Raw genomic sequence first — 72,089 nt, 5'->3', positions numbered from 1 at the left:
ACCATAAATCTATCTAAATAAGGTTGAAAAATCCGATTCATTAAATCCATGAAAGTAGCTGGTGCATTAGTTAAGCTGAATGGCATCACTAAAAATTCGTAATGACCATACCAAGTTCTGAAAGCAGTCTTCGGCACATCACACTATTTAACATTCAACTGATAATTCCCAGATCTAAGGTCTATATTTGAAAATACTGCAGTGCCCTTTAGTTGGTCAAATAAGTCGTCAATACAAGGTAAAAGATATTAATTTTTAATTGTGACCTTGTTCAACTGTTTGTAATCTATACACAATCTCAAAGAACTATATTTCTTTTTCACAAATAAGACAGGTGTACCCCAAGGAGACATACTTGGTCTAATGAATCCTTTGTCTAACAACTCTTGCAACTGTGTCTTTAATTTTTTTAACTCAGTTGGTGCCATAGGGTACGATGTTATAAATATTGGAGCTGTTCCCGAAACCACATCAATTACAAACTCAACTTCATGATCAGGTGGTAAACCAGGTAATTCCTCAGGAAATATATCAATAAACTCATTAACAACTGATAATTGTTCTAACTTTAATTTAGAACCCTGAGTATCAAGAGTATAGGCTAAAATACCTCATTACCTTTCCACTTTAATCTTTAGGCTGAAAAAGCTGAAATAATTCTGATAATTTCTTTTAGATTAGTAGACTCAACAGTAATCACTTCCCCTGTCTGACCTTTCAGATCAATCCGTTTCTCTTTATAGTTTACTACAACATTATGCTTTGTTAACTAATCCATTCCCAGAATAACATCAAATTTCTAAAAGGATAGCAACATCAAATCAACAGGGAATTCACAGCCTTTTACTTTTAGTGGGCAATTTCGACACATTAAATTAACTATCACACTTTGGCCTAATGAATTAGTGACTTGAACATCATAATCAGTGGGTTCAAACAGAAAATTTATTTTCTAATGCTAATAAAGTGCAAATATAAGAATGTGTAAACCCAGGGTCAATCAATGCATATACAATAACATCAAAAAGATAGAATGTACCAGCAATTACGTCTGGAGTTGTAGCTTCTTCTCTTGCTCGAATAGCATAAGTACGTGCCGACGCTTTAGTCTCTAACCAAGTAGCTTTATATCTTATATTCGAACGGGTAGCCCCAGTAGCACTACTTTGGCCTGAACGTTTACTTCTTTGGGAAGTGGCTATTTGTTTTTCTTTTTGTTCATCTTCTTCTTTTTGCAATTGAGGACAGTCTCGAATGAAATGATCAGTGGCTCCGTATTTATAACAAGCTCCCACTTTGCCTCTGCATTCACCCGGATGATACTTTTCACAATATTTACATTTAGGCCTCGAAACATTCTGTACACTACCCACGCTAGCTGTAGGTCTAATAGTTACCCCAAAGTCTTGTTGAGTCGCCCTATTCTTATTTGATCTCTCAGACATTGAAGTGGCTCAATTGGACTCCTCTCTAAGCTTTTTAGCCGAAAATATTGAAAATGATTTAGAGGAGCTTCTCTTGTAAGATTTTTTATTTGTCTATCTCGATGCATTTTTCTGTTATATACCTTTTCCATTTTCTGAGCACAGCCCCTAATCATAATTCTAATTTCATCATTTAACCCTTCCTCAAAATGAATACACATTTCCTCTTCGGTTGGTACAATTTCATGGGCATTTTGCTAAGGTATACAAATTCCCTATCATATTCAGCTACTGACCAATTTCCTTGTCGCAAATCGAGAAATTCCCTCTTCTTTTTATCCAGATACCTCTTGCCAACATATTTCTTTTTAAATTCATTCTGAAAAAAATTCTCTAGTGATTTTCTCTTCCGGCACCATAGTCTCTATGGTCATCCACCAATTATAGGCTTCTTCTTTTAATAAGGAAACAATATATCTCAAATAATCATTTGGGGTGTAAACTATTTCTCTAAAACTTTTACTATATTCTGGAGCCAATATTCAACTTTGACTGGATCATCATCTTATCTGCCCTGAAATTCTTCGCCCCCCTCCCCCCCTCCACACACACATAATTGCCATTCATAATTATACTCCAAGTTTAGTCTTTTTCAATCCATCCCTACACATGTCATATAAACCATAAAATATACAATAAAATCTACCAGAGTAACCTAAATAGTGTGACCCCATGTGTTGATCCGATCCTCCGAACTTCTTGAAGTCTACAAAGAACATTGAACAACACAAGTAAGCTTAATGAAGCTTAGTAAGTTTGTTGACTTTAAACATAAATCCTACCAAACATAATATAACAATTCATTTAGGTAAATCATATCATAAACATTTCCTGTCAGTCACAACTCAATTGATGAATTCACTTATATAAGCTCAAAAACAATAAAAACTTAAATTCTTCCACATTAATTCCATGTGGCACTTACTAATCCTTATCAAACCAAAGAATGTCTTACGGATTTGAGTACATCGTAAACAGAAGCCCAAAGGCTACATAGAAGCATATAAGTGCTAATCGAAAACCCGTAAGGGTTAATCGGAAGCTCATAGGAGTTGAACGAAAACCCATAAGGGTTAAATTGAAGCTCATAAGAGCTAAACTGAAACCTAGAGGGTTGAAATGAAACTCATATGAGTTAACTGAAGCTCATAAGAGCTTAACGGAAAGCAAACACGAAAGTTCGCAACAAATGCTAAACCTCGGTTTACTTGGGTAATTTGCCATCAATTCTTCTTTTGCACTGAACGGTTGTACTCAATCCCGTGTTCTGTTTGTTTCGAATATTTGATTCAATTTCATAATTCTTACAATAGTTTTATTTTCAGCAAAACATAAATAAATACATATTACCAATCACCAATTTAACAAATAATATTAAAAATTTAACCATATGAACTTACTTGGGCTAATTTTTAAAATTTGTTATAGCTCAGGAACTATTCAGATAATTTCTCTTTTCCACGATTTTGTAACATCCTTTACCCGTATTCCATGCCGGAATAGGGTACAAGGCATTACCGAACTTAAACACAATCAAACATTCATTTTCGTGCCATAAATTTTCATCCAATTAAAACCATTTGCAAATACTCATAAAGTCCTTAATACGAGCCTACGAGCCCCAAAACATGCATTGGAAGTGGTTCGGGACTAAACAGAGAACTTAGAAAATTTTTTGACACTTAGAAAATTTTTCACTAAACAGGGGTCACACACCCGTGTGGGTATAGGGCACGCCCGTATGGGCAATTCGCGTGGTCACACATGCCCGTGTCCCTAATCTATGTAAACTCTCTGTTTGTCACCCAAGAACAAATTGAAAATACATGGCCAAGTCACACGCCCATGTGCTAGGCCGTGTGGTCAATTTAAAATTTATGATTTTTCATTAAATGGGTGCAGACTTCACATGGCCAGCGTAGATGCCCATGGGGCAGACCATGTGTCACACACGGCCTAGACACATGCCCATGTGTCTACCTGTGTGGACAAAAATAAGGCTATTTACCAAGCCTTTTTGTCACCCTTTTATGCATACACCCACACAACATAACATAGCACCAATCCAAGCATATACATACAACCAAATCAGCCACAACCAAGACATCAACACATCATTCACATGCTACCATCTATTATACACAAACATCACATACTCATCAACTTAAATCATGTAAATTCTTACATCCATGAAAGGCACCATCATATAAATTACTTATACCAATAGTAGCCAATTTCAAATGGCCTTATACAAAATGAACTTTCAACCAATATAAGCCAACACATTTGGCCAAATCAATTATGACACATAACAAAATGACTAAGTCCTCTATAAATGCCATAACTCAAAACGTTGAAATTATTGGTACCAAAATAATTGTTGATAGTGTGAGTGGATCTCCGACGATCTCCGATCCTCGAGCTAGCTTGGTGACACTATAAGACAAAGGAAAAGGAATGGGACTAAGCTATAAAGCTTAGTAAGTTCCTACGCAAATAATAAGCATCATAACCACATATTTAACATACAATTAACATGATGAAAATTTGACATGAATGTTATTAAAATCTTATAGTTATAACTTACTCAATCACAACCTTACCAAGGGTTATCACATGTCGAGCTCATTACGTATGAGTTTTACTTACATACTTGTACCAACTCGTAACATAACTATAATCTTTTTCAACTTTGACATTTCCGTTGAACACTCGGAATATTAACGAATACTCAGAAATCTTGCACATAAGTTCCATATATGTAGCCAAAGCTACATCATATTTCATAATACATATGGGCTCGTTTTCGAGCTATTCACGGGCCTACTCACACAAGCTATCAGTCAGGACGTAGCTACATAGTGCTGCTCACACAAGCTGTCGGGTATCCGTAACTCATGCCGAACTACCTAGCCACTTGTAGGATGTACGAGACCAGCACCCGGATCACATAAACACATATACACATGGGTTCCTAGTGACATGTCACTCGTATCCTATTCTATTCCTAAGGCTCAACTGGGAATTCTGGGTTGTCAAAACTTTGTCCAATATGTCCAAAGAGTCAATCACAATTCATACAATATTAAAGCATTTAAATCATAAATATAGCAATGTATTATTTACATAAGAACTTACCTCGGTACAAAAAATTAGTAGAATTTGACATAATCGTCAAACACTTTGTTTTTTCCCCGATCTAGGTCCGAACCTCGTTTTTTTATCTATAATAAAAAATTAACTCAATTAATACTCACATTGTTCAATTCAGTCCAAAAATCATATTATGTCAAAATTACATTTTTCCCCTAATATTTTAAATTTTTACAATTTAGTCCCTAGGTTTGTAAAAAGAAATGTATTCCATTTCTTCAATACCCAAGCCTAGCCGAACCATTTTCATACTCATACTAGCCCATATTTTTCATTTAATCACACTTTTACTACTCATTTTTGTAACTTTTACAAATAAGTTCTTTTTAACATGTTTACCGAAAATCACTTAGCAAAAGTTATTTTTCTAACAACAAACATGCATTTTCTACCATTAGCCATCAAAATACACATGTATAACATAGGTCATAAACTAGACCTCAATCATTCCTCAAAATAGTGCTAGAAATAGGTAGATCGAGTTACAATGACTTCAAAAATGTAAAGAGCATTAAAAATTGGACAAGAACGGACTTACAATCAAGCTTGGAAGTGGCCAAACCCTAGCTATGGCTTCCCCTTCTAAAATTCAGCTATGTTGAGGAAGATGAACAAAGATTTTGGCTTGATTTTTACTTTTTAATTCCTTTAATTACCAAATGACCAAAATGTCATTTTCTTAAAACACTAAAATTTCTCTTATTCCATGTCTGTTTTTGTCCACTAACTTAAGTAATGGTCTAATTACCATCTAAGGACCTCTAATTTAAAATCTCACAGCAAATAAACCTTTAGCATATAGAGCTCAAGTTTTGCACTTTTTGCAATTTAGTCCTTTTTGCTAAATTGAGTGCTCAAACGTCAAAATTTTTTAACGAAATTTTCACAAAATCATTCCATAAAACTGTAGACCATAAAAATATAAGAAAAATAAAATTTTTCACGTTAGATTTGTGGTCTCAAAACCACTATTCCGACTAGACCTAAAATCGGGCTGTTACAGATTTTCTTTGGGCTCTTGATCTAAAATATAAAATTATTCATCCATTAGCACATATTTCAGCCTCATTTCACTTTACAATTTATATCTTTAATTTTCAAAATTACACATTTACCCCAACTTTTACAGTTTTTACAATTTAGTCCCTCATCAATAAACCCATCAAATGAGCTAATTTTTCTCAATTAATACTTTATCTAATTATTTTAGGCTACCATACAACCTTTGTAATTCAGAATTTCAACACTAAACCCTAATTATCAATTTTTTCACAATTTAGTCTTAAAATCAATATCTATCAAAATTACTTAATAAAATAATCATATAACAAAATTAAAGCTTAAAATCCATGATAATTCATCATAAACATCCAGTACTCATCAATGGTAACTTTAAAAATAATCCATTGAATCAAAAACTAATGAAATAAATAGTTAGACCTAATTGTAAAAGTCTTAAAAATATAGAAATTTCAAGAAAAGAGCAAGAATTGAACTCACATGATGCAAAAATATGAAAAACCAGCCTAGATGAACCCTTCAATGGCATTTGTGGCTGAAAATTTATGAAGAATTGTTTAGATTTCTCTTAAACTTTATTTTTATCTACTTTAATTTTATTTTTTTTCAATTTTGCCCCTTAATCATCTAATTTCTTTGTTTTTATCTGTTTATGCCATTTCAGCCTATACAATTAAGGCTCAATTTCCCTTTAAGTCCTCCCATATTTATCACTTGAGTAATTTAATCATTTTAGCTAGTTTTGCACCTTTTTCAATTTAGTCATTTTTATTTAATTAACTATCAAAACGTTAAAATTTTCTAATGAAACTTTAATACTAACTCAATGACCCTCCATAAATATTTCTAAAAATATTTACGGCTCGATTTATAAAATTGATACTTCCTTTACGAGACTAATTAACCTAATAATTATTTTAAATCACAAAATTCACTAATTATTAGCTTTCCTAAATTCTCAATTAGCTCATAAACGCTAATTAATAAAATTTACGAGCTCACTTGTCAGATTTTAGTGATCTCGAACCACTGTTTCCGACACTACTGAAAATTAAGCTGTTACACCACGACACTATCAAGCGGCACCGCCCAGTATATATACCCCATCCCTGCTGCAAAATCTGTATCTATTGAAGTTTTTGGTTTTTTTGTTGATTTTTTATTCTCTGTTAAAGAGAAGAAAAAAAAAAGGAGAAAGAGGAGAAAGCCAAAAAAAGAAAAAGAAAAAATAAGTGTTCAGTAAAAAGGGATAAAAGAAAAAAATATTATTTTCTGTGTTTGGTGTTGGAGATTTGGGGAGAAAGATTTATTTGTGTTGGTGTTTTAGGGAGAAACTATGATAGTTTAAAGGTATGTTTGATTTTATGGTGATACGATGACGCTTAGAGTCCCACACATTATATTTGTCGTGTGGGGAGTGCACCATCACTTTAGAAGATGTCGTATTGCAATTCGAGTTCCTAGTTGACTGTTGCTATGCGGTTTAGTTTCATGCCACCAAAAGAAGATACTGTAACACCCCTCACCCGTATTCAACGCCGGAATAGGTTACGGAGCATTATTGAACTTATTATACAATTAAACATACATTTCATATACATTTTCCAATTCCATACAAATATCATTCACAAACAATCATATTGTCCCTTATACGAGCCTACGAGGCCCAAAACATGCATTTGGGTTGATTCGGGACTAAACTGATAACTTACGAAATTTCTGGAAAACTTATAAAATTTTACAAAACACATGGGACAAAGACACGCCCATGTCACAGGCCGTGTGGACATTCGAAATGGAACCACATGGCCGTGTCCCAGCTCGTTTCTGACCCCGTGTAACTCTCTGACGTGGGTTACACCGCCAACCACACGCCCGTGTGACCAATCCGTGTGCCTTTCGAAATGGCCACACATGCCCGTGTGCTAGACCCTGTGCTAGGTCGTGCCAAATCTGTAGGTTATACTAACTTATGTCACACGGCCGTGTGGAACATACTGACTTGATTTCTATTTTAATACCAGGGGGCAGACGGTTGTGTAACCTGACCGTGTGTTAAACACAGCTGAGACACATGCCTGTGTCTCTGTCCGTGTGGACAAAAATGTGCTATTTACAAGCCATCTTGCCACCCAAAATTGTATACACTTACACCAAACCAAATGGCACCAAAACATAACATAAATAGGCATTTAAAACAACACCAACAAAGCTTAATTCATGATAATCTCAAACCATTATTACATTATAGATAAGTATCAAATTTGACCATTTCATTCATGCTAACTTACAAATCACAAATCACCTAAATGGCATCTTACAATTATGCATCATTTTGCCTAAAATAATAAGCATACTAATTCTCAAATATCAACCATTTAACACCCACAAAACCTATTATCAACAAGCATCACATATTCATCATCAAACTCACAACATAAACCATATGCTCAAATATATAAATGATCAAAACAACCAAAATAAACCAACTCTCATGACTATATACAAAACCAAACATTAAACATTTACAAGCCAAATAAAATGGCTAAATTCATTTCTATCACATAAGTACCAAAATGACCAAACTCCTATACATGCTATATATCCCAAAAACATAGATTCAAAAGAACCAAAGTGATAGTTGGATAGTGTGATGAAGTCTCCAAAAATTCTCGAATCCGAGCTAGCTTTGATTTCACTATAAAACACGAGAAAATAAACAAAGTAAGCTATAAAACTTAGTAAGCTCGTATGAAATAAACTCAATTAATCATAAATATACAATTCAAACAATTGAATAACTCAACACATAACTTATATTAGCTAACAAACCTTCCACATTTTCAAACATAAGATTATATGTGAAATTCACAAGTTTCTTCGATTCAAAGCTTATACGGTTCATGCACATACTTGTACCACCTCTTATTAGTCTCTTACTCATATATGTCTTTGATATACCCATTGAACCATTTGGAATACTATCAAATACCCGGGAATCTTGCACCCTAAGTGTCACATACATAGCCGAAGCTATCTCAATCTCGTATCACATATAATGCTCACTCTCGAGCTATCAATGGGTCTGCTCACACAAGTTGACGATCATGACAAATCTACACGATGCTGCTCACACAAGCTGACAAGTATCCATAACACATGCCAGATAACTCAGCCACCGGTAAGACGTACGGACCAGCACCCAAATCACATAATCCCTAATGACATGTCATTTGTATCCTAATCTATTCCTAAGGTTCAACTAGGATTTCTCATTTGCCGAATCATCGTCGAATATGTTCGCAAGGTCGTATTCACAATTTATGCAATATCAATGCATTTAAAATACAAATATAATAATGCTTATTACATACGAACTTATCTCGAATGCAAAAACGACAAAATAAGTCGATTAGTCTGAAACCTTGTTCTTTCCCCGATCTAAATCCGTATTTTGCTTTTCTTGATCTAAATGTAATCAAAATTAACTTATTTAATTTTTACTCTATTCAATTTAGTCCAAAATACACATTAAGGTAACTATACACTTTTTCCCCTAATATTTCAATAATTTTACAATTTAGTCCTTATCTCATAAAAATATAAATTCATGCAATTCAACCTAAGCCCATGCTAGCTGAATTTCAATTAGGTCCCTAGAAGCCTACATTTTTTATTTATTTCACAAGTTAACCATGAATTTTATACATTTCACAATTTAACCCTATTTGGACATTTTACTAAAAATCACTTAACAAATGTTGTTTATCTATCAACAAGCATGCATTTTCTATCTTCAAACATCAAAATACACCAAAATTCATCAATGAAAAAACCCTAAACCTTTAACAGGTTTGCAAATTAGTCCCTGAGCTAGCTAGATTAAGCTGCAACGATCTCAAAAATATAGAAATCATTAAAAACGAGACAAAATTGAACTTACATGCAGAACAAATTGCTTGGCCGAATATCAAGCTTCTCCCATGGCTAATTTAGGTTGAATTTTCGGTGGAGGAATATACTAAGGAAGATGATAGCTTGGTTTTTGTTATTTTACTTAGTTATTTATTAATTTACAACTTTAACCTTACTTAAATGACATTAAAATTCATTTAAACCATGTACATAAAAGTCCACTCAAATAAAAAATGGTCTAATTACCACATAAGGACCTCCACTATTTAATTTTATAGCCATTTAATTCCTTTAACTAATAGAACACAAATTTTACTCTTTACACGATTTATTCTTTTTTATCAAATTAAACACTCAAACAATAAAATTTCTTAACAAAATTTTCACACAATCATTTTATCGTACTGTAAACCTCAAAATAATAATAAAATAAATATTTTGACCTCAGATTTGTGGTCCTAAAACAACTTTTCCGATTTGACTAAAAATGGACTGTTACAACTCTTCCCCCCTTAGGAATTTTTGTCCCCAAAAATCTTACTAGAAAAGAGGTTAGGGTACTGTTTTCTCATAACTTCCTCGAGTTCCCACGTGGCTTCTTCGACCCCGTGATGGTTCCATAACACTTTCACCAAAGCTATGCTCTTATTTCTCAATTCTTTAACCTCTCGAGCTAAGATTCTGATCGGTTCTTCGTTATACGTTATATCAGATTGAATTCCAATCTCTACTAGAGAAATGATATGCGATGGATTTGATCGATACTGTCGTAGCATTGAAATGTGAAACACATTATGGATCTTTTCTAATCCTAACGGTAAAGATAGCCGATATGCCACTGGCCCTATTCTTTCGATGACCTCATACGGCCAGATGAAACGCGGACTCAATTTTCCTTTGCAACCAAATCTAAGAATCTTTTTCCACGGAGATACTTTCAAAAATACTTTGTTGCCGATTTGAAATTCAATATCTTTATGTTTCAAATCCGTGTAAGATTTCTGTCAATTTGAAGCTGCTTTCAAACTGTCGTGGATTACTTTCACTTTATCTTCAGTCTCTCTGATCAAATCAACCTCGTATATATTTTTCTCATTAAGCTCGGTCCAGTATAATGGAGTTCGGCATTTACGACCATACAAAGATTCATACGGTGCAATCTTTATGCTCGATTGAAAACTGTTGTTATACGCGAATTCAACCAATGGTAAATATTTGTCCCAGTTGCCTTCAAATTCTAAAACATAGCAACAAAACATATCTTCGAGAATCTGAATTATTTTCTCAGACTGACAATTAGTTTGTGGATGAAAAACAGTACTAAAATGTAACCGCGTACCTAAAGCTTCTTGCAATCTCTTTCAAAATCGCGATGTAAACCTCGGGTCTCTATCTGAAATAATAGAAACTGACACCCCGTGCAATCTAATGATCTCAGAGACATACAACTCAGCCAATCTATCAAGCAAATAATATGTACATACCGGAATGAAATGTGTAGACTTCATCAGTCAATCAACGACAACCCAAATAGCATCTTTCTTTTTCAGGGACAGGGGTAATTTCGATACGAAATCTATCGTAACTCTATCTCACTTCCACTCTGGTATCATCACGGGCTGTAGTAATCCCGAAGGCACTTGATGTTCAGCTTTGACTTGTTGACAAACCAAGCATCTTGATACAAACTCTGAAATGTCTCGTTTCATGCCCGACCACCAATATAATTGTTTCAGATCATTATACATTTTTGTACTCTCTGGATGTACGGATAAACAACCACTATATGCTTTGTGTAAAATTTTCTGAATGAGCTCGAAATTCTTTGGCATGCAAATTCTACCTCAGAACATTAAGCAATCATCAGATCCGATCTTATAGTTTGAATCACTATTTGACTCACATTGCACTCTTTTAACTTGTAATTCATTATTACATTTTTGAGTTTCACAAATTTGATGAAAAAATACCGGTTTAGGTTTTAATTGAGCCAAAATCGAACAATCAGCAGACAAGGTTAGTTGTGTGTTCATTGCTCGCAAAGAAAATAATGATTTTCTACTCAAAGCTTCCGCGACTATGTTCACTTTCCCCAGATGATAATCAATCACTAACTCATAGTTTTTCAACAGCTCAAGCCATCTTCGTCGTCACAAAAATTCAAATCTTTCTAAGTTATTATATACTTCAAGCTCTTGTGATCGGTAAAGATGTGGCACTTTTCACTGTATAAATGATGTCGCCAAATTTTCAATGCAAACACAATAGTGGCCAACTCTAAATCATGAGTTGAATAATTCTTTTCATGTGGTTTCAACTGTCTGGAAGCATAAGCCATCACTTTTCCATCTTGTCTCAAAACATGACTTAAACAATTCAATAACGCATCGCTAAAAATCACAAACTCTTTACCCGACTCAGGTTGAACTAGAACTGGTGCCTCATTTAACAATGTTTTCAACTGTTCAAAACTCTGTTGACATTTCTCTGACCACTCAAATTTCACATCTTTCTGTACCAATCTAGTCATCGGTGTAGCAATCATCAAGAATCCTTTAACAAAACGCCGATAATAGCCAGCTAATCCCAGAAAGCTTCAGACTTCAGACACATTTCTTGGTGGTTTCCAGTTAACAACTACTGAAATCTTTCTTGGATTGACTCATATGCCTTCCATTAAAACAATATGTCCCAAAAATCTAACCTCTCGAAGCCAAAACTCGCATTTGCTGAATTTAGCGAACAATTGCTTGTCTCTTATGGTTTGTAGCACAATTCTCAAATGCTCGGCACGATCAGACTCATATCAGGAATAAATCAAAATGTCATCAATAAATACAATAACAAATTTGTCTAAATACGGTCTAAAAATTTGATTCATCAAATCCATAAAAACTGCAGGAGCATTAGTTAATCCGAAAGGCATAACAAGAAATTCATAATGCCCGTACCTTGTTCTATGCATAGTTTTTGGCACATCTAAATCTTTTACTCTCAATTGATAATAACCAGACTACAGATCAATCTTCAAAAACACAGTTGCTCCTTTCAACTAATCGAACAAGTCACCAATTCTCAGCAAAGGATACTTGTTCTTATCGTAACCTTGTTGAGTTGACGATAATCAATACAAAGTCCCATTGATCCATCTTTCTTCTTTATAAACAATATCGGTGCACCCCAAGGCGAAAAATTAGGTCGTGGAAAACCTCTATCTGTCAACTCTTGCAACTGAGCTTTCAATTTTTTCAATTCTGTCAGAGCCACTTTGTATGGAGCTATAGATATCAGAGATATTCCCGGTACTAATTCAATGGCAAACTCAACTTCTCTAATCAGTGGTAACCCAGGCAATTCTTCTGGAAATACATCCGGATATTCACAGACTACTTACACTGATTCAATCTTTGATTCAGACACTTTTGTATCTAGTACATAGCAAGATAAGCTTCGCAACCTTTTCTCACATATCTCTGAGCTGATATCGACGAAATCACAATAGGCAATCTACTCAACTCATCTGATTCAATTCGAAGGATTTCAGTATTTTGACATTTCAATTCTATAGTCTTTCATCTATAATTCACAATCGCATCATGCAGCGTCAACCAATCCATACCCAGAATTACATCAAATTCATCAAACAGTAATAGCTTCAAATTTTCCAGAAAATAATAACCTCGAGTCATTAAAGGACAGTACTTGCAAACTTTATCAACTAAGACATATTTGCCTAAGGGGTTAAATACTTTAATTACAAACTTAGTAGACTCAACAGACAAACTCTTACTAGACACTAAGTTCATACAGATATATGAATGAGTCGATCCAGGATCAATCAATGCAACTACATTAGTGTCATAGAGAGAAAATGTACCAATGATAACATCTGGTGATGACGCCTCTTCGTGAGCGCTAATAGCGTAAGCTTTGGCAGGTGCTCTAGCTTCAGATCTCACAGCAGAGTCCTTTGTTGTTTCTTTACTACCAGTCATATTTCCCGTATTTCTAAGTGGTCTCCCTCTAGAAGCTATGTTGCTCTGTCCTGCACTCTGAAATTTATCTTTCTCGGCTAATTCAGGGCAATATTGAATGAAATGATCTTGCGAGCCACACTTAAAAAAGCCTCTATTATCCATCTAGCATTCCCCAAAATATCTTTGTCCACACAGTTGACACTTGGGTTTATTATTTCTCACATTACCCACAATTAACACAGAAGTAGCTTGAGTTTTAGGACTTGAGTATTGCTTTCCACGATCTCTATTTGGATATCTGGTTGAAGCATTCGAATGAGTGTACAAATCCCGTGATTTCTTTGCGAAGACAAATATGGTTTACTCATCGATCTCTTTCTCAAATCTCTAGCCTCGAAATCTACCTTTCTCTTTTCTTTGCCAAGTTCTTCTGCTTTACAAGCTCTGTCAACTAGCACCACAAATTCTTTCAACTCTAGAATCCCGACTAGCAATCTGATACCTTCGTTCAACCCATTTTCAAATCTTTTACACATAATTGCCTCAGTTGAAATGCATTCTTGAGCATACTTACTGAGTCTAACAAACTCCCCCTCATACTCGGTCACAGACATACAGGCCTTGTTTCAGCTCTAAAAATTTTTTTCGCTTTTGGTCGATAAACCGTTGACTGATGTATTTCTTTCTGAACTCAGCTTGAAAGAATTCCTAGGTGACCCTTTCTCTCGTCACCACTGATACTAAACTACTCCACCACTGATACGCTGTGTCTCTCAGAAGTGAAACGACACATTTTACACATTCAACTGGTGTGCAGGAAAGCTCATCAAATACCTGAATCGTATTTTCAAGCCAAAACTTGGCTCTCTTAGGATTGTCGTCAACAGTAGCTCTAAACTCTTCGGCCCCGTATTTCTAAATTTTATCAACTGGCGATTTATTTAATCTTAAAAGTTCCACACCTTGAGGAGCTACAAGAACCAGTTGGGGATTAGGTGGGGGTGGAGGTTGCTAAGCAGCCGGATTAATTCAGACATACTCTGTAAACTACTCGTTCATCATCTGGAAGAAGGCTTCTTTGGTCTCCCCTCCCTGACTACTTGATATGGGTCTCGACTCTAATTGTGCTACTCCATGAATGGAGGCTGGTACATTACTTTAAACATCATCAGCTATAGCTCGATTGGGATCCATTTACTATATAAAAACACGATTTAAAACTGACAAGAGATATCACACTATCACAAGTTATATATGGCATATATAGCTAGACTCTCACATACGCTACATTAGTCCTAAAATCGACTAAACCGTAGCTCTAATACCAATAAATGTAACACCCTTCACCCGGATTCAACTTCGAAATAGGACTACTGAGCATTACTGAACTTATTATACAATTAAACATAAATTTTATATACATTTTTCATTCCCATACAAATATCATTCACAAACAATCATATTGTCCCTTATACGAGCCTACGAGGCCCAAAACATGTATTCGGGGTGATTTGGGATTAAATTGATAACTTATGAAATTTCTGGAAAACTTAGAAAATTTTACAAAATACAAGGGACACGCGCCCGTGTCCCAGCCCGTGTTTGACCCCGCGTAATTCTCTGACTTGGGTCACATGGCCAACTACACGCCTGTGTGACCAGCCTGTGTGCCCTTCAAAATGGCCATACACGCCCGTGTGCCAGACCATGTGCTAGTTGATGGTTGCTATGCGGTCTAGTTTCATGCCACCAAAAAAGGATACTGTAACACCCCTCACCTGTATTCAACATTGGAATAGGGTTACAGAGCATTATTGAACTTATTATACAATTAAACATACATTTCATATACATTTTCCATTTCCATACAAATATTATTCACAAACAATCATATTGTCCCTTATATGAGCCTACGAAGCCCAAAACATGCATTTGAGGTGATTCGGGACTAAACTGATAACTTACAAAATTTCTGGAAAACTTAGAAAATTTTACAAAATTTAGGGAACACACGTCCGTGTGGCCCGGCCATGTGTCTCACATAGCCAAAGACACGCCCATGTCGCAGGCCGTGTGGATATTCAAAATGGAACCACATGGCCGTGTCCCAGCCGGTGTCTGACCCTGTGTAACTCTCTGACTTAGGTCACACCGCCAACCACACGCTCGTGTGATCAACCCGTGTGCCTTTTGAAATGGCCACACATGCCCGTTTGCCAGACCGTGTGCTAGGCCATGCCAAACCTGTAGGTTATACTGACTTATGTCACACGTCCAAGTCATGGCCATGTGGAGCATACTGACTTGATTTCTATTTTAATACAGGGGGCACACGGCCGTGTAACCTGACCGTGTGTCACACGCGGCTGAGACACACGCCTGTGTCTCTGCTCGTATGGACAAAAATGGGATATTTACCAAGCCATCTTGCCACCCAAGTTGTATACACCTACACCAAACCAAATGGCACCAAAACATAGCATAAATAGGCATTTAAAGCAATACCAACAAAGCTTAATTCATGATAATCTCAAACCATTAATTACATTACACATAAGTATCAAATTTGACCATTTCATTCATGCTAACTTACAAATCACAAATCACCTAAATGGCATCTTACAATTATGCATCATTTTGCCTAAAATAATAAGCATACTAATTCTCAAATATCAACCATTTGACACCCACAAAACCTATTATCAACAAGCATCACATATTCATCATCAAACTCACAACACAAACCATATGCATAAATATATACATGATCAAAACAACCAAAATAAGCCAACTCTCATGACTATATACAAAACCAAACATTAAACATTTACAAGCCAAATAAAATGGCTAAATTCATTTCTATCACGTAAGTACCAAAATGACGAAACTCTTAAACATGCCATATATCCCAAAAACATAGATTTAAAAGTACTAAAGTGATAGTTGGACAGTGTGATGAAGTATCTGACAATTCTCGAATCCGAGCTAGCTTTGATTTCACTATAAAACACTAGAAAATAAACAAAGTAAGCTATAAAACTTAGTAAGCTCGTATGAAATAAACTCAATTAATCATAAATATACAATTCAAAAAATTGAATAACTCAACACATAACTTATATAGCTAACAAACCTTCCACATTTTCAAATATAAGATTTTATGTGAAATTTAAAGGTTTTTTCGATTCAAAGCTTATACGGTTCATGCACATACCTGTACCACCTCTTATTAGTCTCTTACTCATTTATGCCTTTGATATACCAGTTGAACCATTCAGAATACTATCAAATACCCGAGAATCTTGCACCCTAAGTGCCACATACATAGCCGAAGCTATCTCAATCTCGTATCACATATAATGCTCACTCTCGAGCTATCAACGGGTCTGCTCACACAAGCTGACGATCATGACAAAGCTACATGATGCTGCTCACACAAGCTGACGAGTATCCATAACACATGCCAGATAACTCAGCCACCGATAAGATGTACGGACCAGCACTCAAATCACATAATCCCTAATGACATGTCATTTGTATCCTAATCTATTCCTAAGGTTCAATCGGGATTTCTCATTTGTCGAATCATCGTCGAATATGTTCGCAAGGTCGTATTCACAATTTATGCAATATCAAAGTATTTAAAATACAAATATAATAATGCTTATTACATACGAACTTACCTCGAATGCAAAAACGACAAAATAAGTCGATTAGTCCGAACCTTGTTCTTTCCCCGATCTAAATTCGTATTTTGCTTTTCTTGATCTAAATGTAATCAAAATTAACTTATTTAATTTTTACTCTATTCAATTTAGTCCAAAATACACATTAAGGTAACTTTACACTTTTTCCCCTAATATTTCAACAATTTTACAATTTAGTCCTTATCTCATAAAAATACAAATTCATGCAATTCAACCTAAACTCATGCTAGAAAAATTTCAATTAGGTCCCTAGAAGCCTAGATTTTTCATTTATTTCACAAGTTAACCGTGAATTTTATACATTTCACAATTTAATCCCTATTTGGACATTTTACTGAAAATCACTTAACAAATGTTGTTTATCTATCAACAAGCATGCATTTTCTATCTTCAAACATCAAAATACACCAACATTCATCAATGGAAAAACCCTAAACCTTTAAAAATTTTGCAAATTAGTCCCTGAGCTAGCTAGATTAAGTTGCAACAATCTCAAAAACATAGAAATCATTAAAAACGAGACAAAATTGAACTTGCATGCATAACAAATAGCTTGGCCGAATATCAAGCTTCTCCCATGGCTAATTTAGGTTGAATTTTCGGTGGAGAAATATACTAAGGAAGATGATAGCTTTGTTTTTGTTATTTTACTTAGTTTATTTATTAATTTACAACTTTAACCTTACTTAATAGCATTAAAATTCATTTAAACCATGTACATAAATGTCCACTCAAATAAAAAATGGTCTAATTACCATATAAGGACCTCCACTATTTAATTTCACATTCATTTAATACCTTTAACTAATAGAACACAAGTTTTACTCTTTACGCGATTTGGTCCTTTTTATCAAATTAAATACTCAAACGATAAAATTTCTTAATGCAATTTTCACACAATCATTTTATCATACTGTAGACCTCAAAATAATAATAAAATAAATATTTTGACCTCAAATTTGTGGTCCCAAAATCACTATTCTAATTTGACTAAAAATAAGTTGTTACAAATACTTTATAAACCCTATGCATAAGTTTGAGATCATAATCATAGAGAAAAAATGGTTTAGTCAACTTATTATTTTCCTCCATCAAAGTAATATCCTTAACCTAATTGTCCAAAACCTGTGCCAAAGGTAGGGGCAAGATGATCGATGGTGGGGGAAGTGGCAATGAGGGTAAAAACAAGCTAAAACACGACTGAGGACAACAACGATTGTAATTATTAAAGTGGTGCATGAAAGGAAGGGTAGAGTGAGAAAAAACACAGAGAAAAAAATATGGAGAGCCCATGATGGCCACCGTGTCATGTGGTTATGTCAACTATAGTTAATATCATTATCATACAAGTTAAAATGATTGTGGAGATCATCATATTTCGATCCATTATTCATGTAACTAGAATTAAAATAACTATAAAAAAAACTTTCCAATTCACTCAAAAAAATGATAATTGTTAAGCTCAAAAAATTTATTTTCACTATCAAAATATATAGAATAACGGTTCTAACTACAATCTCTAATTAAAAAGGAGTCATCAAAAACAAGATTCTGAATATCTTTAAAGTCAACTAAATGATCAACTTTACTGTAATAACTAGAATTGTCACTCCAATCATGTTTTATTCGTATCATGTGACACTTATTAAAAAATATATTTTCTTTTTCAGTTTATTTTTGGCTTGCGAACAACTATTCCGATTTGAAATCTGCTATCAAGCAGTGAAAATGTATCATATCAGGATACTAAGCGAACTCAGATGCATGTGCAGCATAAGGATCTACACTCAATATGTGGGCCCAGGGTCATTGTGCATGAAAATGCTACGACTAAGGTTCTCGATCGAAGGGGCGTGTACATTTTCACCCTCGTCTGCGCTTTCATAGTCGATATCATCCAGGACCTCATCTAGATCAGGGTCACTAAAATCTTCACCCTTGTGATCAAAATTACCATCATTATATGGTCCTTCTTCACCATTTGTAGCGGCACCAATCTCCACCGAATGTATCTGTAAACAGGGATCCGAATTAGGGTTGTTACACGCAGTCAGACCATGGTGTAGATTTTTGGCCATTGTCGATGTCCCTCCATAATCGCATTGTTCTACCTATCCAACATTCAGATAAAAGTCAAATTCGTGTATAGATGCTTGCCTATCAACAAACGCTCTCAGAACCTCCTTACACTGGTATAGTTGACTTAATGGAATGACATTTTGAACGGGCTCCATTGCTGACTTAGCAAACAACTAAATTGGTTTAATGTTCACGTTTCCAGTTGAGCAATAAAGTGCAATCATTATCTCCACGCCTTCATCATCCACAAGTTTCATCTCGAAAAATTTTGTAAGATTTGACGAAATTAAAAATTTGCAGAATAGTCTCAACATCCTCTTCCAACAACGTCGAGCTATTTTTGCACTGGTCTTTCATTTCATATCTTCGACTTTTACATTCTTATTAAACCTCGTTCCTATTTATTGGCGAGATTCAAATATACAATCAACTGTTGTTTGTAAAATTACTCCCTCGAAATAAACGTATACAAAGAATTGATTATTTATCTTCGATACAATATCTATAAAATAAATAAAAAATTAGCTTTTATTTTTAAAAAATAATGACTCCTATTAAAAATATAATTACATACATTTAATTATAAATTAACCTTATAAACTCGAACTTGATTTTTAAAATTCAAAACAAAAATCTTCCTTATTCTTTTTCTCTCTTTTCTACCTTCCTACTAAACACAAATCTTCCTTCTTCTTCTTCTTCTTCTTCTTCTTCTTTTTTTCCTTCTTTCACTTTTAAACAGATACCAAAAACTTTAACAAAAACCAAAATATTCAACAGAAAGAGTTTTTTGGCTGGGATGGTGTTATATATTTCGGGTGGTGTCATCTAACATGCCGACGATACTACTAATAATTTTTTTAGTCTCTTTTTTTCCCTTCACAACTATTTTTTTCAAAAAAAAAAACACATTGGTGCTGCTTGACACACCGACAAGACCCATTAAAATTTTTTTCTAACAATCTGCCGCTAGTGCCACTTGACACACCGGTGGTACTAATAAAAAAATTATTTTTTTATTTCATTGACAAAATTTTAAAAAAAATGGACCATGCAGCATCCTTTAAAAAATATTTTCCCCTTTTTTCCTCCACCGTGGATACCCGTATTTTTCATAGGTATTTCAAAAAATACATATGGATGCCGCCTAACATAGTGGTCGAACCATTTTTTGTTAAAACTGATGATTGGGTCAAGATTAGGGGGAAAAGAGGGGTGATGCTGTCAGTTGGTTAGGCAGCACCGTCTTGTACTATAGCAAACAAGTCATTTTCGTTAATAATTTTTCCTCCAAGTTATTTTCGTAATTAATTAATATTTTTAAGTTATTTATATAAAAAGGCTGGAGTTTTTCAAACCCGTATGCAAATTTTGAGTTTTCAAATAATGTTGAAGGTAGCAAATGACATTTTACATGATTCTACGAGGCACTAGATAAAGATTTGGTTCAAAATCTTGTCAGGTATTGAAGCAGTTGTGACAGATCAATCATTACCATTAAGAGTGTGCACTCAGTTGGTTCGGGTTTTTTATGCCAAGAACTGAATAAACCGACTAAACCAATAAAACCGAATAAATTGAGTCGATTATAGTGCTAAAATCGAATAAATTGAATTGAAAAAGTTCAATTTGGTTCGATCAATTTATTCATTTTTGTCATTTTAATATTTATTTTATTTTATTTTGTCTTATTTTTAGTGAATTCATACAAAATTACCAATAAATAATCATCGACCCTCAATTTGGTTGATATGTTAATATATTTTTTAATTTTAAAGATAATTCATACTTTTATAATACAATATTAAGGTAGAAGATAAGAATATCACAATTCAATTTGTGCCAAATAGATGTTTAATAAAAATTTCAATTACCGTCCTATATAAATTAGCATAGATGACATTCATACTTAATTAATTTTAATCTAACAATATATATACATATTTTTTATTATTAAACATGAATTATTAGATTATATTACCCATAAAGTTTACTCATAAGAGTGCCAGTTTTTTAATCATTGTAATAGTCACTTTACTCGTAAATTTTTACTGTTTCTTAGTTGAGTTTATGGTGCAATTTAAACTTTTTATAATTTATTTTCTTTTGTTAACAAATATATTTTATTTATTTGTTCAATTGAGTATTTATTTGGGTTTTTTTTAAATTTAGCTGGGTTGGATTTTATGTGTATTGAGTATTTAGATATTTATTTGGTTTTGATAACAAATGAATTTTGGGTTTAATAATAAAATATTTATTCAATTTGAGATATTAAAATAAAAATTGACTGAATAAATTAGTTAAACCGAAAATGAGATTACTTTTTCCTTTGAAAAGAAAGGTAGTTGGGCTCACTAGGAAAGATGGATGGAGGTGTTTCAGGTGACACTAATTAATTGTGATCTTCATAATTTGGTTTATTTAAGAGCAAGGGGACTATCGAAAACAAACTTTAAAAAAAAGATTGTATCGATGGATTACCAACTGGAGTTGGTTATGTGGTTAAGCATCCGACCTCATGCTCATTTTAATAATTGCACTTTGTTAATAGATACCATGGTAAATTCATTATGGGCGAGGCTGTGGTGATTTAAAATAGCAATTTTGTTTTGAAATGAGTTGGTCATTAGACAGTTCCTGTGAAGCGAAAATTGGACGGTTGTGGGATGGTGGTACAAGGCATTTGCGTACTCTTAAAATTTTGAAATGTTTGCACCAACAATCGGCCATCCTGAATGAGATGATTATATATTTTTTAATTTTAAAATAATAATTATATAAAAAACATAATATTTTATTAAAAACATAAAATTAATAATAAAAAAATCATCTGGAATGAAGATGTTTAGACGACTATTTTTCTACGTTCATTCTTGATGTGAAAAATTATATATATATTTTAAAGATTATTTTTACTTTTATGTCCATCATGTGTCATAATAAGAGGTTACCGCGTGTCTCTGTGTAATTGACTATTAATACCATATCAACACAAACTAACATTGTTAATGTAAAAAATAATGAAAATGTGTGATGAAATACAAATTCAAGTACTAAGTTGACAACTTTTAATAAAAAATACTCATGATTTTAATGACCAGATTGATATTTTAAAATAAAAATTTAACTTTTTAAGTAGAAATAAAACGTATCTCAACACTAAGTATAAGAAGGAATTGATTATTGCTTCAAGATGTAAAAGGGCAACTTACTTTTATCGGGTATTTCTAATTTTAAAGAATTGGTTTTATTGAGTTAGCAATTAGTACCAAAACATGAGGAATAATTATCTTCAAAGAATTATTTTTATTATGATAGCAATTAGCACAAAAATATAAGAACAAGTTTGTTTTTCTAGCATAAATATGTAAACCATATTTACATTTTTATTGAATATTTTATAATTAAAATTTTAATTTCTTTATAGATGTTATTAACAAAATAAATAAAATTATGATATGACCAACTAAAATGTGCATCATATAAAATAAATAAATAAATAAAATTAACCTATGCATGGAGTATAATATTAAACTTGATTCAAGGCAGCGATTCTGTTCAATTTCAGTTACTCATCACCAGAGACTATGAAGTAAATAACTAATCAAACGTTTAGGGCAAAATAAAACCAGCTTTACTTGAGCCATTTAGTCTTATATTGATACTCTACTGCCATTGTATCCATTGCCTCTTTGATTCTTCTGACACATTGTGCCAAACAAGAGGGACCTAAATTACCTAACTTTCCTAGCCTAATGGATCAAAGAATTGCTTGCTAGTAACGTCAAAAAATGCCCAACTTCAAAGTATACAGACACCAAGATGAAGTACAACCAATCCTTCACTGTCAAGATGCCGGTGGTTGTTCTTCTGCTTTCACTTCTTTCAAATCTTGTGATACCTCCCTGACAAATTACAACATTTATTAGCTCCTACAACCATCTAAGCATTACAGTTAACAAGGCTCTTCAATATATGTTGTTATCAATCCAAAAGCATGTAAAACGTATTTTCCATGTATGATGCGCAAAAACTAAGACTAAGAGCCCTATTTACCCTTGTTCCAACCAGGCCCATTCCACACAAGCCCCAAACTCGAATCTGCTGAGATAGCAAAGATCTTCACACATAAAGCAAGACGGCTTTCTTTTGATGAACCATTTACAAGTAAACCGATGAAGCAAGGAATGAAAGGAACTACTTAAGTACCTATACGTATTAGATTTGCCAAAACCCAGAACTTCAACTTCCCTAACCAACTACTTAAGATGCTAAAATATTAGAGATCAACTGAAATGACAATCAAGCAAGAAGCACAGGTTGCCTATTAACAATGGAATTTCACCTCATGAAATAGTGATGGTAAAAGAGTACCGTACATATAACCATTTACCTTTGACTGCGGTTAATGAATTAAATCTTGGACAAGAAATAGTAAAATCTATAAGATACAAACCCGTACCTCATATCAACATCTGTTGTAGGTTGAATTACATCAGAATTGGAGAATCTGCGTAGAGGTTTCTCATCCTCTTCAGGATCTGACTCATAATCATCCCCATTCCATATGCGAGGTTTTGGTCTTTCATCCATGTCCTCCTCGGCCTACAGCCAAAAAGGAACCTTTCATGTAAGATAAAAAGACAGAAAGAGAATTTGTTACAAATAATATATAGAAAAATAGTTAAAAGTAATTTGTTGTTGCCTACAAACCTCCTCGGGCGGTTGGATGGTGGATGGTGTTGTTTGAAAAGGTACACTGGGTGCATGAGATAATCTAGAAAGCTGCTCTAATAGCATGTTCCTGAAAAAGAGGTACACCAAATTAAAATTTGATTAGAATATTGTAACAAGAGTGAGCAAAGGTTTGTGGCCATTCTATAAGCGAAGATAGAAAACTATACAACACATTTGAAATATTACTTGATAAGCAAGCACAAAGTTTAGTTAATCCATTCGTTAATTTTTTTTTTTTTTTTTTTTTTTTTTATGTATGAGCTTACCTTATCTTCTCCATATCTCTAGGTGCATTCAGGTTCTCCATGCTGCCCACTTCAACATGAAGTGTATAATCTGGACCAAAATACTCATAATATTCATTATAAGGCAGCTTATTATCAGGCTCAACCCCAACTGCAACAGCTGTCTGAAATGAAGCAAAAGAAGCAATTTAGAGGGAGAAAATTTCATCAGCAATGATATTTACAACATTTTGCTGGAATTGTGAGAGAGAGACCTCATAGCACCAACATCGGGCAACATTGCGGATAGTATACCCTCCTCCACCCAAGACCATTAGGGGAACATTGAAAGATCTAAGAAAGCGAAGACAATCAGCATGGCCCTTCACAGACAAGTTGAAGCAACCCAATCTGTCACCAGACAATGAATCTGCTCCACATTGAAGAACAACTGCATCTGGCTGATACACTTCCATGACCTTTTGGATGATAGGACGAAATAGACCCCGAAAACTCTCATCATCCATCCCATCATTCAAGGGAACATTCAAAGCATAGTATTTGCCATTACCCACCCCAACATCCCTGATGTGTCCAGTCCCTGGGAAGAAATCCCCAAATTTATGGAAAGACACAGTCATAACTCTGTCAGTGGTGTAAAATGCCTCCTCTACACCATCACCGTGATGAACATCAATATCTACATACAGCACACGCTGCACAAGGACATTGAACTCAGGTATTTAAATGTAAGTCCATTAAGAACATCATCATAACTCTTGGCATCCGTGGAAATTTAACATGAGAATAAGTTACAAAGTTCTGCCTTCTAGTTGAAGCATTCCTTTGGATCAAGTGGTAAAGAGATGACTCAAATAAGAAGTTACAGTTCTTGAGCTTGCATAATATGCTCTTTAAATGAATTGAGCAGTAAGACAAGAACAACAGTATAATAACAGAATGGAACAATAATACACAGTATTAAGAATTTGCATTCAGCAAGACATAGAAGCTTTTGCCTTTGCAATACCATCATAATTCAGCTATTATTTCAGAGAGAAGTACCAATATTCCCTTAAGAAGTAACAACTCTACAGATAACTCAAAAAGAAAGTCAACTGCCAAAATCATAGTGAAAACCTGGGTTACTTCCAGGAAAACATGTCAGTATGCAAAGTCAAATAATAAATACCAATTAAACTAAATCAAACATTGCATAGATACAAGTTTCTCCCTTGAACCATGCATCCTACTCTTTCATTTAGGTCAATTTAACAATCATGCTATTATTATTGACATTTTCACTTGAAATTAACAGAACCAGTCATGTGTGAGCATGTGACAAAGATTTAAGCCAAACTGACAAAAAAATTAATGTTTCAATTAAATTTAGGCTAAATTGGTAAAATAAAATAAACATAGCATGTAGATTAAATTTACAGGAATTTATAACTTGAGGGCCAAATTAATCCAAATAAAATAAAATAAGTCAAAATGATTCAATTTGTAAGGTTCGAGGGCCAAATTTGAATTTATGCCACCACACCTGTATAACCACCAGATGACTTATAGAGGTGGAAGGAATCCTAGTTAAAGGAACTTATTTCTAACCAGAAGGGTAGGAAAAAGTTGTTGCATAAACTGTAAGGTGATACCAGGGGTGAATGTAGCCATGCAACATCGACTTCTAGTTTTGGATGTTCATTTCAGAAAGACATAAAAGAACGTGAGACATATCCTAGATCCTAGAATCAAATGGTGGAGCAAAAGGGGGTCACACGAGCATCTTGGACACGGGTATGGTAGCCTTTGAAGTGTTGGACGTATGCCTTTTGTGATGAAGCACTGGATACGTATTCTGTCTCCTATCCTATCAATGAAGAGTTGGACATAGGTATGGTAGCCTTTGAAGCGTCCATGTACCAAAGCATAATAGAAAAAATTTAAACAGACAGTTGATATTAACCATATGATCAAGACCGGGTGAATTAGGTCAAGTGAGAAATAAGTTATGTGTGATTGTAATGTACCTTTGAATTTGATGTTGTTCTCTAGGATGGCTGTCAAACCTATTTTTCTTTATCGTACTAAATATTCAGCTAACAAGAAGTAACATATAAAAGATATGTAACCGTGTTGTGAATGCTAAAATGGATGTATGATAGGATTGGGAAGTACAAGGTTAGGAATGAAGATATTCATCTCCAAGATAACATAGCCCCTATATAGGATGCTCCTTCAAAGTAAGATGGAGAAATTGGTTTATGGTCGTTTAAAGTAAATGATTAAAGGGAAGACAAAAGAATATATAGTCGAAGATGATAAATAATGATATGAAATTATTATGAGGAGGATCCATTTACTCGATGTAAAAAGTTCTTTTTTCCCCAAATATATCGGGATTAATGTCTGTTGGTTATGTTTGGTTTAGACATTTTTCTAACTATCCAATAGCATACTAATAAGGTTTTGTTCTTTTTCAAGGAAGCTGAGTAACCCTAAATTAAACCAGGAACATTAGCTACTTCATTAAGAAAAGAAAATCATATTACCCTGTGATATTTCAGGAGTTCAAGAATCCCAAGCACGATATCATTAACATAGCAAAACCCAGAAGCCTCGCTTTTCTTAGCATGATGCAATCCACCAGCCCAATTGATGGCGATGTCGGCATCCCCTCTATTCAACTTAACGGCGGCACCAATGGAGCCACCAGCGGAGGCCTGGCAGAAACCAAAAAGCCCATCGAACACGGGGCAATCCTCTCCGACATTGAAACGCTTCAAATGGCGAGAATAAGTGGGGTCGGAGATGGAATCGGGGGTAACGGCGTTGAGGAAGTCCACATACTCTTCGGTGTGAAAGCGACGGATGTCGTCGGGGCCGGCGGGGAAAGGACGGTTAATCTCCATCCGACGGTGGAGAGAATAATGGATGATGAGATTGTGTGCCATACGAATCCGGTGGGGTTTCATCGGGTGACCCTGACCGTAATAGTAGTCGCCGATCGTTGGCTCGTAGAAGTATGTCACACGCCGCTTCTTCCCGTCGGGACCCGACCGTAATGATGCGCCTCCAGCAGAGTCTTCCATGGTCCAAGCCTAAAGTTCTTAGTGACGAGAGTAGGCTAAAGAGAGAAAATCCTAAAATCGACGGTTTTTTATGTCGGTCTTTTGAAATTAAAATGTTAGGGAATGCACCAACTAGTGCTCAAAAAAAAAAAATTCTTTGGTTAAATATTTTATTATTAGTTTGGGAAATTATGCTTATTTATATGTATATGCCGTTTTTATTTTTAAATAAAGGTATTAGGCTTTTTCTTTTAATTAGGAAAATTAAAGCTTTTAATATGTTTAGGTTTAGGGTTTTAGGTTTTAAGGTTTTCGATTGCAATTGTGAAATTTCATAAGTAGTTTTGAAGAGTTGGATGTGATAACTTGCTTTATAATACATATATTTCATATGTCATAGTGGGATAGGACCATCATCTCATAAAACCATCTTAGGGAAATCAAGGTTTTGGGTTGACCGTGCTTAATAAGATCAGGAGTCGAAGTCTAGGAGGAGGTCCCAATCGGCGACCGCGATGAGGTCACGGGTTCGAGTATAATTAAGGGCCAGTTGACTATCGTTATGCAGACACGAGTTCAAGCTTTTTGGATACCCCACAAATGATGCCTTATATATATCCTACATAAGATTAAAGCCATAATCATAAGGAAAAATGGAGGGATTTTTGGTGTAATCAATGTAAATTTTTTCTCTATTTCCAAGCAACTCATATATTTAACCTTTCATTTTTATCCGAAAACTGACACCAAGGTGGAGACAAGAGGACTCTCAGGAGGAGAGTAGATGTTTTGGCGGAAGTAGAGGTCAAACTCGAGTCGGCACGACAACAATTATAGTTATTAATGGATTGTTTAAAAATGACAACTGCCATCGGCCCGAAAGGAGCATCACCTTTACTCTACCAAAATAGTCACTCCCTGCCTGAGAGTTCTTCTGTGTCCACGACGGTGTTGGCCTTCGGATAAGAAGGAATGTTAAAGGTACTTGTTGCTTGGAAATGGAGAAAAAAATTACGCCAATTATAGTGGAAAGCCCCATAGTTTTTTTCCTATGATTATCCCCTAAAACTTCTGTATGTTGTTTATAAGGCAACATTTTTGGGTATTCGAAAAGTTTGCACTCATGGTTGCGTAAGGACCATCAACAGGCTCCCCCGTTATACCCTGATCCATGACTACATAACGGCCATCGATTGAGACCTCTACATAGACTTCCACTCATGACCGTACAAAGTAAAATCACCTTAGAACTCAACTTCCCTAGGTTAGACATAGTAGGTAATGGTCCCATCTTGGTATGATATATGAAATGTGCTCGACTCAAAATGATATTACATCACCGACAACTTAAGAAAACCTCAAACATGAACCAAATATTTTTAGCGACCCAAATTTTTAAGAATGAGAAATGTTTTATAGTGGAGGAATGAAGAGGCTTGAAGAGAAGTTATTTGAAGGATGATGAAGCATTGAGTGGGAGACCCCTTTTATAGGACTAGGGGAAGGGTTGGATTGTAAAGAAGAAATTTCTCGCGGTCGAAAACGCGTCCCAAAACTTGTGTGTTCAACGAATATATTCAAAACGGACTTACAATCAACTGAAAAATACAATGGGTCAAAAACTTTTAACCTGCAATAGAAGAAAAAAGTTAGAGAAAGCTCGCCCAGTTGGTTAAATTATTTTCTTTTTCTACAAGTTAAAATTTCAAGTCCCGGATAATCTTTTTGTATAGTTGATGCATGTTATGAGGAAAAAAATACCCTAGAAGCATGATTTTGATGAAATTATATGTTTTCAGGAATGTTTTTTCGAATAATACTTTACATTTCATTATCAATATTCGACGAATGCGTGTATTCATAAATGGATTCCTAATTACTTATTTTCTCTCACGCTATCTTTTTTCCTATTAAAAGGGTGTAATTTTCATAACTTAGACACGTAGCAAATTAATACCAAATATCGAATAGTTGAGTTGCGAGCGTTGTGTGTACTTCTTTGGACAACCTTGTATTCATTTTTTTACTTTTATTAATCCAATTCATGACCAATATTGAAATAAGTTGACGAGTTAAATCTGTTATTTACTATGACGGAAAGGTCACCCGAATTTCACCTGAATAAGGAACAATATGGATATTTGGGTGAGGGACGGTCAACATAAATTATGCGGGTACTGTAGAAACTCATGGCATATGAAGGTCACATGTTATGTGTTGAAGGGTACATTAGGGCCTCAACATCTCTAGCCTTATTTACTTTTAAAGGATATAAAATTTATTACAATGCCTCCATTACTCTAGGGTACAATTTTTTTATTTCTTAGGTTAGAATGTAACAAACATAAATTTGAGTTACAATAAAAATTTGTGGTTTCTTATTAACTTACGTACAACTTACGTTAGAATGTAACAAACACAAATATATGAGTTACAATGAAAATTTGTGGTTTCTTTATTGATGTCATCTATATTTACATTGCGATAAATAAGTTAAAAAATACATTATCAATGTCATTTAGGAGAATATGTGCACACGACTGTAGGTGATGGTTACGGGGAAGATTTTTGCGCACAACTATTACTGGGGCTCATATATCGGATAATCGCCATCATCATCATTATATTTTTTTCACCCCCACCCTCATCGCCATCGTCTTCGTGTTTGTCTTCATTTTCGCCTTAGTCTCCATCGCCTTCCTTCGTGCTCGAGTGGAGTGTCGTCCTAGCCTATTATTGTGTATCCACCACTTCGACAGAAGATGGTTGCGCTGATGACCCACCTCGAAAGAGCAATGATGCGGTGGGTGTTTGAGACACTATTGGCATGTGAATGTATGGTGTCCTAAAACTCATATACATCGGTATTAACCGGGATATCGAAACTGGCATTGACCGCTAGATCAATGATGGCATCAAAGTCATCATTGTTGAAGGTACATGTAGCAGCATTTGGCTCAGCATATGCGACATAATTGAATTTAATATGAGGGTGTAGAATGCAGGGGACGTCGGTGTCTCGAAATATGTACCTGGGGGAACAAAAGAAACAAGGACGTCCGGTGCTGCATAGTATGGTACTTGTAAGAAAAACACGGGGTTAGTGAAATGAACAGGAATAAGTGGAGTTAACTAATCGAGATATTGTGTAGACATAGGTGGCGCTTCTTCAGTCGAAGCTAATGATGAACCTGTCATGCGACCAAGTCCGGCCCTACATTGCTGGGGTGGTTATTGATGCCTGCTCCTCACCTCTACCTATAACAGATATGACTTGCCAACAACTCTAAACCACAGTATGTACTCTAAACAAGATGTCATGTCCGTTGAGAAAAATGGTTCGTGGAAGGGTAAAAATTCCATCCTATGATCCCTAGCGTCGATGTAGTCATTGGGAATCACTTTCTAGTACTTGTCATTTTTCCCCCGAAAGTCCACCTTGTGCAACTCATCCATGTGTCACGGTAGAGGCAAAATTTGTTGCCTCCACCCGAACTGCTGCATCACCTGTTTTAATTCATGCATTTCCACCATCACGTACACTATCAATGACAACTTCACATCTCACATCCTCCGATTAGCCAACAATTTCGGCGGGATGCAAGATATGATATCAATGTTGGCATATGACATCCATTCAAACAGAAATGCACAATTGTAAATTCTGTTATGTAAGAAATTTTTTTTATAAATCATTGCGTAATTAATATAAGTTCAAAAGAATAAGTAACTAACCTCGACTTCCAAGCACTTATCTAACAACAACATAATTCCTTCTAGTTAGTTGGGTAGTCCGACGTAACTCGGCATATGGTTCTACCTGTACAAGCTATATGTTAGTTCAAACATATAATAAATAAGAACAATTACTATACAAACTACGTATTTATTAATAAATAATTTTCACCTTGTCACTAACAAGAACATGTATGAGTTGTTCACTTAGGGACATAGAAATGGTAGTCACTGTAACACCCCTATCCTGTAACCATCCCCGGAATAGGTAAGGGGCGTTACCAGACAGACAGAACATTACATATCAATATAGAATCAAAGATATCAGATAGTACTAATGCATAAGCGAATCAACAATTCGTCCCTTATGGAGGTCTCCAAAACCTAAGACATACATTTAGAAAAGGTCAGGACTAAACCGAACACATTCAGAATTTTCAGAACTTAGCAAAATTTTTCAATTCTGTTGAGGTCACACACCCGTGTGACCAGGCCGTGTGCCTTACACGGGCACCAGACACGCCCATATAATCCAACCGTACCAAAATAGAGCATACATACTGACTTTCACCCACTGCCAATAGACACGCCCGTGTGCTATGGCCGTGTAATACTTAGCTAGCTACTGACTTAAGCCCACAGCCATATGACACGCCCATGTGTCTTAACCGTGTGATCTTAAGAGGTTACTGATTTGCATACACGACTACAAGGCATGCCCCTGTTCCCTGACCATGTGGCATAATGCAGGCTTGGTTTAAGCCAACTTGCCACCCTTTTTTGGATCATTCCTACAAGCAATATTAAACAACATTTGGACCAAAATTTCCAGTCAATTCCATGCTCAAAACATGCTTCATTATAACTAAATCATCATCATTCAATAACCTATTCAAATCCATACCAAAACACGTTAAAAATCTTATTACAACAACATGCCAAAAATGCTTATTTCGTAGCTCACTTATGGCACCGTCTAACTCATGCTTAAACTTACCATTTTTTCAAATTCGCATATTTCAAAATGACCACCACATACAAGGCTAAAAATAAGCACAAACATACCATTTACTAGCCAACTCTCATGGCATAACATATATACATAACAAAGCTTAATACATAGACATGCTAGCCTATACATGCCATACTTAAAAATATTTACATTTTCAAAAGTACCAAAATGAGTTCGATAGTATGGTGATGATCCTTGACGGTCCCCGAGCTTGTGGTAGCTTCGATATCTATAAAATAATTCAAACACACACACACAAAGTAAGCTTTCAAAAGCTTAGTAAGCTCATACTAAAATCATCAACAGTATAAAAACATAAATCATCAACACTTAACTATTTATAATTTCTCAATTCATCTATCCAATCTATACCAACTCAATCCATGAGCTCTTACCAATTCAATGAGCTTTATAAACATAATGTCATCTATCACATAGGTATCATACTTACCTGAACATTTTCATATTTATTCATTTTCAATCTCACCTCTTGTTCGAATACTTTAGCACTTTCCAAAGATCGCCACTGCTTTAAACATTCGCACACTTAGTGCTTAAAGGTTAGCCAACACTAGAACAATTTCGCATACTTAGTGCTATCTCAATTAATTGAAACTAAGTCGGTATCGCACACTTAATGCCTTATATAGCCAAAGCTATGCCAACTCGCACACTTAGTGCCTTTTGTAGCCGAAGCTATATTAAACAGCACACTTAGTGCCAAACATAATCAAATATCATTATGCTCAAATAGTAATCAAATATCCATACAATTTATGTATTACCATCGCATTCAAACATAGCTTTAACATCATTTATTACGTACAAACTTACCTTGTACTTAGAAATGTCGATTTGAATTGTCTACTCGATAACCTTTGACTTCCCTCGATCTAAATCCGAATTCCTCCTTTCTTGATCTAGATGTATTTAAAATTAACTCTTTTATTCACCAATTCATTTAAAACAATCCATATACACATAATTTGGGCATTTTGCAAACTAACCCTCACATTTTGACATTTCGACACTTTAGTCCCTAATTCAAAAAATCACAAAATTTGCTTCTATACAAGCTTAGCCAAATTCTCCTAGCTATCATACAAGTCCATTCATTTCATTTATTTCACATTTTAGTCCCTCAAAATAACATCTTTACAATTTAACCTAAACTACTCAAATTCATCATAAATCCGAAGACAAAACATGTAAACCCAACGTCAAGCTTTCATATTTCAACATATAACATCACCAAACTCATGAATTCATCCATGGTACATTTCCAAATCATCAACAATCTCATGAATTTAAGCATGAGCTAGCTAGAACACTTAACAACGATCACAAAAACGTAGAAATTATCAAAAACCGAACAAAACTCATACCTTAATCACCAAATCAAAGTGCCGAATATAAAAGCTCTTCCAACCCTAATATCCTTTGTGATTTTCGGCCAAGAAGATGAGCTAATGGCTTATTTCATACATTTGTTTTATTTTATTAACATTAATAAGCCATTTACATTTTTAACCTTTTTTATTTTCATTATAATTCCATTATCTCATGTTTATCTATGTCATTTAATCATAAAAATGGTCTATTTACATCATAAGGACCTCTAATTTACAAAGCCATATCAAATAAACACTTTTAACATCTAGTACACAGCTTTTACGTTTTACGCGATTAGATCCTTTTTACAAATTAAGCACACAAACAGTTAAATTTTCACACGAGATTTTCACACATGTCAATTCACTTATAATAGGCACAAAAAATAGTATTAAAATAATTTTCTAACTCGGATATGTGGTCCTGAAACCACTATTCTGACTAGGGTCAAAACCGGACTGTTACAGTCACCACCAGGCTCATGACTGCAGTAGGAGTAGGCAGCCATTGATTGACATCTTATCCGATTTCGTCGCCCAATACAACTCTCGGTACAATGTGGCCAACACAGTTGTTCCCCAACTTAGCTTTCCGCATTCTTTGAAGTCCACTAGGTGTAGTAGCCACCTTACGTGCACCAAATATCAAGATGTATTTGGCATTAAAATGCCCCCGATTAACCTCATGATGAATGCTTGAGTGTATTGTTCTTTGGCGACGTCGATTGCATGCAGAGGAAGCTTATTGAAATTGGTCTCTAACCACTTCATCCATATTCGGACACCTTCGAATGAGTTGGGGACCTTGCCTAATAATGCTGCGCAAATATCCTGTTTATTGGGAACGATCGTTGATTTTGTGACGACTAACCCATGAAAGTTGGAAAATGTGTGTTTCAAGCTTCCATCTTTCCACCAACGCACTGATGAGTGTAGGATCAAGTTTGTAGCCCCCAAGCATATAGACGTATGCAAGAACCCCGCCTCTTGTAAGTAACCACGAAGTTTGGTGATCAAAGGCATTGCCAAATCATATATAGTTCCCTCCAAAACACGATCATCCGCCTACTTATAGCAACATATAAATTATTTTAAAATATTAAAAAATTAACTTAATTGAAAATAACGAAATTTAAAATTTCATCTTACCATTACTACTTGAGTAGTGGAAATGTGCTTCTCATCAAAATGATTTAAAGATGTTGCCATTTGTGAAAACTTAATCTGAACAAATAAAATACGAAATTATTAAAAAATGATATTTTTAAACGAGAATATTAAAAAGTTTAGAACAATAGCTTGAGAAAATTGAGAGAATTTAGAGAGTTGAGAGAATAGAAATATTTGAGAAAATAGAAAGATTTGAGAGAATAAGATGTGAGTGAAAAAAGAGAGTAAAATTGGGTGGTATTTATAGGAAAAATATTCGAACCGTTGGCCGTTTAAATTTTTTTACTATTGGAATTGACAGTTGAGGGAAAGCGCGTCCAGCTGGGCGTACTTTCTGTACACCTGGCAGGGAAGCGCGTCCAACGCGCTTTCCTTTTCTCTCTCTAAAAATAACCCATTTTCCTAATTTTTGAAAAGAATGCTTAAAACCCTGATTAAAAAAATGACATATACCACTAAACTAGCAGGGAAATTATAAAAATGTTTTTATTAAAATAAATTATATTATTGTTAATGCAAGAAAATATGGGTTCGAGTTCGTTGAAGCGCATTATCCTCCTAATTATGGGTTGGGAAAGGGCTATGGATAGTTCTAGACATTGTGTCAAAAAAAGAGCAGATATGAATAGAACCTTTAATGAGATTGTTCAAAAAAAATTAATGTGACCATTGCATCATTGCTTTATTTTGATATTATATTTACATTTTAATACTTAGGCACAAAATCATATCAAAGAGGAAGTTTATATGATGAAAATAATATTACAATAATAATGATAAATTCAGTACATTGTAAACATTTTGATTAGGAATTTGATGATAACAAAATAATTTTATAATTTTCAAACAAAAAATTTATTAGCAGTATAACATAGGAAGAATTGTGTAAATAAATTATTACACACATGTGGCATCTTTTATAGTTTTCAATTAATTGTTCAAAATTATTTTACTAAACTTTAATAAAAACATAGAAAAACAGTTGAAAAACATATAATATTCTTTATTAGATGTATTTACCTATATTATATCTTTTAACTCACAATTTATCTATATTAATTTGCTCTCATTTTACTTTTGTTGCATATGCCTATGTTGGTTTTGGACCATAAGTTATATTATTTATATATTTTACTATTTATATATAATAATTTTCACACCAATGCATATTTCAAAATGCAATTTTTACACGCATATGTATGTGATAGATATACTATTATTATTAATATGATTTAGTTATTAAAAATTAAATGATAGGAATATTAATATATAACATATTCAAATTGTAAATATAAGAATGATGTTTGACAATATCTTTTGTAATGTTATGAAATTAATATTTGTGAAATATGAATGATTTTTAATCATTTATATTTAGGAAATAGTTAACGTTGAAAGAAACAAATAGTACTTGTATAGATGGATAGTACATAAGAAAAGCAAAGAAATTAAAGTACAGTCAATTTTTTCTACAAACAAATTTAAGAAGGCATGATAAGATATTTCTCTAACATATTTCATTTTGTTCTCTGAAAATAATATAAATAATTGTTATATAATGTTAATAATTGATTTGGTCAATATACATTGAAGTGTTAATTGAAACTTATAATGCAATAAATACTAGTAACTTATAATGTAAATAATAAATATATTGGTGGGATGGTTGATGATACTTGTAACAAATTTGTTTGCTAAGTGAAAAATAAAAGAAAAATGTTATTTTAATGAAATAATAAATATATTGGTGGGATTGTGAAAATGTGTGTAGTTATAGTTCTTAAGTTCGACTTTAAACACATGGGATTGACCAATCAAATTATGACATATATTTTCAATAGTTGAGATCTTATCATCTTGTATTTCATCGATAATATTTTTATATATTATATATAAAGTGTAAGGCATAAAAGAAATATTGAATTTGTAACCTCAAATTGCATCTAGTACAAATATTTAGTAGAGTAATCAAGTAATTTAGTTGTTGTAGCATTAAAAGGACAAAAATACAGTTGCATTACAATCACTAACAATAACTGTTAATTTGTATCTATCATATAAAAAATTTAAAGTGAGCAGTTAATCTAAATTATGGACAATCAAATAAATGAATGATGCGGTATTAAATATTTCAATGTTATAGTTTTTTATACAAATGCTTTATTGTATAAGTAATAGATCTTAAATATTTTTTTCATAATGTAACACCCTTTACCCGACCCGATCCCCGGGTCCGAGTTACGAGATGCTACAGTCATTGTCAGAGCAAATATGGTTAATTAACATTCAAATTAAACATAAATCATACAATCATAGTCACTAAATACGACCTTTCTCGAGTCTTATACGAGCTTACGTATGCTCTAGAATAAACACGGAATTGACTAGGGACTAATTTGCAACAATTTCAAAATTTTAGATCAAGCATATCATAAATAAATCCTTATCATAAATAAATCCTTCAAATATTCAATCATGTTATAAACACTCAGATATTATGATATACAATTAAATTCAAGTCTTAATCAAGCTTACCAAAGTCTTTTATTGACCCGAGCATGAAATAGGACCAAATTGCAAAGTTTTAAAAATTACAATGCCGACGTCGTGACGAGACTCTCTCCATGTCGTGAAATTGCCAAACAATATTTCACATCATGGTGTCAAACCACTTGATGCCAAGACATCACAATCTGTTGATTGACGTTGCTACGAGGAACTTGTTTTTGGTAAAATTAGGCCACTTGGTACCTATTTCAAGCTTGGTGCATAAATGCACAACATAACCTGCATAAAATATACATCAAATTGCATTCAAAACAATGCATATAACCATTACCAAAACAATCAATCCAATATGCCCAATTTGACACCAAATCATTTTAATTCAACTTATACCAACTCAAACCATTCAAACAAACACTTAACCATTCCATATCATCATTAAACATGCCATTTAACATTCAACATGTCACTTAATTACCACTCCTAAAGTATTAACACCTTACCGAATCATACATATATATATATATATATATATATATATGCATATAAGTAATAAATTTTCTAACATCAAGCATTAGTTAGATTCATTTTATGTTAACAAACTAACTTAACATATATAAACACCTATGTTCATGCCATATAATCGGACTTAAAACGATCAAAAGTCTATTGGTAGATGATTGGATAGTGTGAGCTTCAAGGTGATCCAACCGACACGTTCCGCAAACTGACAATCTACAAAAAAAACAACAACGGGTAAGCATTTTGAATGCTTAGTAAGCCCATATGAAATTTACTTAACTTACTTTGACATTACAAAAATTTATACAATTGTAATAGATTGATATCTAACATGGAATCTTTGAAAACCTCACACTTTCAAAAACATTCCAACAAACATATCAAATGGGTTAGTCTGATTACAAGTCATAAACTCATAATACAATCATATAAACATTTAACAATCCATTATATGACATATACCTACTAGTTCATTTTCAACTTATAACATGTGCATATAATTTCATTCATAATATTTTCATTCTAACCATTTCATTTTCATGTAGTAGCATTTAAATTTCTGTCTTTCTCTTGAAGAACTGAAGTAAATTGAACTCGGATACTTGGCACTGATTTGATTACATATGCCGACATTATCGAGCTGTTAACACTAGCTTCGAATCAGGGTTGCTAACACTAAATTAGTTCAATGTTGCTAATATTAGTTTCAGAGAATCCACAACATATGTTGGATCTCAAGTCATCGAATTCATCCTCGATCACAACACCTATTTGTTTATACAGGTTGACAGTTTCGAGTTGCTAACACTAGCTTCAGATTAAGGTTGCTAACATTAACTTAGCACGATGCTGCTAACACTAGATTCAGAGAATCCAAAACATATGTTGGATCTTAAGTCATTGTATTTATCCCTAATCACAACACCCATTTTTCATTTTTCACATCATTTCAAACCCTGTAGCCATATACAGACTTTTTATATATCGAATAGTAATTCATATACTTCTTAACCTTGTAACATAGTAATTCATATATTTCTTAACCTTTTAACATAATCATATGCATGTCTTCCAATATTATAACAATTTCACATCATTTGATATCATATATCTATTCATGTTAACCATACATTTCAGATTTTACAATTTAGTCCATTTGATGCCAAAAATCATTGAAATTACAATTAACCTAAATTAATAGACATTATAATATAGTTCAAATATAACATAAAATAATATAGTAAGTCCCATATGAACTTACCTAGAAAAACAATAAGCAAACAAGGTGTCATGGACTAATCTGCAATTTCTCGTTTTTCCCAATTATCATCTGATTGATTCAAATCCCGATCTAATAATAATTCATTACAATTTATCAATAATAAAAATATTTTAACGGTCTATTATAATCATAAATCAGTTCAATTTCTCTTTTTGAAAGTTCCCTAAAGTTTTACGTTTTATTCAATTTAGTCCCTAAAACTAAGATAGCTATAACTTTCAAATTTGAGCCTTGATTTCGAAACCGATCTAATTCCATCCTTATACAGCCCTCTAAAAAGTAAATTTATAGAAATTTCACACCAAATTTGAAATTATTGCATTTTAGTCCCTAAGTTCAAAACTAATAATTTTCACTTTACAAACTAGTCCTTTTTCAAATCTAAATTTAAAATCTGACTATTTAATATAAAAAATTCAAGCATTCATCACCGGAATCTTTTATGAACTTTAACAATTTTAGAAAATAACACACAAATTAGCTAAACCGAGCTTCAATGATCTCAAAAATATAAAATTTACGAAAAACGAATTGTTAATTTACTTATATGCAAGTTCCGAAGACCTTCAAAACAAAAAAATGGCTTCTTGTTGTTCTTCCTCTTACAATCGGTGGGGAAGATGGAATAAGAGAAGATGGTTTCATTTTAATGTTTTATGTTTATTTTATTCTTTAACTTATTATATTTTTAATTTTATTTTATCAAATCCTCCAACCTCCCATCCATTAACATATAAAATGGCTTATTTGCCATGTTTTGCCATTGTTTGATTACTAATTTAGTCTTTTAGTAATTACAAATCTATAGCAATTAACTTTTGCCAATTTTACGATTTAGTCTTTATACTCTAATTAGTTATATAAATAACAAAATTAATGGACCAAACTTCAATTAAATTTTATACTAACCTTGTAGATATTAAATAATAGTATTTGCAAACTCGATCTTCAAAAATGGGTTTCAAAACCACCATTTTCGACGCCACTAACTTTCAGGTCGAAACACTTGTACCTTAACTAACTATCCAATTAACGTAATCTTCAGACCAAAATTTAATATAATACTAAAATTAACTTATAATATTATAATTAATATTTACGATCTTGATCATTAAAGAACGGGGTTTCAAAACCACCATTTCTGATACCACTAAAAAGTGGTTGTTACAAATAAAACACAATGATTAGTATTTACAATAGTTATATTCCTAACCTCGAAACAGGTAGGTATACTGAATTAATATATTCATCAAAATTATATCTGCCTCCAACTTCCACTACTGTTTTTAATGATACGTAAGATTTTCAGGATAATACCATTCATATTTGGAGTCTACTTTGAGAATGGTTGCATGAAAACATTAAAGCCTTCGATATATCTAAATTCTTGTACACCTTTATGGTTATTGTAGTATTCAAGTTAAATTTACATGTCCTATAGTTTTTTTTTTTAATTTAGTTAGTAAGAAAATACAAGTTTCATATTTAAAGAGGGAATGGTAGAAAGTATTTGATAGCTTATTTGGGTTAAGCCAGCCTTGGGAAGAGTATTACCCTTAGAGGGGATGTAAAGCCCCGAATTTTGGGCCTAGAAGTATTAGGCCTTGAGTATGGGAATAGTTAGGAAGCTGCTCATAAATATTTAGCTGTGTAAGAAAGTGACACAAATATCTGACTACTTCAGTGGTTAAGTGTCCTGAGAAGTGTCTAAGAAGTCTTAGGTTCAAGCCTGGGCAAGTGAAAAAGTTTTGTTTTTTAAAGGATTAAGCACTGTCTCTTGGCAGTAGGCTTTTAAATAAAAATGGGTAAAGCATCTCAGAAAGAGCCTGCTGGCTTACGGGATAAGTGGCGTGCTATGGTTGTCTAAGGTCTAAGGTTTGAATCCTACTTTGAGTAGTGGAGTGTTTTATTTTGCTACATTGGTCGTGTGGGTTGTAGAGAGTGGCTGAAACACTGCTTAGTGAAGTGGAGTTTGAATTGGTTTTGGAGGGATTTGAGGAGAGAATTAATGGAGGAAAATGTGGAATTTGAAATGTGGAAGAGTTAGTACCGAAATGGTAAGCTAAGCCACTCAGAATTTGGCCTTGAGAGGATTATTCTCCATTCTGGCTATTGTGAGCATTTTGGGTTCTGTTTCTTTTGTTCTCTGGAGGCCGAGTAGTGCTAAGAAAGATTAGGTAATACCTTTTTTTTTGTTGATTTTAGATTTACATTCCTCTCTTTAGCCGAATTCTCTCATTCCCTCTCTCTCAATTCCTTTGACTCTATCAAACCTCCTCTTTTGCATCATATTGTTTGGCCGTAATCTCACTCTCTTTCCCTCTTAACACTTTCGATTTTGACAAAGGGCTCTCTCGATTTCTTGTTCTTTTGTGACCTTACTTGATCGAATACTCCATCTTCATTCTTCCCTCTCTATTCTTGTTGTTGGTTCGATAAGTATTTTTCGATCATTTGGGTTAGGGCACACAATTCTCCTCTCCCTGTCTCCCTATTGTTTTTCGTTAGCCGAATGTTGATCAATCCTCCTCTTTGGTTCTTTACCGAATCTGTTCATTCTCTTGCATTCAACTTCTGAATCTTGTTGGTTCGGTAAGTCTTTTGGTAGGGGAAAAAGTATGCTTCAATCGTTTTTAAGAGAAGTTGTTGTTTATTATGGAGTAAGTTCTAACTTTCGATTATGTCGACTTGTGTTCGACAGTAACAAATTGTATCGAACTTGGTTTACCTGCGGAGCTATGGGGCCATATCGATTGAAGTAGCGGAAGTAAGTAATAGTAATGGTTTCGTTGGGGACTATTTTTGTATTATTAGTGCTAAGCATGACTAATGTTAGTCATGGATTTGTCTTATGTTGTAAGTGATTATTTCAGGAGCATTAAGTACCAAGAATCCTATAAGGTGTGTAAACACTGCCCTAATCGTAAATCGACAAAAGCCGAAATAGGAGACCATTGACACTACACGAGCATGTGCTCGCTCGTGTGGTAATTCAAACGCCTAAAATGGGCATTTGATCGTAGAGGCCACTATGAGCGACTTCATGGTCTAAGGCTGATTTGGGCCATGATGGGCCGAAATGGGCCGTGTGGGTCTTACTGACTTGTGGGCCCTACACGGGTAAACCATACAAAAGTATGGAAAATATTAGGCCAGGCTATATAGTTCTCATGGCTAAGGCCATTTCTGGACTAAATGGGCCACATGGACCCGCATTATAGGCCTTGGGCACATTCACACTGTTTGACTGTTAATATTGCACGGGTCACCCGAGACGACTGTGGACCTACTGTTGGGTCGGTAAGTATACCTAGACCCTCAAATTGATAAAATGACTATTTTACCCTTATGGGGTAAAATGACTGTTGCCCTTATGGGGTAAAATGACTGTTTTTTCCTTATGGGGTAAAATGACTGTTTTTCCCTTATGGGGTAAAATGACTGTTTTTCTCTTATGGGGTAAAATGACTGTTGCCCTTATGGGGTAAAATGGTTGTTGCCCTTATGGGGTAAAATGACTGTTTTTCGCTTATGGGGTAAAATGAATGTTTTGTCCTTTTATGGTAAGATGACTATTTTGCCCTTTTATGGTAAGATGACTGATTTATCCCTACATGATGTATGTTTATATTTTAGCATGCTATTGTGACTGTATTGAATACACGTATAAAATTATGACATGTCACATGATGCATTATATGGGGATGGGTTTTTATATGATTAGAGGAAGTGTACTATACTGGCAGCTCTGCTGCAAATCACTGATGGCTCTAAGCCTATTATACTGCCAGCTCTGCTGCAAATACTATTTAGTGCCGCAACCGGTGCTAATTCTGGAGTGTAAGGATGGGTGGGTTGATTATATCCCCACATGGAGTGTAAGGTTAGACAGAGATGGTGTGTAAAGGCTGGACGGGTAGGACTTGCATCTTTTTTCGACATCTTGCATTTCTTATCGTTATTGTGATGGGCTAAGGCCCACTCGACATCATTCTTGTTTTGGGCTAAGGCCCCAACTAAAACTAAACTGTTACTGATATGGGCTTAGGTCCAGACTGTTTTTGCAATGTATGTCTGACTGTTTGTTAGTAAGGGATTACACACTGAGTTTTCGTAAACTCACCCTTCTGCTTATTTGTGTAGGAAATCCTTAGGTGGATCGGTGCTGCGAGGGACTCGAAGGTGGCCAAACAACAGCTTACGCTCCCATATTTGTCTTTTAATTTATAAGTAGTTTAATTTGGGTAATTTTTATGTAATAAGGCCTCTCTGGATTTTATTTTTAATTTGGGGATTTATATTTGTTTTGCCTTAATTTGGCTAGCAGTAGGAAAACACGCGGGTTTTCAAAAAGATAAAGGTTTTTTAAAAAAATATCACGAATATGTAGACAGTTTTAAGAGCTACCGGCTTCAGTGCAAGAAAACAACATTTTACAAGTAAACGCTAGTACGCAACTGTTTTAAAAAGCTTCCGCTACAAATGGGATTTTGAAATTATTAACGTTTTAAGGTAAATACTTTTGATAGTGACGCAAGTTTTAAAATCATCTTTTAGATCACACAAAGAAACTTAATAGAGATTGGGCTTTGCAAACGATATCATGCTTTACAAAAACACTTCAATGTGACATCGCCAGATTCGACCATAACGTCTAAGCCGAGTTTGGGGTGTTACAAAAGATTTGTGATGTGGTCCTGAAGAGACCCTCCGAGGTTGATACTAGGATAATAATACCGAATGAGGTTTCGAAAAGCCCTCCACTTTCCATTGTCGATGTTCTAACAACACTCATTACTAGGACAGTAGGCTCCCAAAGATGATCACCTTCTGAGGCTTAAGGTACCACGTGCCTTAGCAGTGGCATTTTTCCTTGGCTTCTTGGAAGGCACCTCAAATTGTGTCCTTAACCTCTTTTTACCACTGACGGTTGTAGCACTGGTAATGACCTAGTCCAAAAAGCTAGAGTTTATATTTCGAGTTGTAGGAGCTAAAGTAGTTGCAGAGTCAAATTTAATGAAATAAAATACAATTCAAACACTTGAAAATTTTGAAAGGATAAAAGAAAGGATATAATAAAAATTCGAGTGCCCATCATAGTGCCCTTCCAAACCCACTCTAACCATTCCCTCCGCTGATTGACAAATGCCTAGAGGGCCTTCGTGTCCATAACCATACTTAGTGGAGGTACATTCAAAGGGGCCTCCTCTTCATCTGAAGATATCTCAATTGTGACTTGAGTCTTGAAAAACATTTCTTTAGCCTAAAGCTTGAGCCTTGGCTACAAAAGGCAGATTGGTTGGTTTTTGCACTAGCAACAACAACTGTGTTTGTCCTCGCAAGTCCAAATCAAGTTTGAATTGACTTCGAATTTTATGGCAGTTAATATATTATTATATCATAGGTTTATTATTTATTATAATTATAATTTATAATTTATTAATACATAAAAAGGAAAATAAAGAAATATATATCAACTAATTTTCTTTACTGTGTGATGCACATGTTAATTGCATGTGTTATTCAATTATTTTTAATTAGTAATATGTTGAAAAAATTGGCATATTATAAACAAATAAACTCAAATGGAAAAAGTGTGTTTATATTTGATATAAAAATAATGATTAGATATGTTATAACTTTATCTACAATTTTTATTTAAATTTCTGACTTAGTTGTTTGAGTTACACATGTCACCTATAAATGATCGACAATTTATCTTCTAATTATATTGTAATACCACGAAAATCTTTAAAGTAATATATTATCCTTGATATAATAAAATAAGGAAATAAAGTGATAAAAGGGAAGTTTTGAGTTATGGCAACATTGGGAAGTAAATTATGATATCTTGATTCAGGAAAGGACTAAATTGTAAAAGTTAGAAAAGTTTTGTTGCCTAAGAGTAAATACTCAAGACTTAAAGGGTTAAAGTGTAAATATGAAAAGTTGAAGGACCAATAGTGTAAATATTTTAAGGGTAGAATGATCTAGAAACTAAGGAAAATGGATGAATTAGGACCAAATTGAATAAGTGAAGAACTATGAGGGACTAAATTGCAATTTTACCAAATTAAATGATGACTCAAGGATGGAATTCTAAAAGATCATGAAGGGCAAAATGGTCAATTAGTAAGAGAGAGAATTCTAGAATGTAATGATTATGTTAATGATATTTTAAATTAATTAATTAGATAAATATTATTTTATTAATATTTTATGAGATATTTAATATTATTTTATTATTATTTATTTAGTATATAAGAAAAGAAAGATGAAGAATTTTATCATCTTTCCTTTCCATGCAAACTAACGTGAGAGAAAGAGAGGAAGAAAGAAAGTTTTACTTTCTTTACAATTTGGTCCTTTACCAAAAATTCACCATTTTCACCCAAAAATCAAATGAATTTCCATAGCTACCAAGAGAGAAAATGTTAAGGAGAACATGGGGAGTTAGAATATCAAGTTGGATTCAAGAAATAGAAGCTGGAGGAGAGAGAAAATCAAGTTAAAGATTGGTATCAAGAGAATAAGGTAAGTACATCAAGATTTCAATATGTTTTAAGTTTGTTATTGTTGATAAATCATGGAAATAATGTTATAGTAGAGTTTTATTACATAAGGTCCTATGTTCTTGATATGTTAGTGAAGAGAAAATAAGAGAAAGTGATGAGAAATGGTGTAGAAAAGGAAAATAAGGGTGTTATAACATGGTAATTAATATCTTGCACTAAAACAGTTATGGACAGCAGCAGTAGTCTAACTTTGAAAAATCACCATAAATTTTATAAATTGAATTAGAAGATGAAAAAAATATGGAATTAAATCTTAATGAGTCTAGTTTCTCATAGAAGAAACAGTGTAAGCAATGAATTTGTAAATTTTGATATATAATGAATTTTGTGAGACAAGGTCAGAATGAATTCGGGTTCCCCTGTTCAGACTTTGGAAAATAATAAAAAAATGAAGAAAAATAATTAGAGGCTTAAATTTATATTTATAGAATCCTGAATAAGTCTAGTTTTATTAGAAACAAACTAAAACATCATTTGAATTCTGTAAAAGGAGATAACTAATTTTTAGTGAAGAAGGGTCAGAACTGTCAGACAGCAGAACAGGGGTGACTTTAATGAATAAACTGTACTAATTGGCTAAACCAAAAATTCTGAAAATTTTATGATAAGAATACATGTGAGTCTAGTTTCAGGAAAAATTAACGGATCTTAATTTCGAGTTCTGTAGCTTAATATATAAATAATTTAGTGACTATGACGCAAATGGACAGTTTTGAATGTACATATAAGTAAATAGTGAAATTATTGATAATGTTACTTGTTGTATGTTATATAAATTAAGGATGTGGAATGGAGAGGAGGAGGAGGAAAATATGTATGAATATTCATCTAGCATGGCTAATTTGCATATTTTAGGCTCGGGACTAAATTGAATAAAAGTAAAATTTTATGGGCAATTTTGTAAAAATTTGAAATGACTAAATTGCATGAAATAGATTATTTTATTATTTAAATTACAAAAATTTAACGAAATTATCAATTTAGTTCAAGATCGGGGAAAACATGTTTTAGAGATTAAATTGAAAAGTGTTGAAATTATGGAAAATTTTGATATTTTATAGAATTCATGGATATTATCAATATATATGAGAATAATAGTTGGACATAAGGATTAAATTGCAAGAATTTTACTTTCCTGTCCCTAAGGATGAAATCGTCATTAATTAAAGTTTAGGGGCAAAATGGTAATTTTGCCTAGAGCATTAATTAAATGTATTAGAATATGAAATGAATGAAAATGATGATCAAATTTATTTATAAAGATCCGGACGACACAAATACGAGACTTGATCATGGAAAGAAAATATATCGAATAATGAAATAATAAACACGAGCAATCAATGAGGTAAGTTCGTGTAACTTGAATTATATTCTGAAATGCTTGAGATTGTATGTTATTGATGTGAATATGATTTGAATGTTCATTGTATGAAAATTTATAAAACATTGATATATTTGATAAAATGGGAAGAAATCTCGGTTGAATGAAAGGAAAATTCGATGGATCTCTGAAAAGGAATTGACGGTAAAAAGGATCTAGCCCTCCCGAAGAATATGTGTAAAATGGATTTAGCCCCAAGGTAATCCAATTAGGGTCTCAATTTAGCTTTGGACTGTAATTCAGATCCAAGCTCATTAGAGTAATTGTCGTTGCGAGGATTTAGCTTTGATGGTAATCCCGACAATACTCTATGAGTTTATATTGCGAGGATTTAGCTGGGTAGTAATCCCGCCGCAAGGATGAGGTTCAGGAGTGTGCTCTCGATATGAAATGTGTAAGACCATGGTTGAAAGATACCATGGCAACCTGATATAAAATGTGTAAGACCATGGTTGAAAGATACCATGGCAACTTGATATGAAATGTGTAAGACCATGGTTGAAAGATACCATGGCAACGTGATATGAAATGAACAAGACCATGGTTGAAAGATGTAGCACCCCAAACCCGGCCCAGAAGTTATGGCCGGATCCGGCATGCCACATCAAAAGCGTTAAAAAAATCCATTCTAAGTCCAAAAATCGTACTTAATGTTCAAAAGATTAATTCATTAAGGGTTAAAGTGAATGGAAGTCATGCACCGGTAGGAAACCGGAAAGAGGTGGTGAGTCCATCTGACCGCTAATACCAAGCTCCTTCGGATCCAATCCTAGACATGCATATCGCCATTGCCACACCTTAACGTCATGGATATTTCTAGGAAACCGATTTGATTAAGTCATTTTTAGGAAAAGTGATTAATTTTGGAAAATACTTTCATTGCGGAAGCTTTGCTTGTTGTCGTGTTATTTTGAAATCAATTGTTGTTTTTGAAAACGCGCCCTAAAGCTATCCAATTTCAACAGTTAAAATAAGTATTACCTATCTTAGTAATACATATTAAAACCATCAAAAATAATTAAGCGGCCTTATTACATTTAAAAGCCCAAAAAAATTCAAACGTAAATAAAAGGATGTCCAGTTCACCAGAAGAAAATCAAACTTTCAGAATGGGTGGCTACTCCGAATTCCCTCACAGCTCGAAGCCCACTATGGTTGGGGATTTCCTGCGTGGATGAAAATAAAAAGGGTGAGTTTGGGGAAACTCAGTGTGTAAGGAAAACCCATTCAAAGCCCAAATCAGCTCAAGCCCATTGGGCCTAAGCCCATTCAGTATGATGGTATTGGGCGAGCCCTTTTCAGATTACAATAAACCGGGCCTTAGCCCTTATTCAGATAATGATATGGCCCATAGGCCCATTTCAAAATACATGCAACATCAATAACATATGCAAGCCCATTTGGGTAATAAGTGGTCTTGGGTCGAGCCCTTTTGATTATAATAAACGGGCCTTAGCCCTTATTCAGATAATAAGTATGGCCCATAGGCCCATTTCAAAATACATGCAACATCAAGAACATATGCAAGCCCATTTGGGAGACTACTCAACCCACCAACCACTACACTCCACCGTACCAGCCATACACTCCATGTGGGGAATAGCTTAACCCACCCATTAACACTCCACGATTCTGACCTTTGCTCGATTAACGATAAATTGAGGCAAAGCCTCCGAGACGTGGACAAGCCACTTTCAATACTTCCTCCGTCAATATCCCAATCTCATGCATCGATGATAACAACATGGCATACAATAAATAACAACAATCAAACATGCATTTAAATCAATTTAACCCTAGGGGTATTTGGTAATTTATCTCCTAGGGGTAAAGCGTAAATTTTCCACTTTTAAAGGTATTTCAGTAATTATCTATTTTAGAGTTTTTCATGCATATTCCTACCTTTCACGTACTACGAATCACGCATCGAGGGTTCTTACGAATTGGGCCGTTGGCCCATCATTTCAAATTTTGGCCCATTAAGCCCAAAAATATCGAGGGCACGTAAATCATACACTTTGCGGTCCAAATTTTTGCAGCTTACCAAAAACATTAATCGATTTACCTTACGAGCATTACTTTTCATAAATCTCTGAAATACCGATTTTCGGCATTTCGCTTTTCGCTTTTGCCGATCTAGACTAAGAAAGAGGGTGTTAGTTACACACATTTGCGACGATATCTTTGAGATCCACACACGAACAGCCTACAATTGGATTACTAACACGTTAATCTAACTATTCAAATACAAACTACATATTAACCCCTTACAATATTCGCCAACCACACCTACAGATCATAGTAAGCTTATAAGAAATCAATAAGCAACTCATTAACAAATTTTGTTAATGTTTACCACATAATCATAATTTCACTGCAAGCTGTCTTCCTGAGTAACAGTCACTAAATCATTTATAACTGGAGCTACGAAACTCCAAATTAAGTTTCGTTAATTTTCCTGAAAATAGACTCATATATCTTCTATCCATAAAATTTTCAGAATTTTGGTTTAGCCAATCAATACCAGAATTTTCTCAAAGTTTCCCATGTTTCACTGTTTGACTAATCTGACCACCCTTCATTACGAATCAAATTTCTCATTGTACAGAATTCAAAATATGTTCTTGTTTATTTCATTAGAAACTAGACTCAATAAGCTTTAATTACATAATTTATTCAGCTTCTAATTCTTCTCCCACAATTTATGGTGATTTTCCAAAGTCACGTTACTGCTGCTGTTCCAAGCAGATTTATTACCAAATCACTCTTTCACACATACCTTGCATGCATGTTATTTGAACATGTATATCACCAATCAATCATCACATATCTATGATTTTACTTAAGTATAATCTCCATTTCATCATTTTAAAGCACAACATGTTAGCTGATTTTTCCTTTAACATCTAAGGCACATGCATGCTCATTTGTTTGGCTCAACTTCACTTATCTTCCATTTTTCATCAAAAGAACATGAAACAACAACCATTTCCTTCATTTTAATTCATGACTAAATGCTCACAACACAACTAAAAATCAAAATATACTTCAAGAGTTAAGGTAGAATCAAGAAGAACTCATGAACCTCAAAATAGAAGCAAGGTACCAAGAACTTACCTTCAATTTTCCTCCTCCTAATGACCGAATACTCAAGAGCTTTCTCCTCTCCTTTCTCTTCTCTAACTTTCAGCTATGATGAACAAAGATGGACAAAACTTTGTTCTTTTCACCCTTTTCTTTTAATAAAACTTCATATTTCATCCATTTAATTCTTTAATACAAAAGACATGAAATTCTTATCATGAAACATTTACCTAACCCATTATCATGAAACATTTACCTAACCCATTATCATGGAACATTTACCTAACCTATTATCATGGAACATTTACCTAACCTATTATCAATTTGTATCAATTTGTACCATAAATTATGGATATCAAGTGTACATTTTGTCTACAACAACATGATGGTTGGCCACTTCATGTAAAATGGGAGGTTTGTCATGCAAATCCTCCTATTTTGCACTCCTATTTATTTGGCCACTTCAATTTAGCCTATAGCATTTTCAAACATTTTCACATAGGTCCTATTTCATAATTTCACCCCCTTTTTCTTATGGAACAAAAATTAACTAAAATTGTCGGGTTCTATCTTAAGCTTAGGCTTTCTAGAGGCCCACTAACATAATTAAACCTATGCCAACATTCACAGATTCCCGAAAATTGGGCGTTACAACTCTACCCTCCTTAAAGAAATTTCGTCCTCGAAATTTACCTAATCCAAACAGATAAGGGTATTCTTTGTTGCAACGTCTCTTCGCTCTCAAACTCGAAGTTTCCCTTCCTTAACTTGTTGAAAACGAGCGACCAAAGACTCATCGTTCAACTATTTTTCCTTAATCGATCCACCCAAAGTTGGCCTCACTTGCAACTCACCAGCAGACTTCCATCATCATACAGACTCAGACGAGCAAACATTGCTCTCAGATCAGATACAGCTCTACGACTTAGAGCATCGGCTACCACAGTAGCCTTACTTGGGTGATACTCGATCGAACAATCATAATCCTTAAGCAGCTCAATCCATCTCCTTTGCCTAAGGTTCAGCTCCTTCTGAGTCAACAAATAATTAAGACTCTTATGGTCAGTGTATATAATACACCTTTCTCCGTACAAGTAATGTTTCCAAATCTTAAGTGCAAATATCACTGCTGCCAACTCTAAATCATGAGTCAAATAGTTTCCCTCATGAGGCTTAAGCTATCGTGATGCATATGCAACCACCTTACCCTCTTGCATTAACATGCAGCCCAAACCCACGTGTGATGCGTCACTGTACACAGTAAAATCATTCCCAAACTCTGGCTGAATTAACACAGGTGCTTCAATTAGAACTTTCTTCAACTTCTCAAAAGCTTCCTGCTGTTTCTTAGTCCATACAAACGGTACTCCTTTCCTTATGTGTTTTGTCAGAGGTGCTGCCATCACAGAAAAAACCTTCCACAAACCTTCTGTAGTATCATGCCAGTCCTACAAAACTCCGTATTTCTAACACTGACCTAGGCGACTTCCACTCCAAAATCACTTCAATTTTTCGAGGGTCCACTTTAATCCCCTCAGTAGAGACCACATGTCCTAAGAAAGTTACCTCCTCAACCAAAATTCACACTTGCTGAACTTCGCAAAGAGTTCCTTCTCCTTAACACTTGCAAGACTATACGGAGATGCTCATCATGTTTCGCGCAGGTTTGAATATACCGGGATATCGTCAATAAAGACGACTACTAACCGATCCAAAATGGTTGGAACACACGATTCATCGATCCATAAACGCTGCAGGGCGTTAAATCGATCTAAATGGCATACTCGTAATGACCATACCGAGTCCCGAATGCCGTCTTATGGATATCGCCTCCTTGAATCTTAATCGATGATATCCGGATCGAAGGTCGATCTTGGAAAATCTGAAGCTCCTCTAAGTCGGACGAACAGATCGTCAATCCTTGGCGATGGATACTTATTTTTAATCGTCGGTTTGTTCAACTGGCGATAATCAATGCTCATCCGCATCGTACCATCCTTCTTTTTCACGAATAGTACTGGTGCTCTCCATGGAGACACGCTTGGCCTAATGAAGCCCCTATCCAACAACTCTTGAATTTGAGCCTTTAACTCCACTAACTCCTTTGATGCCATCCTATACGGTGCGATGGACACGGGCGCCATTCCAGGTAACAAATCTATTCCAAACTCAACTTCTCGGTTCGGAGGCAATCCTGGAAGCTCCTCCGGAAAAACATCTTGGAACTCCTTTACGGTCCTAACCTTATCCACTGTCAGCCCCTCCTCTTTTAACTGACTTACAAATGCCAAATAGACCTCACAACCTTTCTGAATCCACTTTTCGGCTCTTAATGCCGACACCACATTGGACAAATAATCCCTTCGCTCACCTATCACCATAACCTCCTCATCCTTTGTGGTCCTTAACACCATTCGTTTAGCAAGACAATCCGAGTCGCTTTATGCTTAACAAGCAGTCCATTCCCAAAATGAGATCAAACTCTCCAACAGTAACTCCATCGATCTCCAGGAAAATCTTACCTTGAGTTTCTAAGGGTACATCCCTATACGCTTTGTCTACCCTAACCGAAAGTGACCCAAGGGACTTAGTACAGATACCCCACTCACAATCTCCTCAGAGCAGTCCAAGTTGTCCATAATCCGTTCTGTGGCCTCTAACCAATATTTCGCCACATTTGGGGCTATACCAGACGCACCACTAAAGATCTCCGCTCCGTTGGTCCCGAAGTCATTCAGAAATAGATCCCTGAATTTCGTTGCCCGAACTTACTCTGGCAACCCTTTCCGAACACGAAGCATTGCTTGGTGATGTGGTATCATCCCCCAACACCATGATCATGAGACTCTACCTCTATTGCCAGTGGTACCGGTTCATCCACCGCCAGCATATGTCTCGAAGATAAAGATCTCGCTCGAACACTTTCTCGGCCCCGTCCACGGCCTCTTGTACTCATATCGTATTATCTTGATTACGAATTTTTTTATGCATCAATTAATATTCCAAAGTGTTTATTACGATGTTTTATGAATCGCATGATGAGTTCGAGTTTGTTTTCGCAGAATCGAAGTCTAGCTACAGTTTCAGTCTCTTATCAGATTTTCCTATGTTCAGAATCATCCTATCTGGAGTATCCTAGTAGGATTTCAGTACAGACAGATAATTCAGGAAAATATTCAAAAAAATTCAGAATACTTACAGACTTGAGCCGGGGATTCGAAATGCCACCTTCTAAAGATCTAAATTTTGAAAATCAAGTTTTTCGCATTCTTTATAAAATTTTCGTTTTTGAAAATCTTTGTTTTTGTAAACCCATTCCACAGCCGAGTTGTTGCAACCTAGGCTCTGATACCACTAAATGTAGCACCCCAAACCCGGCCCAGAAGTTATGGCCGGATCCGGCATGCCACATCAAAAACGTTAAAAAAAAATCCATTCTAAGTCCAAAAAATCGTACTTAATGTTCAAAAGATTAATTCATTAAGGGTTAAAGTGAATGGAAGTCAGTGCACCGGTAGGAAACAGGAAAAGAGGTGGTGAGTCCATCTGATTGCTAATACCAAGCTCCTTCGGATCCAATCCTGACATGCATATCGCCATTGCCACACCTTAACGTCATGGATATTTCTAGGAAACCGATTTGATTAAGTCATTTTAGGAAAAGTGATTAATTTTGGAAAATACTTTCATTGCGGAAGCTTTGCTTGTTGTCGTGTTATTTTGAAATCAATTGTTGTTTTTGAAAACGCTACTAAAGCTATCCAATTTCAACAGTTAAAATAAGTATTACCTATCTTAGTAATGCATATTAAAACCATCAAAAATAATTAAGCGGCCTTATTACATTTAAAAGCCCAAAAAATTCAAACGTAAATAAAAGGATGTCCAGTTCACGGAAGAAAATCAAACTTTCGAATGGGTGGCTACTCCGAATTCCCTCACATTTCGAAGCCCACTATGGTTGGGGATTTCTGCGTGGATGAAAATAAAAGGGTGAGTTTGGGAAACTCGATGTGTAAGGAAAACCCATTCAAAGCCCAAATCGGCTCAAGCCCATTGGGCCTAAGCCCATTCAGTATGATGGTCTTGGGCGAGCCCTTTTCAGATTATAATAAAGCGGGCCTTAGCCCTTATTCAGATAATGAAGATGGCCCATAGGCCCATTTCAAAATACATGCAACATCAATAACATATGCAAGCCCATTTGGGTAATAAAGTGGTCTTGGGTGAGCCCTTTTGATTATAATAAACGGGCCTTAGCCCTTATTCAGATAACAAGATGGCCCATAGGCCCATTTCAAAATACATGCAACATCAAGAAACATATGCAAGCCCATTTGGGAGACTACTCAACCCACCAACCACTACACTCCACCCGTACCACCATACACTCCATGTGGGAATAGCTTAACCCACCCATTAACACTCACGATTCTTGTGCCTTTTTGCTCGATTATCGATAAATTGAGGCAAAGCCTCCAAGACGTGGACAAGCCACTTTCAGTGCTTCCTCGTCAATATCCCAATCTCATGCATCGATGATAACAACATGGCATCTGATAAATAACAACAATCAAACATGCATTTAAATCAATTTAACCCTAGGGGTATTTGGTAATTTATCTCCTAGGGTAAAGCGTAAATTTTCCACTTTTAAAGGTATTTCAGTAATTATCTATTTTAGAGTTTTTCATGCATATTCCTACCTTTCACGTACTACGAGAATCACGCATCGAGGGTTCTTACGAATTGGGCAGATTGGCCCATCATTTCAAATTTTGGCCCATTAAGCCCAAAAATATCGAGGGCACGTAAATCATACACTTTGCGGTCAAATTTTGCAGCTTACCAAAAACATTAATCGATTTACCTTACGAGCATTCGCTTTTCGCAAATCTACGAAATACCGATTTTCGGCATTTCGACTTTTAAACTTTTGCCGATCTAGACTAAGAAAGAGGGTGTTAGTTACACACATTTGCGACGATATCTTGACGAGATCCACACACGAACAGCCTACAATTGGATTACTAACACGTTAATCTAACTATTCAAATACAAACTACATATTAACCCCTTACAATATTCGGCCAACCACACCTACAGATCATAGTAAGCTTATAAGAAATCAATAAGCAACTCATTAACAAATTTTTGTTAATGTTTACCACATAATCATAATTTCATTGCAAGCTGTCTTCCTGAGTAACAGTCACTAAATCATTTATAACTGGAGCTACGAAACTCCAAATTAAGTTTCGTTAATTTTCCCTGAAAATAGACTCATATATCTTCTATCCATAAAATTTTCAGAATTTTTGGTTTAGCCAATCAATACCAGAATTTTCTCAAAGTTTCCCATGTTTCACTGTTTGACTAATCTGACCACCCTTCATTACGAATCAAATTTCTCATTGTACAGAATTCGAAATATGTTCTTGTTTATTTCATTAGAAACTAGACTCAATAAGCTTTAATTACATAATTTATTCAGCTTCTAATTCTTCTCCCACAATTTATGGTGATTTTCCAAAGTCACGTTACTGCTGCTGTTCCAAGCAGATTTATTACCAAATCACTCTTTCACACATACCTTGCATGCATGTTATTTGAACATGTATATCACCAATCAATCATCACATATCTATGATTTTACTTAAGTATAATCTCCATTTCATCATTTTAAAGCACAACATGTTAGCTGATTTTTCCTTTAACATCTAAGGCACATGCATGCTCATTTGTTTGGCTCAACTTCACTTATCTTCCATTTTCATCAAAAGAACATGAAACAACAACCATTTCCTTCATTTTAATTCATGACTAAATGCTCACAACACAACTAAAAATCAAAATATACTTCAAGAGTTAAGGTAGAATCAAGAAGAACTCATGAACCTCAAAATAGAAGCAAGGTACCAAGAACTTACCTTCAATTTTCCTCCTCCTAATGACCGAATACTCAAGAGCTTTCTCCTCTCCTTTCTCTTTTCTAACTTTCAGCTATGATGAACAAAGATGGACAAAACTTTGTTCTTTTCACCCCTTTTTCTTTTAATAAAACTTCATATTTCATCCATTTAATTCTTTAATACAAAAGACATGAAATTCTTATCATGAAACATTTACCTAACCCATTATCATGAAACATTTACCTAAGCCATTATCATGGAACATTTACCTAACCTATTATCATGGAACATTTACCTAACCTATTATCAATTTGTATCAATTTGTACCATAAATTATGGATATCAAGTGTACATTTTGTCTACAACAACATGATGGTTGGCCACTTCATGTAAAATGGGAGGTTTGTCATGCAAATCCTCCTATTTTGCACTCCTATTTATTTGGCCACTTCAATTTAGCCTATAGCATTTTCAAACATTTTCACATAGGTCCTATTTCATAATTTCACCCCCTTTTTCTTATGGAACAAAAATTAACTAAAATTGTCGGGTTCTATCTTAAGCTTAGGCTTTCTAGAGGCCCACTAACATAATTAAACCTATGCCAACATTCACAGGATTCCCGAAAATTGGGGCGTTACAAAAGATACCATGGCAACATGACAGAAAATGAGTAAGACCATAGTTGAAAGACACTATGGCATCATGTCAAAGATAAATAAGACCGTGGATGGGAGACGCTCTAGCATCTGTTGAATAATTGATATTCAGGTAATATGTATCAGATGACGAATGGTTATATGAAATAATTATGAAGATAGATAAACGAAATAAGTATAAGTACATGAAATATAATTTATGTTAAGTTTGATATAAGCTATTACGGAATAAATATACATAAAATATATGGAAATGATGGAGCATGAAATATTGATATAATGAAATGAATGATATATGCTTATGAAGAAAGCGGTAAGAGCATGATATGTTTCATGACATGTACATATATGATTATCTTTGATATGTTGATACAAGGAAATTATGTAATTGAGACTATTATTAAACTCAAGTGCGATATGTCGAGAAAATAGATATATCGATGTTGAATTTATATGAGATATGTGCAAGTATACTAACAATGTTGTTGTTTGATGCTTATACAACTGTCAAACTGTTGATTGAATGGTAATATATTTATTTATATGATGCATTGAATCGGTAAGTATTTAAAATTTTTTAGTGATCTCGTAAATGGTAGTAATGCTCAAACCCATTTCGGCAATGGATACGGGTTAGGGGTGTTACATATATTATAATTGTAATTAAAATGGTAAAATTACATAAATTATAACATTGTTGCAATTAAAAATGGAAATTTTAACATATTCACAAATACACGAGTACTAAAAGGAAAGAATGACTCATTTGGCAAAAAAATTGAATAGAAACTTTATTACATTGGCAAGATTTGTTTATTATTTTAACATAAATCACTTTGCATTTCTAAACTTAAAAAAAAAGTGTTCCACTTATTAATTTAGCTTGGTAAGTGCATTTGGTCCTACATTTCTTAAAAATAGAAAAAAATTCTACTTTATAAATTAATAATTTATAAATATTAATATGAAGGTAAAGAGCTTCCGGAATCTCAAGGGTTATAAGAGGTTCCAGAAGAAAATAAATATGAAGGTAAATTGTAAAAATCAGATCCAAGTGAAGATAGAGAAAGCTCACCCTCTAAGGACAAGACTCCATGGAAGACTGATGTACATCTGCCTACATCTGAGGAGCTTTGTCCAAGATAAACGAAAGTTGAGGAGCCTGCATAAGAATTATGAAGATCAACAAGGCCAAGGCAGCCTAACCCAAGGTATGGCAACACTACCCTTGTAGATGAGTCTATACCTATTGAGCCATCTGCTTATGAAGAAGTAACACAAAGCCTTGAGTGGTAGAAAGCTATGGAAGAAGAGATTAAGGTGCTAAAAGAAAATCAAACGTGGTATTTAGTGCCAATGCCTAAAGATGTAAAGCCAATATCCTGCAAATGGGTCTACAAGGTGAATACCTAACCAAAAGGCTCAATTGAAAGGTATAAGGCTCGAATTATTTATCGGGGTTTCTCTCAACAATATGGGCTAGATTATGAAGAAACATTTAGCCCGATGGCAAAGGTCACAACTGTTCAAGTCTTACTAGCATTTCCTACTAGAAAGTCTTAGAAGTTGTGGTAGATGGATGTCAAGAATGCTTTCTTACATGGAGAATTTAACAAGGACATCTATATGGAGCAACCAAGAGGCTTCAAGAACAAGATCCATCTCGAGTATGTCTACAAACTGAAGAATGTGCTCTATGACATGAAGCAGGCTCCAACATCATGGTACGGGAAGATTGCTAATTTTTTAATACAATGTGGTTTTATAGTTGCTTCTTTAGATTCTAGTTTATTTGTGAAAGAAAATCAAGGAAAACTAGCCATAGTGCTAGTATATGTGGTTGACTTAATCATCACGGGAGATTATTGTGAGGAAATCCAGTGAACAAGGAAAAGTCTTTCTATCATATTTCATATGAAGGAACTTGGAGAACTCAAACACTTCCTTAGACTTAAACTAGAGCGCAAGAAGAAAAGATTATTTTTGGGCCAATAGAAATATACAAAGGATCTTCTGCAGAGGTATGGGATGCTTGACTACAAGTCTATCTCTACTCCCATGAATCCCAATATAAAACTACGAGTAGATGAAGGAAAACATTTAAAAGGTGTAACCATGTATCAACAGCTAGTCAGAAGTCTTATCTATCTCACTCTAAGTTGACCACACATAACTTATGTAGTTGTAGTGGCTAATCGATACATGAGCAATCTTAAGAAGCCTTATCTCGATGTAGTATGATGCATCTTGAGGTATGTTAAAAGCACCATTAATTTTGGTATTTTATACAAGAAAGCAAAAGAATGTTTGGTGGTTGGATATTATGATGCCGACTATGTTGGAGACTATGATACGCGATGATCGATAAATGGGTACATCTTCAGCCTTGGATCAGCAGCAATATCATGGTGCAACAAGAGACGGCCAATGATGTCATTATCAAGCATCGAAGAGAAATTTCAATCAATGGCATCAATAACACAAGAGAGTACTTGGCTGATACAACTGATGGAAGATCTTCATCAACCAACAGGCTATAAAGCAAGTCTTCTCTATGATAATTCATCAACCATACGTCTAGCAAAAAATCTCATCTTTCTTGTAAGGAAAAAAATATAGAAGTGCACTATCATTATATTAGCGAGAAAGTCTTTGAAGGAGAGATCAAGATAGTGCCAACAAAGACAGATGATCAAGTTACAGACATATTTACGAAGAGTCTTAGTAGACCAAAGTTTGAGAAGTTCAAAGAAGCACTTAGTTTGATCTTAAAATCATTTGTGGAAAAAAGTTTGCATTGAGTGGGAGTGTTGAAAGCCAATACAACTTCTAGATAAAATTCACACTTATCCTTTAAGAAATAGGATATTATCTAGAAAACTAGATATTCTATATGAAATTCTAGCTATTAGATATTTGTAAAATCAATGGCAAGAATGTGGACATGTGTCAACAATCTAACGACCACTAAATTCTATAAATAGGGGTGGGGGATTTCATTCTTGCTATGATATAAGAAAAAGCCACAAGCAAGAGAGTGTGAGAGGTAGAGGTAAAGAAGAGTGTGAGGTAAGTGTGTGTCATATTGTAATTGTATTGTGTATTAATAAAAGTGTTTTCTTCTATTGTAGTTGTAAGTCTCGGTTAAGCCATGGGTTTCTAAGTACTTAGTGCACTCGGGATGGCTTTAATATATGGTTGGCTCTACCGTCATAATTATATATGGTCGGCTCTACCACTTGAGTATTATAGTGCACTAAGAATTTAGGAAATAAAATGTTAACTGACTTAAGAGAGTTGGTGTAACATTAGTTGTGGGTCCTAGGTCCTCAGTAGTGAGTGTCTTGGGTTTGTCGAGTTTCCAGCAGATACAATTGTCTCGTGCATTGCACAGGTAAAAAAGCTAGTTTGTATATATTTCCTATGCGATGCTTGATTAAACCAAGTTGAATTATCAACCCCACTCTTGTTTGTATTTTTGATATCATTGTTTTGGCCGTTCATTTTAGTTGTTGCTTGATTAAACCAAGTTCAATTATCTATGGATTCATTATTTTTTTCCGTTAATAAATAGATGGTCACTAAATTAAAACCTAAGAACATAACAAATTAATTATAAATAAAAATATTTTATAATAGTGACAAAAGTATCAGGAAAAAAATGGATGTTGATTCTTTAATTTTAATTTTAGAAAAATAAAATAAAGCATGCAATGAAATTTGCACACTTTTTATGTGATGATATATATATATATATATATATATATATATATATATTTATAACAAAGGAACAAAATTAATATAATAAAATAAGATTAAGACTGAAAAAGTAGTGATCTGAACTGAACATGAGTTTTCCATAATATTTTGGATGTATGGGATGATTGTGTGTATTTAGCATACTGTGCTATATTTATTTGTTAAAATTTTTATACAAATTTTTTATTGTTTGATAATTAGAATAATGTTGAATGAAAAACTACCTTTAGAAGTATGTAGTCCAAAAAGTACAAATGTTGTCGGTGTTCCAAATTTTCTATTTTTAAGTTTCTTTTTAAATTACATGAAAGATTGTATTTTGAGCAATATAAATTAAGAGAAAAATATAATATTTTATATATTTTATTAATTATAAATATAAATATAAATATAATTATAAATGTTAATAAATTTTATGTAATTCTAATTATAAGTTTATAAATAAATATTAAAATATTTTATTAGATTGTATTAGTTGAATAATAAGACAAATACATTAATTAGGAAAAGTATGGGAACAAATGTGATAACTTTAATAACTTAAAAAAAATTAATAATGTTAAAAAATGGATTCTATATGAAAGTTCTCTTTGTAGAAATCCTCGATTTGGTGATATCTCTATGGAAGATTTGATCCTTAAAAAAGTTCGTTTTATGGAACAAGATGAACTCGAGAGTGGAGAAGCGTCACCAAATTTGCCCATTGAACCAAAGCTTTTATGAAAGGACAAACTGGTTGGTACTTCAAGCATGGTGGATAATGGCTTAGAGGAGAAAATAGATTTTGAGTTGATGGATGGTGATATTCAGAGATCTATTGTTAATGGTACTCTATCTATAGAATTATCCGAAAGGATTAATCAAACTATTGTCAAAGATATGGAAAATACCATTGTCCTCAAACTTTTGGGATGAAACATTGGGTTTTCTACTTTCCAAAATAAAATTTACAGTTTATGGAAGCCGTCCTTACCTTTCCATCTGATGGATATTGAGGACGACTATTTGCTTTCCAGACCCAAACCAGAAATCTTTGCTTACAAAAGAGTTTTTTGGCCCAGGCCAATCATGATGTATTGACCTTATTCTTTATCATCTACCTCCCCTACACCTTACACAGTTACTCCCAACCTTCACCTTGAATTTTCACCAGAAGTTTATACTCTTGTAGAGAAAAATAGCTTTCACCAAAAGGTCAGAGACATGATGTTCGAGTACTAAATTCAAGTTTTCAAGAATTTTAGAGGACTTATACTTAAACCTTGGGGTGTCCATCCTGATTATCCCTTTATTCACCCAATTAGGTTTGAGTTTGTTGAATAATCAAATGAACTAAAATGGTTTATATGGTATTTTACTCATCTCTACCATATTGCCATACAGTTCAACACCCTTGACCTCCTTTATTACTTGAAAAAGGCCATCAGAGGAAATATAGAACCAAAACAACAAAATTTCTTTACTTTCCTTAGCTGGTTTCATCCTTTACCACAATGGCTTCAGATCATTGAACAACATTGCAATCAGGCAAGAGGAAATTATGGAGATTATATGATTTTAATCTTCTATAAGCCTCAATACTTTGTCAAATGTGGAAAAGCAACTCAGCTCAACTCTTTTCCTACCTCCTGGATTCACAAATCTCTTAAAAATGATATCTTCAAGACTGATGATCAATATCAAGAGTTACAAAAGTTTCTCTGCCAGCTCAATAGAGTTATTCCATTTGAGATATGGCCACCTCCAAATATTGATGCACCATGGGACACCTGGCCAAGGACCTATACACCTAATCGTGAAGGAATCCTAAAAGCTCTCCGTGATTATCGTGAAGAAATTCTTGATCCAACAGAATGGTCTCAAGATTACCCGTGGCAATACAGTCAAATCAGTCTTGCAAGAATGAAGATACATGATGAAAAAGAAAAAGATGAAGAAATGACCTGCTGCAGTGAAGATTCCATAGATAGTGCTCAATATCCTCATTCAAATGCAAACAGTTGAAGACACTTGTCAGAAACTATACTTTAATAATTAAAGAGCTTTTTGCTTTATGTCAAATAATGTCTAATATCAGTAGTATTCTTACTTTATGTACTGTTTACTTTATGCTTTAATGTCTGATATCTATCCTGTGTACTGTTTACTATTTTGTTGTATTACATCTCCTTCAGCTATAAAAGGAAGATGTATTCTCTTTGTAAGATATCAAGGTTTTCCTAAATAAAATCCTAGTGTGTTTCTTTTATCCATGGCTTTCTAAATTCTTTGTTAACAAACTCAAACCTAATTGGGTGAATAAAGGGATAATCAGGATGGACACCCCAAGGTTTAAGTATAAGTCCTCCAAAATTCTTGAAAACTTGAATTTGGTACTCGAACATCATGTCTCTGGCCTTTTGGTGAAAGCTATTTTTCTCCATAAGAGTATAAACTTCTGGTGGATATTTAGGGTGAAGGTTGGGAGTTAGGGGAAGTAGATGATGAAGAATAAGGTCGATACATCATGATTGGCCTGGGCCAAAAAACTCTTTTGTAAGCAAATATTTCTGGTTTGGGTCTGGAAAGCAAATCAGCAAGAACATTTTGCTTTCCTTTTATATGCCTGAAATCAAACTTAAACTGAGAAAACCATTCTGCCCATCGTAGAAGTTGAGGATGAGAAACTATTTTCTGTTTAAATTTGAGCATTTGAGGAAATGAAGACATATCCATTTCTACTAGAAAATAGTATCCTGCAAGATGAAATTTGAATTTTGCAATACCTTTCTTAACTGCAAGAATTTATTTGAATGTGGAGTGGTAATGAATTTCTGCTTCTGAAAATCTTCCACTTTTGTATCCACAGAGTTGTTTCTTGACATTCCTTTTTTCAAGTAAAATTGCTCCCCAGTACTTATCACTGGCATCTGTTTGCAAGATTCTTTCTCCATCTGAAAGGATTTGAAGTAGAGGCAAATTCTGGGTTATTTCTTTCAATCTTTGAAGACTATTGTGGAGGTTCTTTTTTGAGCATATTTTTCAGGGGGTTAATATACTTAGAAACTTTAGGAATAAAATATCTAAGATAATTAACAATCCCAATGAATTGCTGAACTTGTTTGAGAGACAAGTTTTTTTATGGGAATTTGAGAAGCTCTTGAGCAATGTGTAGACCTGGGGAATATCTTCCTTCTTTGATGTCCATTCCTAGAAACTGGATCTCTGATTTGTTGGTCTGTATTTTCATTTCTGACAACATTATCCTAAGTTTGAAAATAAGGGATTTAAAATTTTCGAGGAGTTGTGCATGAGAATCTTCATCTTTGCTGTAGTGTAGGATATCATCAATATAGATTAAAGCATTTTCCATCAAAGGATGAAAAATCCTTATCATTGCTTTCTGAAATAATGAAGGAGTAGTCTTCAATCCAAATGGCATTACTTTCCATTGGAAGTGTCCGTTAGGAATGCAAAATCCTATTTTCGATCTGTCATCAGGATGAATTCCTGATTGCCAAAATCCTGCTTTGAGATCAAATTTGGAGAAGACCCTTGCTTTGGCCAAACTTGAGAAGAGTAAATCTATGTTTGGAAGAGGAAACTTGTCATCCTGGAGGAAATAATTAAGGGGTTGGTAATTAATCACAAATCTTAACTTTCCTCTAGTTTGTTCAGATCTTTTATTCACATAAAAAGCTTCACATGCCCATTGAGAATCCGAGGGTTCAATCAGATCTTGTTGTTGTAGTTCTTTCATTCTTATTTTGCTAGCAGCAGATGATCTGGATTCATTCCCTGGTGACTAGCCTTTGTTGGGTTAATATCTCCATATTGCCATATAGTTCAACACCCTTGACCTCATTTATTACTTGAAAAAGGCCATCAGAGGAAATATTGAACCAGAACAACAAAATTTCTTTACTTTCCTTAGTTGGTTTCATCCTTTCCCACAATGGCTTCAGATCATTGAACAACATTGCAATCAGGCAAGAGGAAATTATGGAGATTATATGATTTTAATCTTCTATAAGCCTCAATACTTTGTCAAATGTGGAAGAGCAACTCAGCTCAACTCTTTTCCTACCTCCTGGATTCACAAATCTCTTGAAAATGATATCTTCAAGACTGATGATCAATATCAAGAGTTACAAAAGTTTCTCTGCCAGCTTAATAGAGTTATTCCATTTGAGATATGGCCACCTCCAAATATTGATGCACCATGGGACACCTGGCCAAAGACCGACACACCTTATCATAAAAGAATCCTAAAAGCTCTCCGTGATTATCGTGAAGAAATTCCTGATGCAACAGAATGGTCTCAAGATTACCCGTGGCAATACAGTCAAATCAGTCTTACAAGAATAGAGATACATGATGAAAAAGAAAAAGATTAAGAAATGACCTGCTGCAGTGAAGATTCTATGGATAGTGCTCAATATCCTCATTCAAATGTAAACAGCTGACGACACTTGTCAAAAACTATACTTTAATAATTAAAGAGCTTTTTGCTTTATGTCAAATAATGTCTAATATCAGTACTATTCTTACTTTATGTACTGTTTACTTTATGCTTTATGTCAAATAATGTCTAATATCAGTACTATTCTTACTTTATGTACTGTTTACTTTATGCTTTATGTCAAATAATGTCTAATATCAGTAGTATTCTTACTTTATGTACTGTTTACTTTATGCTTTAATGTCTGATATCTATCTTGTGTACTGTTTACTATTTTGTTGTATTACATCTCCTTCAGCTATAAAAGAAAGATGTATTCTCTTTTTAAGAAATCAAGGTTTTCCTAAATAAAATCCTAGTGTGTTTCCTTTATCTATGGCTTTCTAAATTCTCTCTATTTCTCTAAATCTTCTTCTTCTTAGAAAACTTTAGATTAGTTAATAAAGAATTACAATATAGTATGCTCTGTGCTTGCCATATAATGGATCCTGCACATCAGAAATATTGAAATTCTGATCAACGATAACAATATTGTTAAGGATATCATATGTCTCTTGAATTAAGACTTTGTATCTTTTATTCACATAAAAAGCTTCACATGCCCATTGGGAATCCGAGGGTTCAATCAGATCTTATTGTTGTAGTTCTTTGTGCCTAAATTTATTACCTCAGTGGTCCCTAAAGTCGATAGGCACCCTTCAAGTGGTCTAAGAGTTGGGCCCGTGTTGCCCAAAAATAGGCACCTAAATGTTTCCCACCGACAGCTGGCACTGTTAAGGGCCCAGAGGAAGCTAATTTAGGCAAAGATTCTGTTACATGGGTCGATTATAGGGTCAGGTCTGAATGTTACTTGGTCCTCACCGGGACGGGTCACGAGGCTTTTGAAATTTCATCTTCAAACTTAGGGATCTCAAGCCCTCCTAGATAGATAGGAGAAAGGGGTTTGATGGGTCATCATCGTGTCTTTCCATCTTGCATGATGGTGACAAAATGGAAACTGCCTTATTTCAGAAATCTTTGCCACCAAAACCTGTGGATGTCACAATTTCTAATTCGACAGTTGAACTCGATCCGTGAAGGCATTCGACGGTCTTATTTAAAGAGAGCCAAGAGCCATCGGGTGTTGCTCAGTCAACAGGGGTCATCGGAGCTACTTCGATGAAAGGGAAAATCAAGATGGGAACAAAAGTTTCGGGAGATAGATTTCGGGGTTCTCAAATCTCGAGAAATTTAAGCAAGATTTTTTAAGGGAAAGGAAGCAGTTTAAGGTTGTGGGCAACTCTTGGGTTCGATTAGAGACTCAATGACCTAATTGGCTGAGGCCATTTCTACACAGGCCAATGTTGTGTTAGGCTTTGGTAATTCTTCTTTAGGAGAGAAGCAACAGGCTAATCTTGACAATCCCACATAGCAAAATCTTGGTTTTTCTTTTTATTTATTTTTTCTTTTTATGTTAATATTTTTCATGCATTCAAATCTAACCATTTTTTCATGGAATTGTCAAGGCTGAGCAAGTAATAAGTTTATTCTGGTTTTTTTTGTCAATATAATCTTGAGCATAGACCGCACATCATGTGCCTTTTGGAATCAAGAGTTAGTGGTAAAAACACCAATTTTTTCATTGAAAAAATGGGCTTTTGTTATTTTCACTGTGTTGAAGCTACTAGTTTTTCAGGTGGAATCTGGGTGAGTTAGAAGGATTTAATCCACATTAGAATTATCCATAATCACCCACAATTTATCCTACTTTGCATTTCTAGTAATGATCTACCTAATCCTATTTTTATTTTCTTTGTCCATGGTAGCCTGGACAGGAGGAAACAATAGTTCGCACAAGAGGAAATGGAAGGTACTTTAGTAAGATTTGAATTTTTTTTTACCTTATGATCCTTTTCCTTTCTCAATTATAAGAGATTTTAATTCTATATTGTCTCCTAATGCTAAAAAAATGATCATTCCACAAGGAAGAGATGTAACCTTTTTGGAAATTTTATAAGTTCTTGTAATTTGCCGGATTTGGGATATATTGGGCCATCCTTTACTTGGCAAAGAGCTGGAATGCTTGAGATACTAGATTGGGCTTTGGCTAATAACTCATGGATTACAACCTTTCCTCACTGCCTAGTGTTTCATTTTTCGTGTATTAAGCCTAACCATAGGCCTATCCTCCTAAGGACCAATCCGACTCTCTATTCGTCTATAGAAAGGCCCTTCAGGTTTCTTTCTAGGTGGACAAAACATCTAAATTTCCCCTCTTTTGTTAAAGATAAGTGGAAATTCTTAGTTAACATGGCTCACTCCCTTTTTGGTTTTACTTCTCAAGTGAATGAGTGGAATAGGTCCGTTTATGGTATTATAGGTGCTCGTAAAAGGAGTCTTTTGAATTCGCTCTTCAATATCCAAAGTGCCTTAGATCGGTCAGCCTCTAGTCGGTTATTTCAGTTAGAATCATATTTCGAGATGAATTAGAAAATTTGCTAGATCATGAAGAGCTACTTTGGAGGAAAAAATCTAGGTGAGATTGGATTCAGTTTAGGGCCTGTAATACCATTTTTTTCATAGTCGTATGGTTCAATGGCAGAAATTTAATCGTATTCTTGCTCTGCACATCAATAATGGTGAGTGGTTCTCTGATCAGGGTATCTTTCAAACCGTGGCAATTGGTTTTTTCGAGAAAATTTATGATGAAAGGCCTGAGCCCATTATAGGGTTACTATCCAATTCATTCCCCTATTTTAAAGAACAGGACATTGTGTTTTTGGAAAAGGCGATTTTTGATAAAGAAATTAAGAAAGCCTTACTTGACATGGCCTATTTGAAAACACCAGGAAACGATGGTTTCATGTGTACTTCTTCTAGAGTCAGTGGGATATCGTGGGTAATGTTGTTTATGATTGGTTTCAAGGTGTGTTCCCTGGAAATACCATTGATCTAGATTTGAACAACACGCTGATTGTTACGATTCCAAAGAAAGACAATCTAGAGAACTTTAACCAGTTTCGCCCTATTAACCTTTGTTCGGTAATGTATAAATTGGTAATGAAAGCTATTGCTAATAGATTTAAAATTTTGTTTCCTAACCTTATCTTGTAGGAACAAGTTGGCTTCATTGTTTGACGTGATATCTCTAATAATGTTATCATAGCTTAGGAATTCATTCACTGCATGCGAAGTAAACGAAGGAGAAAAAATTGGATGGCTATCAAATTGGACTTAAAAAAGGCTTATTACAGAGTAACCTGGGACTTTATTAGTGCTTCGTTACAGGCTGCGGGGATCCCGGATTTCCTTATTTCAGTTATTGTAAAGGCCATTTCCTTGTCGACTATGCAGATTCCCTGTAATAGTGTGCCCACCCAGAAATTCAAGCCATCTAGAGGGATTAGATATGGATGTCCTTTTATCATCATTTCTTTTTGTATTGTGTATGGAGTGGTTAGGATAAATTATTCAAGCAAAAATTGGAAAAGGTAAGTGGTGTCAAATTCGTCTTTCACGAACGGGTCTTGCATTATCATATCTTTTCTTTGCAAATGACTTGGTTATATTCTGCAAAGTAGATCTGGATCAAGCTCAGCTTTTAGCAAGTATTTTGAAACATTTTTGTGATTTTTCTGGTCACAAAATTAGCAAGAGGAAAAGTAACATTTACTTTTCCAAAGGAACTGAAGATGGTATTTGTACTCGAATTAGTCAACTTTTTAGGTTTCTGATTGTCCAGAACCTAGGAACTTACTTAGGAGTTCTTTTTCTTCATGAGCGAGCCATGAAGAACACATTGAGTTATGTTATAGAAAATGTAAGGCGTAAGCTGCAAAATTGGGAAGCAAGGAAACTTTCCATTGCTGGGAGAATTACCTTGGCCCAATCTGTTCTCCTTGCCCTTCCGAACTATCTTATGCAGTCTATGTTGATTCCAAAGGGAGTTTGTGATGAGATAGAGTAGACTGCGAGATAGTTTATATAGGGCTATGCTAATGGTCACTCGAAACTTGCATTGGTTGGATGGGATTCTATTTTTCAGCCAAGGTCTTGAGGGGGTCCTAGATTACGGCATTTACATTACCAAAATAATTCGAGTTGTCCTCTCTAAATACTGTTTGAAGGAACAACCCCTAAGCTTTACTGCTTGAAGTCAATGTTCACATTTATGACACACTCTCTCTAAGGTTTGGTCACTTTCATGTGAAAACTTAGCTTGGTCAATAGCTAATGGCATAAGCATTCAGTGATGGAAGGATTCGTGGGTTCTAAGAATTGGGCCTTTACTTTCTTTCATTCCTGCTCATGTTAATTTGGACCAGGATTGTACCCTTAAGGATATGGTATTGGATGATGGTGCTTGGAACCTTGATCTCTTTCGTGTTTGGCTGCTTGAAGATGTGATCCAACGTATAATTACAATTCCTTCCCCACATCCTAATAATGGAGTGGATCAAGTGATTTGGGCATCCTTGCTTCAGGTTCCTTTTCAGTTCGAAGCGCATTCTAGCCATTAAAACAAGACTCTTGGAATCCTAAAGACCTCTTTTGGAAAAACATCTGGAAGTATCAAGGTCCTTAAAGAGTACATTTTTTTTATGTTTAGTTTATAAACAGAGATTGCTTACTAACTCGGAGCGCATCATGAGAGGCTTGGGCCAGTGTAGCTCTTGTGGCATTTATAGTCATGATACTGAAGATATGTTCCACGTTCTTCAGGATTGTGTGGCTGCAAAGAATGTGTGGAAGCATGTCGTTCCAAGTGACCAACAAAATAGATTCTTTTCTGACAATTTCTAAATTTGGTTTTCTTCTAAATTTTGTTGTCATCTGCGTTTGCAGGAGTGTGGAGTTCTTTGGGCAAGTCTCTTTGGCCTGATTATCTGAAGAATTTGAAAGAACAAGAATCTCTTCATCTTCTAAAACATCACTTGGACAGCCTTTGAAATCATTCAAGTTTCTTTGAGTTGGGCATGTCAATTTGAGGCAAGTCAAAACGCTTCTAAGCCTCTTTCGCCAAACCCATACCACAAAAGGCATATTGAGGAAATGTTGGTTCATCTTTTCTATAACGGTGTTGTGGAGAGAGGTTCTGGGAAAGCAGTTGCTGGAGGTGTGATACAAGACATGGACGATAATTGGATTTTGAAAATCAGTCACTATCTGGGTAATTGTACTCCTTTTAAGGTAGAACTCTGGGGTATTCTTGATGGGATCCTTGTTATGCTAAAGAATGGATTCAAATAGGCCACAAATGAAGCGGATAACTTAGAAGTGATTAAGGCCTTGACTGAAAAAGCGATTGAGGGTTCAGGTATCACAGTTGTTAGAAGGATATAAAGGATTCTGCGTTCCGAAGGTTAGTGGCAAATTTGACATGTGCCTAGAGAGAAAAACTTAGTTGTGGACTGGTTGGCTAAATTATGTCTAACACGGAAGTCAAGCCTAAAACTTTCGATAAGCCTCCTAATGAAGTGTTGGGGGTTCTCCAATAGTACATAGCTTGTGGTATTTTTGATCTTTTGATTTGATGTAATTGTCTGCTATTTTTCACCAAAAAAGATTAAATTAAATTAAATTTTAGACAAAAAAAATAAAACCCACTTTTTATGACGAAATAAAATTCGCAGGCACTTGCTTAAAAAAATCATAGCGACTAAATTATTAATTTAAAAAGTAGAATTTATTTTTAAAGAAATGTAACATCCTAAAATAGGGCCTAGTTAGAACAGTGGTTTCGAAACCACGAATCTGAGGCTAAGAAAATTATTTTATTTATATTTTTGGTGTGCTAGCATGATTATATAGATACATGAAAATTTTGATGAATTAATTTTAGCGATTTTGAGACCAATTGCGATAAAGGACTAAATCACATAAAGAGTAAAAGTCCCAAATTGATTGCTAAAGGTATTAAATTTCCATGAAACTGGAATTGGGGGTTTAAAAAGGGCAAATAGACCCTTAAACATTAGCTTGGCCGGCCATGAGACAAAGAAAAATGAAATGGTCAAAGGATTAGGTATGTGATGTCATAAAATGTGTTTTAAATAATGCCCTAAGGTCTAGCCTTCAATTTATTTTACTTTTCACTTTTCTTCTTGACTGAAAAGCAGCCATTTTCAAAGGTTTTAAGCTTAAAAATTTCAGCAACTTGGAGCCCTCTCAAGTAAGTGATTTTCTTGAAAACTTTTGTACTTTTGGAGTCCCCATTGCTTGAACTTTCTTTTGAGGGGACTATGTTACAAAATGGTAAATGTTCTAGGAAGTTGCCATGAAAGGGTTCATGAGGGTTGCTGAGTTTTGGTGGAAGAATATGAGTCTTAGTTGTTAGATAAATAACTTTTATGAAAAGTGTTAGCATGAAAACACTTAATTGAACCATTTTACAAAGTTTGTGGAATTGGGAAGAAATGTATGATATAAATGGAATTGTAAGATGCCATAAGCATAAATATTATTAGGCTAGGCTTGAATGATTAGAAAATGCGATGAAAATCATAATTTTAGCAAGGTTCAGGGGCAAATTGGTCATTTTGCCCTAGGATGAGATAGGGATTACAAAGGAATTAAATGATGTATTGATATAGTTATTTTGCTGATATAGACCCCGACAAACCAAATCCAGAAGTTGATAGAGGGAAACGAAAGGTTTCAGAGTGATAAAAGCTCAAATTCGAAACAATCACCAAGTAAGTTCGAATAACTCAAAGTAGACTCTAATGTACTTAAAATGTATATTCTTGATTGTATAAATGTGGTAAATGCCTATTACATGATAATTTATGAGATTTGATAAAGTAAGTAAAATGCATATAAGAACGTCCCGGTTGAATGAATAGGGTTACTCGATGGAACATCTTGAAAATGAATTGACGGTGAAAAGGATCTAGCCCAGACGGGTGATCCTAAAGTGATCTAGCCTCCCGAAGAATATGTGTGCCTTAACGATTTAGCCTGGACGGGTAATCCGAAGTAGGGTCTGAATTTAGCCTAGACTTGTAATTCAGATCTGAGCTCATTAGAGTATATGTCGTTGTAAGGGGATTTAGCCTGGACTGGTAATCCCGACATTTACTCTATGAGTTTGTATTATGGGAAATTTAGCCTGATTTGGCAATTCCGCCGTAAGATGCGAGGTTCGTGGGAGTGCGTGCTCGATACGATCATTTGTATGAATTGACGGGAAATGAGATATCCATCGGAAAACTGAAAAATTCAATGGGACTAACATAAGATGTAAATTGGGAATAATGATATGATGAGCTCATCTAGATATACTATTATCTTGTCATGCCATGAAACTAAC

The 72,089-nt window shown here is 34.5% G+C and overlaps 1 protein-coding gene across 1 annotated transcript; it reads right to left on the bottom strand.

The window, feature by feature from the left end:
* Nucleotides 1-22,890: 22,890 nt before the first annotated feature.
* LOC108483673 (histone deacetylase 6) lies at nt 22,891-27,542 on the bottom strand. The gene is made up of 6 exons (XM_017787200.2): nt 26,852-27,542; nt 24,575-25,015; nt 24,342-24,484; nt 24,052-24,142; nt 23,801-23,943; nt 22,891-23,243 (listed from the first exon to the last, which is right to left on the bottom strand). Exons 1-6 carry the CDS (start codon nt 27,389-27,391, stop codon nt 23,186-23,188), a joined length of 1,416 nt encoding a protein of 471 aa, XP_017642689.1. The 5' UTR covers nt 27,392-27,542; the 3' UTR covers nt 22,891-23,185.
* Nucleotides 27,543-72,089: the final 44,547 nt, after the last annotated feature.

Source organism: Gossypium arboreum, chromosome 1 (genome assembly GCF_025698485.1).
Source record: "Gossypium arboreum isolate Shixiya-1 chromosome 1, ASM2569848v2, whole genome shotgun sequence".
In the NCBI taxonomy this organism is placed as follows: Eukaryota; Viridiplantae; Streptophyta; class Magnoliopsida; order Malvales; family Malvaceae; genus Gossypium; species Gossypium arboreum.
This window is presented reverse-complemented; position numbering and strand designations above follow the sequence as displayed.

What these genes read in the sequence shown, in the direction of transcription:
- LOC108483673 (XM_017787200.2), bottom strand. Translation starts at nt 27,391, where the DNA reads ATGGAAGACTCTGCTGGAGGCGCATCATTACGGTCGGGTCCCGACGGG. An exon ending in AACTCCTGAAATATCACAGG is followed by an intron (nt 25,016 to 26,851) that starts GTAATATGATTT and finishes GTCCTTGTGCAG; the next exon opens with CGTGTGCTGTATGTAGATAT. An exon ending in CCCGATGTTGGTGCTATGAG is followed by an intron (nt 24,485 to 24,574) that starts GTCTCTCTCTCA and finishes GCTTCATTTCAG; the next exon opens with ACAGCTGTTGCAGTTGGGGT.